This window comes from Lithobates pipiens, unplaced genomic scaffold (assembly GCF_037356315.1).
Source record: "Lithobates pipiens isolate NorthernLeopardFrog02 unplaced genomic scaffold, aLitPip1_a1.2 Scaffold_22, whole genome shotgun sequence".
Classification (NCBI taxonomy): Eukaryota; Metazoa; Chordata; class Amphibia; order Anura; family Ranidae; genus Lithobates; species Lithobates pipiens.
In genome coordinates, this window is record NW_027507784.1 from 234,830,114 (window position 1) to 234,902,202 (window position 72,089).

Below are 72,089 nucleotides of genomic sequence, written 5' to 3' on the forward strand. Positions count from 1 at the left end.
GGTTTCCTCCGGGTACTCCGGTTTCCTCCCACAATCCAAAGACATGCAGGTAGGTTAATTGGCTTCTGTCCAAAATTGGCCATAGTATATGAATGGGGAACTTGGATTGTGGGGACCAATGTGAGTATGCAATGTACAGGGATAGGGACAATTGTGGACACTCACTCAGGTTGAACTGGATGGACTGGTGTCTTTATTCAACCTTACGAACTATGAAACTATGAAACTTCTATAGGGTGTTCCGGCTTTTCGAATTTGCTGCGAACAGCCCAAATTGTTCACTGTTCGCTGAACAGGCGAACAGGCAATGTTCGAGTCGAACATGAGTTGGACTCGAACTCGAAGCTCATCCCTAGTTGTGGGGAAGTCATATTGTAGATAATGCTTGTATGCTTGGTCAACTAAAGATTCAGGATAGCCTTTGTCTTTGGATTTATTTTTGAGTACTAGGCTCTGTTCTATATCGGATGTTTTGGTACATTTGCATCTTAATCGGCAGAACTGTCCTTTGGGAATGTTATTGGTCCATTTCTCATAATGACGACTTTTGTAATGAAGCAAAGAGTTGCCAGCCTTGGGTTTAAAATATTTTTTTGCATGTATCTCATCATTTGTATGGTTTTGGTCAAGATCCAGGAAAGCAAGTTTTTCCTGATCTGCAACAGAGGTGAGGGAGAGGCCATATGGGTGATTATTGCAGTGGGAGACAAATTCATTGATGACACCACCATCGCCATCCCAGATGATGATGATGTCATCGATGTACCTCCCATAAAATATGAGATGCTTTAAATAGGGATTATTTTGCCAGATGTGTCTATGTTCCCATAAGCGCATGGCTAGTTTTGCAAAGGATGGTGCAAAATTAGCGCCCATTGCTGTCCCTTGCACTTGTAGGTAATATTGGTTGTCAAAACAGAAATAATTACAAGTCAGGCAAAATCTGCTACAATCTAAGATAAACTCAGCTTGCCCGTGACTCATATAGGGATCTTCGGAAAGAAAACATTCAAGGCTGCCAGTCCAAAAACATGAGGGATAGACTTCTACAGTGAGTTGATGTCCAATGACATCCAGATGTACTCACTTTGCCACCTGTATGGCTTGAGTAGGTTCAACAGTTGAGTTCCATCACGAATATAGGATTGTAGGCCCTGGGCTTAAGGTTGTAAATGATGGTTGACATATTTGGACCGGAAGTAATGCTGTCCATGGCAGCAATAATGGGTCTACCTGGAGGATTTGTCAGATTTTTATGTATTTTAGGAATGTGATAGAAATATGGAGTGTGGTAATAGTCTCTTTGTAAAAAAGAAGCTTCATCTTTATTGATAATTTTTTGTTGAACAGCTCGATCAATTAGCACCTTGATTTCTATTTTATATTGGGTAATGGGTTCGTCCTTAGTTTGCAATAAGTCTGGCAAACCGCGAACAGCGTGGTCCCCCCTAGGTCCCCGTGTGGCCCCCCATCCCAAAGCACCTTGTCCCCATGTTGATGAGGACAAGGGCCTCTTCCCGACAACCCTGGCCGTTGGTTGTCGTGGTCTGCGGGCGGGCACTTATCAGAATCCAGGAGCCCCCTTTGATAAGGGGGCCCCCAGAGACCGGCCCCCCACCCTATGTGAATGAGTATTGGGTACAATGTACCCCTACCCATTCACCTGTGAAAAAAATGTAAATAAAACACAACACACAAGGGTTTAAAATAATTTATTGCACAGCTCCGGGGGTCTTCTCCCGTCTTGGGGGGTCTTCTCGCCAGACTCCTCCACTATCTTCTGCTAGCTCTTTTACTAGTGGAGGAGCCCAGTTTTCTTCTTCGTCGCCACCCTGGGGTCTTCTTCAGACTTCGGGGGTCTTGTTCCCCTCTTCAGGGGTCTTCAGGGGGTCTGTAAGGGTAGGGAGAGTCACCCTTTAAGTTCAAGCAGAATCTAAATGTAATAAGACAAGTTTAAACAGATATTTACTGAAGTTTAGTGAAACACCATGCTTTGCAAGTTACTTCTGAAGCCTGCAAGAAACAGGATGCATTTGTGGTTAGAGCTAGCTGTTAGAATTTATAGGAAGTAGGAAATATTCATAAGGTGAAATGACGCTATGTGGTTTAATTATAGATGATTTCTTAAGGTCATTTATATAAATATATGTCTGTATGTCTGGAGACTTTTGATCAGAATTCCCCTAAAAAAGTCCATTAACTGTATGACGCACTAGATGTTAATGTTTCATGATTGGTCAAATGTCTTGAATGTCTTGTCTAAATCTGATTGGCTGACAATGCAATTTGAAGCACATAAAAAGTAGTATACAGGAAATAAAGAACTTGTAGTCACGATAATCCTCAACTCGTGTGATTGTCTGATTTTACCCAATCGATTGAAAGGGCTTTCCAGTGGTCACTAAAGTCCAGCCCGGGCTAATCAGAAGGGGGGCGCGCCTTACAAGTGGTACCAGAAGTGGGGTGCAGTCATTTGAACGGGTAGGTTTTCTTTGAAATTACTTTTTATAAGTCTTTTTGAGAAACTTGCCTGTTTTAATGCTGTACCTAGAACACTTGATGTACTTGATTGTGGTTTTCAAGACAATGATATAATTTGTCTCTGTCTTTGAAAGAAGGCAGCTCGCTCAGTTAAAGAGTTATAAGAGTTGAGACCCTCGCTAGGCGGGCCGGGGTCAGGAATAAGATAAAGAAAAAATCCTCGCTAGGATGGCTGGGATGAAACATAAGAATATAGACAAATAATTGAAAATTTAAGTTTTCAATTACAAAGGACTGGTCACTGGAAACCTCTAGAATTAATGTCAGGACATTTTCCTGGGTATTTGTTGGCAGGACGCTGCCCTGAGTGTTTAACAGGCTTATTATTTGTATACAAATAATCTCAAACCTATTTGGTTGCTAATGTTGATGATGGTTATTATCACAAGGTGGGAAAAAGGGTCTTTTGTTCCGTGAAGGTGCACCACGGATACAAACATTAAGGTTTAATATATATAATAATGTTGTGTTTCAAGAAGGTTTAACTGTTAAAGGTGTCAGGAATATTATTGAATTCAGAACAAGTGAACAATTTATAGTCTGTCCAAAATCATTGAGAGTGTGTTCTGCAAATAATGTATATAAATAGAAGTCATATTATAAGTTAAAGTATAAGAACTGAATATGGGAAATCAGCTGGGTAAGGGAGGTCCAGGAGGTAAGCTGGAACAGCCCACCCCATTTGATTTCGTGTCGGGAAATTATGGAAAACATTGTACTGAACCCTTTTGGGCAAACATAGTATCCAGAGCTCATATTCTTCAAGTTTCAGGTTTAACTGCTGACGGCCCTTGTTGCCAAGAGAATTGGGAGGAGGTTACTAAATTTTATGAGCAACACAAACAGTACAATTATCCACCATTTCCCCATAATAATGATTATGTGATTGAATGTTATAAAGTATGGTCTAAAACATTGAAGGAATATAGAAAACGGTTCCCTCATCCCCTAGATGCATGCCCCCTGTCCCCTACGTAATGACCCCCATTTTATCACTGAGAACTATACCGAGGGCTGCTCTATGGGAATAAATGGGACAGATGTTACAGAAATACATACATACATAGTTCTAGAAGTCGTTCTCGCTCTCTTGTCAGAGAGCAAGGAAGAAGAAATAGAGGAGTCACAAGATGATGACCTCTCTTTAAAAATGAGTCACCTTAAAATGCCTCTCCAAAAGTCTGTAAATGAAACAGAATTAGTGTCAGAAGATGTAACAGGGGAAGATTTGTATTCCTTTGTGTCACAGTTGTTTAAAATTTACACATCCTGTGAAATTGATAGCCCACCATTGTTTGTCAGTACAGCCATGAATAATGGAGACCCTGAAGTCACACAAATTATAAAATTTGTTAATTCTGATTGGGCTACACAGAGTCCTAAATATTTTATGGAGGACGTTAAAAAAAACTAGCATCCTCCGGGGTTTTTCATACAAAAGGGGGATTATTCACACAAACCACACCTGAAATCTCCCCTGGTATTTCTGCCATGTTTCCTGCTCTCAATGACAAACCACGAGGGTCATATCCTCAGCCCTATGACAATCAAGGGTGTTTTAACTGTGGGGATTCTTCCCACTGGAAATCTGATTGTCCTCAAAGGAAGGGCTATAGACCACGGTGAGGTGTCCAAGGAGAGCTGATTTCAGAGGCAGATATCAGGGAAGGGGTCAACAACACCAACAGGGATATCCGCAAGAACGGAAACCTCCTCACATACAAAGTGAAAGTAGAACTCCCGGTCGTTCTCCAAATCAACCTAATGACAAACACCCCGTAGAACCACTTCAGGTGTCAGACTTGCAGGATAGACCCTTAACCAAGCAAAGTTTTGCCATCCTCACTGATTTCCCTTTATGTCTAATGGGACGGGACCTTATGTCCTCATTGAGGATGGCGATAGCCATTAAATTTGACTTACAAGGGGGTATGACAGCTAAAGCAGTTAACTGTGACTTAACTATGCCTAAGCGAAGGGACCTGACATTTTACTTCATGTCCATACCAGCACCCCCCCCCCCCCCCCCCCTGGAGACTCACCCAATTTGGGCGTAGTCCAAGACAGATGTAGGACATATCAAATGCACTCCATATGTCCCTACTTTCAAGCCCGGCACCTCTTGCATCTTTCAGAAACAATACACACTAAACACTAAAAACTACAGAGTATACAGTCACAAATTGTATTTACAAAGGGGAATCCTTAAACCCATCAGTGGTCCCTGGAATACCCCCATAAATCCTGTCAGAAAGGCCAGTGGGGAGTGGAGGATGGTGCAGGACCTGCAGGGATTAAACAAATAGTTTCAGACATTACCGGGATCTTAAAAATTTCTGCCACATCAACCACTTACACGGTACTAGACTTATCCAATGTTTTTTCTTTAGCATTGATGTACATGAGGATTTTCAGGAAATCTTCCCTTTTTACCTGGGGCCCCTGGCCAACAACTGACCTGGACACGTTGTCTCCCTCAGGGATGTGTGGACAGTCTGGCAGCCTTTTCAATGGTTTTGAAAGTCACCTTGGATGGGTATCACCCCAGGGATCTGTCCTACTACAATATGTAGATGACCTACTGTTGTGTAGTGTGAGCGGGATGCAGTGTGTAGCAGACTTTGAAAAGCCTGATGAATCACCTGTTTCTCAAGGACCACTTGGCGTCTTGCAAAAAGATCCAGTGGTGCAGGGACAAGGTGGAATACCTAGGATGTATTATCTCAGGCGTGACACGACAGGTGTCACCTGAACAAGTCACAACCCTGACCTGTCTCGGTCCCCTGAAGGATAAAGCAGCGTTCTTTTCCTTCTTCAGCTTTATCATCTACTGTAGGTGATGGATCCCAGACTGTTCTTTTTATGACTCAGTCCTACTCCCTGCCACTGCATTGACTGCCCCAAAACAGGTCACATATACTGAGGAAATGACACAAGCTTTTAACTCTTTGTTTCAGTCCTTGGCCAGTGCCCCAGCACTGGGCTTGCCAGATTACAGAAAATCCTTTGTAGTCAGGGACCCTGCATTCGCTGCGGTTCTAGCGCAAATGCCCGGTACTCACTACCGCCCCGTGGCCTACCTTTCAAAAAAAAAAAAAAAAAAACTACCAATTCAAGTCCAGGGCCTGCCTGCCTGTCTACAAGCTGTGGCTGCTTTGCAATGACTGTAAAGGAGGCATGTAAAATTACTCTCGGCACTGACACCACTCTGTATACCACACACACTGTAGTGCATCTTCTACAAAACATGTCAACTCAACACATGACAACTCAGAGATCCAGTGCAATCCCTCCTTATTTGGGGTCATTTAAGCTACTGCTACTAGCTCCTGAATCAATTAAAAATGAAGAATGTCAACGCTATTTGATTGGTGGATATGAGATAGTGCTATTAAACACACATGGACTCACAGTCAAGTCATGCTCAGAGACCACACCAGCAGTTAGACTGTTACATTCCTTACTGAGACTGCCCATTGCAATCACTCCCACCCATGACTGTTCTAAAGAATTGACTAATACAACTTCACCAAGACTGACACTCTCAACCCTGAATTTTAAGACATTTTTGTTGACGAAAGTTGTTCCAGGCCCTCAGATAGCACGTACAAAACAGGGTATGCAGTAGTTACTTTGCCTGACCAGTTAAGCACAACAAGCTGAGCTACATGCCTTAACTAGAACATGTCAGTTATTTCAGGGACAGGAAGTGAACATTTACACATTTACACTGACAGCAAATACGCTTTCAACGTGGCCCATGATTATGCAATGATCTAGACTAATCGGGGGCTTTAAAACTGCAGACAACAAACAAATTGCCAACTAAAAATGGGTGGAAAACCTCCTGCAAGCACTCCATTTACCATCCAAAGTTAATATTATAAGAGTGAAAGGCAATTCTTTTGACAAAACAGAAACTACTAAAGGTAACAATTTAGCTGACAGAGCAGCCAACAAGATACCTTGTACAAAGAAAGGCACAACCCAAAGACATGGATTGCTGGGTTCATGCAGGTTTGACACGCAATCCGGATGGATTGTGGTCAAACAAGGAGGGAGTCATAGGGATCCCAGAAGATCATTGGATCAGTAGGTTTGGTTTACCTGCTACCATATACTCTGACCAGGGGCCCACTTTCACAGCAAAACTCACCCAACAGTTAGTGAAAGTTTTGGGGATATGGAAGTTCCACATTCCTTACCATTCACAGAGTGCAGGAGTAGTGGAAAGGATGAACAGGAACATTAAGGACAAGCTAAAGAAGGCCACACAGGGTACTATGAAGAACTGGCTTCATTTCTTGCCAGGGGTACTCTTCCAGATAAGGACCACCCCTCATGCCAGGACAGGTCTCTCTCCCTTTGAAGACCTAATGGGTAGGCCAGCACAAAAGCCCTAAAATAGGTGAGGAGTCTAACTTATTTTCCTTACAGGAAGAGCACGTGAAACATTTGGTAGGTAGCCTTACTGAAAACTATGATCAGGTTGCTGGCACTTTCTCTCCTATTTTCACAGAGCTCAAGCATCCCTTCATACCAGGAGACAAAGTGTTGATCAAACAACTTGCAGTCCGCAAGCAACCGGGTCCTGTCTTCCAAGGTCCATTTGAAGTCCTCAAGGTCTCCAGGACAGCAATTATGACCGAGCAAAGCCCGCAATGGATCCACACATCAAGGATAAAGAAAGTGCCACAGCAGCAAGAACCAGAGATGGTCCCAGAACCAGAGATGGACCCAAAGCCAGGACCAAACGGATCTGAAGAGACACTGACCCAACCACTCCCTGCCACCCTCTCCCTCGTATTCAAAGAGACTCTGATCCCATCGCTCCCTGCCCCTCTCCCCTACAGCCCCTTTGTCCCACAGCCAAGCTGCTTACCTTCTAGGGTCCCCCAAGCCCCAATTCACAAAGCCCAGAAGGTGCAATGTTGAAATTATTCTTATTTTGTCAATTGCATTAACCATGAAGGTATTCTTATTAACTGTTTTTGGGTGCTGGCTTACATCTTCATGCGGAATGAGTAGGCATAACAAAAGGGGTCAGGGGTAGAGCAACATTTACAGAAATGATTTATAATTATCCCTTCTGTATACAGACAGGAGATATAATGTCAAAAGCACAAATTGCAGCAACAACTGAGTATCACATCCAGAGGAGGGATGGGACATGTAATATAACAGCAATCATATTGTTAGCAACATATAAAGGGACACAATGATGAAAGGATGAAATTGCAGGACCGAATGAGACGTCTGGGAGACTCCTGGAATCCATTCTCTGGTGTGGGAAGTTGGTTTGGTTCATTCTGGGATAGTATCATGAATTTCTTTAAGAAAGTAGGAATGATCCTCATCATCATATTTATCCTGGGAATTGCAATTTATGCCACCATTAAGATTGTATTTTGTCTAAATGGGTAGAATTACCAAAATCAAACCTTCCACTTCAGACCCATACACAGCCATGGCTAGATTCTACACAGAACATAGGTGGTTCTGAGAATGATCAAGAGAGGACTTCGTCCTTCATGATCAAAGGAGGGATTGTAAGGGTAGGGAGAGTCACCCTTTAAGTTCAAGCAGAATCTAAATGTAATAAGACAAGTTTAAACAGATATTTACTGAAGTTTAGTGAAACACCATGCTTTGCAAGTTACTTCTGAAGCCTGCAAGAAACAGGATGCATTTGTGGTTAGAGCTAGCTGTTAGAATTTATAGGAAGTAGGAAATATTCATAAGGTGAAATGACGCTATGTGGTTTAATTATAGATGATTTCTTAAGGTCATTTATATAAATATATGTCTGTATGTCTGGAGACTTTTGATCAGAATTCCCCTAAAAAAGTCCATTAACTGTATGACACACTAGATGTTAATGTTTCATGATTGGTCAAATGTCTTGAATGTCTTGTCTAAATCTGATTGGCTGACAATGCAATTTGAAGCACATAAAAAGTAGTATACAGGAAATAAAGAACTTGTAGTCACGATAATCCTCAACTCGTGTGATTGTCTGATTTTACCCAATCGATTGAAAGGGCTTTCCAGTGGTCACTAAAGTCCAGCCCGGGCTAATCAGAAGGGGGGCGCGCCTTACAGTCCCCCTCTTCGATTCTTCTTGCCGGGCCTCCGCTTTCTTCCTTCAGCTCTTTTACTAACGGTGGCCCGGTCTTCTGTCGCCGCCGCCGCCTCTTCTTCTGACTCCGGGGGACTTGTCCCCCTCTTCGGTTCTTCTTGCCGGGCCTCCACTCCTTCTTCCAGCTCTTTTACAGGTGGTGGCCCGGTCTTCTGTCGCCGCCTTCTCTTCTCTTCTTTTCTTCTTCCTTGAGATGTTGACTCGACACTGTCTTTGGCCATAATGACAGGGACGTGTTGCGTGGCAACTTATATAGGAACAATGAGCGGGGTCAACGGGTGATGTCTCCGCCCATTATGATGTCACAGTCCCAGCATCCTGATAAGCCTCCCGCCTGCAGACCCCGACAATCAACGGCCAGGGTTGTCAGGAAGAGGCCCTTGTCCTCATCAACATGGGGACAAGGTGCTTTGGGATGGAGGGCCACAGCACCCCCCCTTGTTGAGGGCAGGCGGCCTGGTACGGCTCAGGAGGGGGGGGCACTCGCTCGTCCCCATCCCCTTTCCTGACCGGCCGAGCTGCGTGCTCGGATAAGGGTCTTATATGGACCTTGGGGGGACCCCCACGCCGTTTTTTCGGCATAGGACTTCCCCTTTAAGTCCATACCACGTGACGGGGCCAGCAGACATTGACTTCCTTCGCTAGTCCCAGCTACCTGGAGCCGCATTCAAAATGAACAGACTTTCCTCCGTGTGTGGGTAAGTCCGTTCATTTTCAAAAGTACGGCAGACTCCCGCCATAGTCCAGCAGACCTAGTCCGCTGAAAAAGTCCGGTTGTGTGTGGGCAGGTCCGCTCGTTCGGAAAGTCCGGCGGATAGTCTGATCGAGTGTACGCGGCATGCAAATATCGTATTATAAAAAGTGGTGAGATATGGGCCTTTAGATTGATATGAATAAAATATAGATTTGGGCTTTAGTGTGGAATGTATTACTGGTGGGGATGTGAGTAGATGTTATGTGTATAGATCAAGTCCTGTATAAGAGTCATCATGATAGAGTTGTTCTAGCATCTTGATCATGTCGGTGTCATATTTAGTACATTGCATGGACTCATTGCTAATATAAATTATTTAAAACATAATTTTCTGCTAAAATCTTTATAACCATAGCTCAATAAGTATTTCCTATAAAGTGTTTATTTTCTCTTTCTTTTTTTCCCAATATGGATTTTAGCGCAGAAATAGAATTGCAAAAATACAGCATATTAGATCAACTGTACACAATGTTACCCCCTTCTAATTTTTGTCCCAATGCTTCACTGAGTAAAAATATACGGTATAAGTTATGTGGGGAATTCAAAAAATCTGAACATTAATTCACAATGGTGGGACAAATATTTATTGGAAAAATATTTGGACCACAGAATCTCACCTAGAGGCAGTGGCGGAATTATAGGGATTGCCAAGATCGCCACGGCGACCGGGCCCCTTGCTGCAGGGGGCCCTTGAGGGTCCCCTGTACTCTTCGATAGGAGGGGTGGCTGAGAGGAGCTCCCCAATCGTTAGCTGAGCTCCACAGATTAGCCTCAAGTGAAAGCACAGTGTGTGCTCTTTGTCTCCCCCTAGAGTGTAGTAATCGGCAGGAAGAGCGAAGGTAAAGCACTGCCATTTTTTTTATAAGACTATCTACTGTATGTATGTATGTTTGGGCAGCACAGGGGTGTAGTGGTTAGCACTCTCACTTGGCAGTAAGAAGTGATTGCTGGTTCAAATCCTAACCATTACACTACCTGCCTGGAGTTTACATGTTCTCCATGTGCCTGTGTGGTTTTCCTCCGGGTACTCCAGTTTCCTCCCACATTCCAAAGACATGCAGGTAGGTTAATTGGCTTCTGTCCAAAATTTGCCCTAGTATATGAATGGGGACCTTGGTCTGTGGGCTCCTTGAGGGTAGGGACTGATGTGAGTATGCAATATACAGGGATAGGGACAATTGTAGACACTCACTCAGGTTGAACTGGATTGACTGGTGTCTTTATTCAAGCTTACTACTAACTATGTAACTATGTGTGTGCGTGTTCATATATGTATGTGAATGTGCATGTGTTTATCAAAGGCGGTGTGTGTCCAAAAGGGTGTACAGATGCCTCCCCCTCTCTCCAGCCACTCCCTCTGTGACACATGGATAGATTCAGCATAGCATGAATCTATCCATGGCCACCGCTGCCACTCCCATATTTAGGTGTCCGGTCCCTTTTGGGACGCTGGGCACCTGAATTACAGCGTCGGGGGGTGCTAGGCTCTAATAGGCTTCAAAATAGGTGAAAATAGGTGAACTGCGAGCGCCATGCTTGACGCTCACAGTCCACCCAGGTGTGTTAGAAAAGTGAATTAATATTCACTTTCCTAGCCGGGGGGCGTGACCGGATGTGTGGAGTGGAGTAAGTGAGCGTGTGAAAGACGCTGTGTGTGTCTCCCTCCCTGGCCCCAATGCCGAAAGACTGGAATGCCTAACAATACGGCCGGGTGCAGGGTGAGGCGGGCTGAAGCTGTACGAGCACAAGCTGCACAAGCACAGTAGATGCTGGAAGGAACGGCGCTATATTACCTAAGCGTGCTGAGCTCTCGGAGCTCTTGGAGATCCCCGCTGACCCCCGCTGACCCCCGCTGACTTCCGGGTTCCGCTGACATCCGGGTTCCGCATCCCGACGGCCGAAGGGAGGCACGAGATACCTCCGAGCAACGCCGATCTAAGCCGAATCCCTCCTACTGAGAGATGCCGCCCACAGTAATCGCCAAAGGTTCCCCCGCTTCCCGGTAAAGCGCTACAGGAAGAAGGAGGTAAGCGGAGGGAGTATAGAGAGGAAGAAGCCGGCAGCCTGAGGGGCATAGTGGCGGAGGTCTGGTGGAGAAAGCTTGGACATAGTGATGCCTGGAGGCTGGTAACACTGAATCAGGCACCGGAGGGGGTATGAAAGATTGGTATTCCCCTGTCAGTTCTTTTTTTTTTTGGCTCTCTGGACGCCTGAGCATAGCAGGCGGAGGTTTTAGCAGTGTAAGCCTTTGATATAGCGGTGCCTGGTGACTGGCAATTAACAAACAGGAGTGTGCTGGCTGAGGGTGAGGAGGATTTATAACATTTTTATCTGGACTTCACCGTATTGTACTGCACAGTAAGGGGAATGAACAGTACCTGAAATAGTATGTGCAAATAAGTACCGGCTCTCCTGGTCATGTCCCTATTTTGTTTTATTATTTTTCTTCCCTTTGTGATGTTTGGATGTTCGGATTCCACTGCCTCCTGTGGGTGCCTAAAGGCAAGAGACTGCTAAAATAGATAATCCGGGCAAAGGAATACTTTTTGTTAAAAAGGAAACTGAATATTCTGTAAGTAGCAGAGAACGTGCGGACTGACTATAAAACTGGTTATAAATCTAGCTCAGCACTCTACTAATCTATTAACTGTGGGACAGTCTCTGTGTTAAAAAAAAAAAAAAAAAAAAAGAAGGGGGACAAGTTAAACAGTGAAGAAGCCAATCTGAGTAAATAAATGTATGTGGCGTTGCAAAACCAGGAAATAGGAGGTCTTTGTGTTATATGAAAGGAGCATCGGAATACGGGCATTACCGCAATAAATGAATATTGCGTTGTGGGCGGCCTGATTAGAAACCCTTTAAAATACGATACAACACGATATATCCAGCATTGTCCCGAAGTCAGGGACGAGAAAAGGGAAAGTAAGATGCAACATTTACGTTCTGCAAAAGAAAGGGGGGAAAAAAGCTCGCAACAGTCCGTTACAGCAGCGAAGTTAGAACAATATGCTCACAACCCGGTTCAGTCATCCCAGACACCTCCAAAAAAAGGACAGTCAAAGGGGCAGCAAGGGGCAATGACTGAAAGGAAAAGTATGGGACAGTCAAATATTAATATCAACACACAAGCTGGAGCAGTGGTAAAACCCTCAGTAAATAGAAATACGGAAGTGGGGGAACAGAATATAGAAATAACAATAGGCGACTCCCCCCCGATAGAAAAGGAGCCAACTATAAAGGATGTGCTATTGGCGGTAAACGCATGCAACATCTCGCTTAAAGAACTCTGTAATCAAATGAAGGGAGTGAAGGAAGATCTAATGGTGGTAAGGCAAGACCTACAGAAAGTGGTGGAAAGGACGACAGAACTTGAGATAAGAACTAGCAGATTAGAAGACGATACAACATTCCTAATTAAAGAAATAGAAAGCATGAAGGAGCAGTTCAGCGGATATAGAACAAGAATGGACGAAATGGAAAATAGGCTCCGGAGGGACAATGTGCGAGTAGTGGGGCTTCCGGAAAAAAGTGAGGGTGTAAACCCTGCTGAATTTATGGAGCATCTTTTGGTTGAACTGTTTGGGAGGGATGCTTTTTCAACAGCGTTCTCAATAGAGAGGGCGCATAGGGTACCCTTTAGAGCACCATTGGAGGGGGGCCGTCCCAGGCCATTATTAATGAAATTACTTAATTATAAAGATAAAGTGGTGTTATTACGGAAGGCTAGGGAAATGGGGAATGTACTGTATAAGGGTGTTAGAATTTCATTATATTCTGATTTTTCCCCAGAACTTCAGAGAAAAAGGGTAGAGTTCCTCCAGGTGAAACGCAGGTTACAGAAGCTCAGGGTGCCGTATGCTCTTCTTTATCCTGCAAAGCTACGAATTAATGCACTAGGGCATACTCAGGTTTTCTGTTCCCCAATGGAAGTGGAAAAATGGATAGAAGAAAATAAAGAAAAGTTGTAGTTGTTGGGGTTTCTAGTACTGAGTGGGATAGGAAGATAGAAAGAGAAGGGGGGATGAAGGATGTGTGTTTTTTTTTTTGTTTTTTTTTTGTTTTTGTTTTTTTTTTTTGTTTTTGTTTTTTTTTTTTTTTGTTTGTGTTGTCTGTGTCTGTATGGGAGGGGGGCCGGGAGGGAGGTAACACACGGCGAGTGTACTAGGTGTGTGTGGTAAATAGGTTGTGAAGAGAGTGGTATAAGGTCACTAATAGCCCCTAGGGTAACACCTAGGAAGGTGGGGGAGGGGTGGGAGGGAGGTAGAAAGGGGGGAGAGGGGATGGGTGTAGTAGGGAAAATAGGGGGGAGGCTGAAGGGGAAAAAAAATATGTATGCACTAATAAATGGAGTACAGGAAATAACTCAAAACACAAAAGCACACAAACTGGGGGGTGGTAAAATTTGGGGTGGTAAAAAACAAGGAAAATATATGGGTTACAAGGGGGAAAATGGTAATAAACAATTATATAGTATAATTTATATCCAAAGACACATAATATATGAGTTAATGGTGATGCCTAATAGATTTGCTACTACACAAGGGAGTAATATTTGGGGAGCGCGGTATAAGGTAATAAAAGAAGTTAGGGGGGAGTTGGTGGGTACTGGGAGAAAAATGGTTCTCAATAGTGTCCTCAGTAGACTGGTTATTTCGCTCTCTCTCTTTCCTGCCTTAGGTTTTTCTTTTTTTTTTCCTCTCTCCTCTTTATTTGTTTATGGCTATGCAGGACGGTAAAATTAAGATAGGCTCCTGGAATGTGAGGGGTCTGGGGACGCAGCTGAAACAAAAAGCTGTGCTATCCTTGTTGGAGGGATGTGGAGTAGAGCTGCTCTGCCTGCAGGAGACCCATTTAAATAGAGATACAATATACCGGTTGCAGAGTAGAAAATATCAATTTCAATATCATTCTGTTTATTCGACATATAGTAGAGGGGTGAGTGTCTTGGTAAAAACGGGGGTGAATTTTGTATGTAAACGGGTCAGCCTGGATGAAAAGGGCAGATACATTTTCTTACATTGCCTAATTGAAAATAGAGAATGTATGCTGGCAAATATCTACATCCCTCCACCATTTAAAATGGAAGTGCTTTTTAAATTACAGGAATTTTTAGTAGGGATAGATGGTGTTCCTACAATAATAGTAGGGGATTTCAACACGGTATTGGACATTAAAGTTGATAGATTCCCAGAAAAAACACTGGCGGAACCAGCTTGGCAGGGGAGGTTGGGACAGTATCTGGAAGAAGTAGGGCTACGGGATTTATGGAGAACTGGGAACCCGGGAGCCCGGCAGTATAGTTGTTACTCGGCCACGCATACTACGTTATCCAGGATTGATATGATACTGGGGAATGACCTGGCCTTACAAATGGTGGAAAAGATTGAATATCAGCCCAGGGGGATTTCAGATCATTCCCCAGTGACAGCACTATTAAAAATGAGAGAACGTAAGGTACAGAGGTTGTGGAAAGTGAACCCGCTATGGTTAGAACTGATAAAAAAAGAGACAGAAGAACGCCTTGAGAGAATTCAGTGGGAATTAAAAGAATTTCTAAAAAATAATCGGGGTACAGTAACATCAGGGATCCTGTGGGATACTCTGAAAGCTTTCTTGAGGGGTCTTATGATCCAATCAATAGCAAAAATAAATAGAAAGTCTAGGGAACAGGAGGTACAAATAGGGAGAGAAGTGATAGAGGCTGAAAGAGATTTTATTAGCGATCCCACTCAGGGCAAAGAAAAAATCTGGCTAGATAAACAAGAAGAACTTAGGCTATTAACTCTGAAGAAAGCAGAGATTCAACATATGTTCCAACGCCAAGCCTCCTTTGTTGAAGGGGAAAGCGTGGGAAAAATGTTGGCACAATTGGTGAAGAATAACTCGGGTCCTTCCTCAATTTCGGCGATTAGGATATTTGAGGGAAAGGTTACAACAGAAACTGGGAGTATATGCCAAGCATTTGAAGGATATTATAAAAACCTATATACTGCACAGAAAGTGGGGATGGATGAGCAAATGGAAACATTTTTAGGTCAATTAGAGGTACCATGTTTGAAACAAGAAGAAAGAGAGGAACTGGAAGCCCCAATAACTTTGAAAGAACTTCAGGAAGCAGTTGCGAGTATGCCAAATCAGAAATCGCCTGGTCCGGATGGACTACCGATTGAAGTCTATAAAAATTTTGGCGAGATACTGCTTCCTGAACTCCTGGAGATGTTAAGAGGAGCATATGGGGAGGGTAAATTGCCTCCATCAATGATGGAGGCGGTTATAACCCTGTTGTACAAAGAAGGGAAGGACCCCTTAGATGTTGCAGCGTATAGGCCAATTTCTCTCCTGTGTACCGATACAAAGATACTGGCCAAGGTATTAGCGATTAGGCTTAACCGAGTTATAGCAAGATTAGTCCATATGGACCAAACAGGGTTTATAGCCAACAGATCAACGAGTATAAATATTAGAAGAGCCTTTTTGAATTTGCAGGTCCCAATGGATAACGATACTCCGGGTGCAGTAGTGGCATTGGATGTAAGGAAAGCATTTGATAGCGTAGAATGGGGATATATATGGAAAGTTTTGGAGAAATTTGGCCTGGGTCCTTCCTTCATAGGATGGATTAGGATGCTATATGACAAACCTAGTGCAAGATTAAAAATTAATAATGAGTTATCCGGGAAAATAGAGCTGGGGAGAGGGACGAGGCAGGGGTGCCCATTATCACCCCTGCTCTTTGCATTGGCCATAGAGCCCTTGGCATGTGCAATTAGAGCAAACCGGGAGATAGTCGGTTTCGTAAGAAAAACTGGAGAGGAAAAAATCTCACTTTATGCAGACGATATCCTATTGTTTTTGGGGGATATGAGGTACTCATTACCAAGGGCAATGGGACTGGTGCAAGGGTTTGGAGGATTCACAGGGCTGGAGATAAATTGGGAAAAATCGGAATGTCTTCCTTTGGACCCAATTGGTCAGCAAACGGCCCTGGGAACCCCCCCCAAATGCCAATAGTGGATAAGTTGAAATATCTGGGAGTTACCTTATCAAGGGATCCTAAGCAATATACAAGTCATAACTTAGTCCCATTATTAACTAAGTTTAAACAAAAAATAGCTATATGGAAACGAATGCCTCTCTCGGTGGCTGGCAGATGCAATCTGATAAAAATGATATGGATGCCCCAACTTTTATATATATTACATAATGCCCCAATATGGATTAACAGAAGTTGGTTTAATAAAATCGAGATGTTGTTTAGGGAGTTAATATGGAGGGGAGGACAGGCCAGATTGAGATTGCGGATGCTCCAGCTACCGGGAGAGGAAGGAGGATTCGCGGTCCCTTATCCGGAGTGCTATTTTTGGGCGTCCCAATTACAACAGCTAGGGGGGATTGATGAGATGAACGGAGGAACCCCAAATGGGAGATTAGTATTAACAGGCTCCCCACATAGCACGCTGATTGAGACCCTGGAAGCGGACTCATTCCAGTGTAGATGCCCTACAGTAAAAATGATGTTAAAGCTATGGGATATAGTTAAAAAAAAAATGGGATATAGTGAAATAACAAAGTATACGCCTCTCTGGAACAATAAGAAGCTACAGGAAATATGGCGGGTTGGAAAAATTGTAGAATGGGAAAAATGTGGCATTGTAAGGATTAGCCATTTATATGGCGGCAGGGGTATTAAATCTTTCGATCAACTGCAAAAAGAATTTAAGATATCACAAAACTCATTTTATGCCTATATATAAGTGAGGCATGCTTTAAAGACCCAGTTTGGAAACTTGTTATTAACATGGGAAGAACTGCCCTTGCTATACCCAGTAGCACAAGCAGGACCAACAAAAGGATTAATATCTAAATTCTATGCCCAGTTGGGTGAACAGATTAATAGTGAGAGGAAAGGGAGGGTCGAGAAGGAGAAATGGGAGCAAGACTTAGGTAATATAACTCGAGTACAGTGGAAAAATATCCTAGCGGCATGCCCAAAGGTCTCGGTCTCTCCTCCCCAGAGGATTTCCCACTTGATGGTAATTAATAGAGCATACTATACTCCCCAGAAATTATTCAAATTTGGTAAGAGAACAGATGACTGTTGCCCCAGGTGTGGGGGGTCAGGGAATTTAATGCACATGCTCTGGAAATGTCCCAAATTATTTAGATACTGGGAAGGAGTGGTAAAGATAATAAGTAGGGCCTTTGGGACGGCAATAGAATTAAATCCCATAGTGTGTATCTTAGGTTATAGAAAGGAGGAAGTAGAGAGAAAAGGAGTAACAACAGTAATCCTAAGATGTTTATTTCAAGCCAGAAGGATGATAGCTAGGAGATGGCAATCAAAGCTAGCCCCCACAGTAGAGGATTGGATAAGTGCGGTAAATGAATATCTATGTAAGGAGAGAGCAGTATATGCAAAACGAAATAACCTAAAAGAGTTTAATAGGAACTGGCGAGAGTGGATAGAAGAGATGCATACCCCAGTTTAAACCATGACAGGAAAGGGAAGAGGGGAGGGGGAGGGGGGACGGGTAATGGGAAAGAGTAGGGTAGTGTACATTAAAGGTATGGGAATCATCATAACACATTTATGATACACCGTAGAATAAAAGCACAAATATATATATATAGGAGGGGAGGGGAGGGGGGGGTGGTGTTGATAGAAAGGGTGGGAGGGAGGGGAGGGGTTATATTAGTAGGAAAAAAGTAGGAAGTGCAAAAATAGTTGAGGAAGGATAAGGGGGGTTATGGTATTGTCTAGATATTGTTTTTTTTTTCTTGTCTGTTAATTATATGTGATGTATGGATGTATTTTCATATCCCCCGTCCCTTCCTAGAACTTTAAAACTCAGACTCCGGAATGGAAGGAAGATGTATTTGAATCCTGGCAATGTAATTTTAAAATGTGGTCTGTATAATGTGAAAATTTTATAAAGATTAATAGTAAAAAAAAAAAATATTCACTTTCCTAACACTGAACCGCCTCTCCACCAATCAGGCGTGCGAGTCTGTTACCTGTCACCTGATTGGCTGAAACGATAGGAGGAGAGGACGGGAGATGAGGATGGCAGGAGACGCATGGAGGACCCCACTCGTGGCCGTCACCCGCTGCCCCACCAAGACAGGGTAAGTGGCGGGCAGACCGCGAGTGGGCAGTGGGGATTCACAGTGGCAGTTTGATGGCACACTGGCAGCATTTAATGGGCACACTGGCAGCATTTAATGGGCACAGTGGCAGTATTTGATGGGCACAGTGGTGGCATTTGATGGCACAGTGGCAGAGCTTGATGGGCACAGTGGCGGCTTTTGATGGGCACAGTGGCGGCATTTGATGGCACACTGGCAGCGTTTGATTGATACACTGGCAGCATTTGATGGGTACACTGGCAGCATTTGATGGCACAGTGGCAGAGTTTGATGGGCACAGTGGCAGCATTTGATGGGCACATTGGCGACATTTGATGGCACAGTGGTGGCGTTTGATGGTACAGTGGCTGCAATTGATGGGCACAGTGGCTGCAATTAATGTTTTTTTTTTCAGAATTTTTCAGTTTGCTTGCACCCCGCCCAAAAAATTTTGAGCACCAGCTGCCACTGGTTTATATGTGCGTGCATATGTGCATATATATATATATATATATATATATATATATATATATATATATATATATATATACAGTAAGTGTAGCGCCGGCTCCTGACTATCACGCGCTATGCGTTTTTCTAAAGTTAAAGTTGCCTAAACTGGAGTTTGGTTTTTATCTAAATTGGGCCTCAGCATCAGTCGGACTGGACTGTGAGATGTTCAGTCTGGCCACAGGGGGCACTGTCTCTTCTGACAGGCATGGAACTATGGTCTGGTTGGGTGTTTAAGTTACTCTCTCTCGGAGCCCGGCCAGTGGGAGTGGCGCTCTCGCTGTGCTTTCTGGGAGAGGGTATTTAAGATGTGGACATCACGTGGTTTGGGGTTCCAGTCCAGAATGAGGTGCTGACTTCATGGCCCTTCTCCTCCTGACCAGCCCCCAGGAAGGCTATGGCCTGGGGTGCGGATCCACCCAACTTTATTGTCTCAGGGCTGGCTAGCCCGAGGCGAGGAAACTAAAGGAAGGATTCTGAGGTGGTGGGGTGCCGTCTCCGGTTCGGGAGAGACCCCGTGTACTTCAAGCATTCCAGGGGAGGACTCTTCAGAAGAACACCACATACGGGATGGTTTTCTTAGCAAGAGCCTGGAAGGGCTGAAGTAACCAAGAGAATCCGGTCTTGTGGATATCGCCAAGTAGGCTGAGAGATCCAGGTATCCCACAGGTGTTCTCAAGCTTAGTTTTCCTACATGTTCAACAACAACGTCTGTGGCAGAGACATTATCTTGTATGTTTCTACAGCAACGTCTGTGCCAGAGACTTGTTCCCGAGTAAGCACTATGTTGGCTGCTAGGCCTTGTGAGAGATGGACTGTCCAACCTGAGTGATCATCCAGTTGCAAATGGCTATTTTCTGGATGCAGTCAAAGTAAGCAAGTTCTTCAACAGTTTTTTGACTTTGACACATATGCCGCGTACACACGATCAGACTATCCAGCGGACTTGGTCCGGCGGACCAGAGTCTGCCAGACAATCTGCGTGTGTGGGCTCCAGTGGACTTTTTCTTTCCAAAAAGGCGGACTTAGAAAGACGTTTTGACTCAAAACAATCTGTCCGTCTGTGCGCTAGTCCGCCGGACTTTTAAAATGAACGGACTTGCCCACATACGGAGGAAAGTCCGTTCATTTTGAACACGGCTCCAGGTAGACGGGACTAGAGCAGGAAGTCAATGTCGCCGCCTCCATCGGCGAGATTGGCACCTCGCCGCCCCTATCACCTGGCATGGACTTAAAGGGGAAGTCCGAAAAAACGGCGTGGGGGTCCCCCCAGAGTCCATATCAGACCCTTATCCGAGCACGCAGCCCGGCCGGTCAGGAAAGGGGGTGAGGATGAGCGAGCGGCCCCCCTCCTGAGCCATACCAAGCCACGTGCCCTCAACATGGGGGTGCTTTGGGGAAGGGGGGCCCTACGGCCCCCCCACCCCAAAGCACCTTGTCTCCATGCTGATGAGGACAAGGGCCGACAACGCTGGCCACAGGTTGTCAGGGACTGCGGGCAGGGGGGTTATCGGAATCTGGGAGCCCCCTTTCATAAGGGGGCCCCCTTTAATAAGGGGGCCCCCAGATACCGGCCCCCCATCCTACGTGAATGAGTATTGGGGTACCATGTACCCCTACCCATTCACCTGGTGAAAAACATATTTATGGAAACAGTTAGAGAATTTTGCCTCAGTGATCTCAAATAATAACATAAATCTAACTTTACAGAATTGTCTCCTATATGCCCCTATCCCCTCTCTCCCCACCTACAATATGAGATTGATTCATACAATATGTGTCGCAATTCATTGGCTAATTGCTTTCCATTGGAAATCGCATTCTGTCCCCTTGGATCAACTTAAAAACAGAATTAATAACATTAATCTGATGGAAAAGATATTCCATATCACACAAAATACCACACATTTATATAGTAAGAAATGGGATCCCTGGTTTAACCATTCTGCCTCCTTTTTTAATTCTTCCTGAGATTGGGTCTCCTGTACATGACTATATACGATTTACTGCACTATTGCAACTCTAGCCCCTCACTATTCCAAATCAAATCACAAACTATTGCAATATATATGCACTGAATTTTGTACAAATTTTGTATATATGGTGATTTTCTATGTTTAACTTGACATACATTGCATTTATTATGTTATATCTATGCTCACTCAATGTACTTTCTCTATGTACCAAATAAAAATAGTTTGTAAACAAAAAAAAAAAGAAAAACACAACACATGTTTTTAAAATAATTTATTGCACAGCTCCGGTGGTCTTCCATCTTGGGGGGTCTTCTCGCCGCCACCATCCGGGGGTCTTCTTCCGACTTCGGTTCTTCTTGCCGGGCTTCCGCTTTCTTCTTCCAGCTGTTTTACTAGTGGTGGCCTGGTCTTCTGTCGCCGCTTTCGCCGCTGTCGCCCCCTTCTCTTCTTCTTCCTTAACCACCTCAATACAGTGCACTTTCACCCCCTTCCTGACCAGACCAATTTTCAGCTTTCAGCGCTCTCACAGTTTGAATGACAATTACTCATCCAACACTGTACCCATATGAAACTTGCGTCCTTTTTTCCACACAAATAGAGCTTTCTTTTAGTGGTATTTAATCACTAGTGGGTTTTTTATTTTTTGTGCTCTAAATAAAATAAAACTTACATTTTGTGAAAAAAATGCCTTTTTCTTTGTTTCTGTCATACATTTTTGCTAATTAGTCATTTTTCTTCATAAATTTTGGCCAAAATTTATACTGCTACCTATCTTTGGTAAAAATAACCCACATTAGTATATATTATTTGGTCTTTGTGAAAGTTATAGAGTCTACAAACTATGGTGCCAATCGCTGAAAATTGATCACATCTGATCAGGCCTTCAGTACATCAGGTGTATCTCATTTCTTGAGACACTAATAAGTCAGGAAAGTACAAATACCCCCCAAATGACCCCTTTTTACAAAGTAGGCATTCCAAGGTATTAAGTAAATAGCATAGTGAGTTTTTTTAAGTTGTCATTCTTTCCCACAATTCTTTGCAAAATGAAGATTTTTTTTTTATTATTAATTTTGTTTACAAGATTGTCATATTATCAGGTTATTTCTCACACACAGCATATGCATACAACAAATTACACCCCAAAATACATTCTTCTACTCTCCATGTGTGAGACTTTTACACAGCCTGGCCACATACAGAGCACCAAAATTGATGTAGTACCTTCAGACGTTCTACGAGCAAAAATGGCGCATCTCATTTCTCAACCACCTATTACACTTTTGAAGGCCCTGGAGTACCAGGACAATGGAATTTCCCATAAAATGACCCCATTTTGGAAAGCAAACACCCCAACGTATAATTTGTGAGGCATAATGAGTCTTTTGAACGGTTCATTTTTTTCCAGAAGTTTTTGGAATATGTGGAAAAAAATTAAAACGCATTTTTTTTACACAAAATTGTCAATTTATAAGATATTTCTAACACATAGCATGTATATAGCTAAAATTACACCCCAAAATACATTCTGCTACTCTTTCCGAGTATGGCGATACCACATGTGTAGGACTTTTACACAGCCTGGTCACATAGTGAGGCCGAACATTAAAGTAGTACGTTCAGGCATTCTAGGAGCATAAATGACACATCTCATTTCATTCCTACCCATCACACTTTTGAAGGTCCTGGACCACCAGGACAGTGAAATTACCTACAAAATGACCCCATTTTGGAAAGCAAACACCCCAACGTATATTCTATGAGACATGAGCTGCAAATAGGTATTCTGGTACTCTGATGGGCTGGAGATAGATACTCGGGTACTCTGATGGGCTGGAGATAGGTACTCGGGTACTCTGATGGCATGGTGACAGGTACTCGGGTACTCTGATGGCCTGGTGACAGGTACTTGGGTACTCTGATGGCCTGGTGACAGGTACTCTGATGGCTTGGTGACTGGTATTTGGGTACTCTGAAGGGCGGTGACAGGTACTCATATGGACTGTGACAGGTACTCGGGTACTCAGATGAACTGTGACAGGTACTCAGATGAACTATGACAGGTACTCGGGTACTCAGATGAACTGTGACAGGTACTCGGGTACTCAGATGGACCAGGACAGGTACTCGGGTACTTAGATGGACTGGGACAGGTACTTGGGTACTCAGATGGACCGGGGCAGGTACTCGGGTACTTAGATGGACCGGGACAGGTACTCGGGTACTCTGATGGGCTGTGACAGGTACTCGGGTACTCTGATGGGCTGTGACAGGTACTCGGGTACTCTGATGGGCTGTGACAGGTACTCAAATAGTCTGATGGACTGTGACAGGTACTCTGATGGACTGTGATTGACAGGTACTATGAGGGGTGGTGACAGGTCCTCTTTATTGGGGGGGGGGGCAATCAGTGTGCTTGATGTGTACTGTAGGCGGTAACGAGATGTCACCGCAATCTCCTCCTCACACATGATCAGTATGTGAGGAAAAGAACCCGGTAACATCTCGTTACCGCGGTTTGTTTACATTTTAGTGATCAGCTGTGAAAGGATCACAGCCGATCACGTGGGTAAACAGCCGGCCAATGGCTGTTTACCAGCGTCGGTGACGAGCAGTGTTCACGGGGAACACGCCACCAACGTGCACACGCAGCGCGCTCACGATCGCACGCATGCGCCATGCACAGTCGGGGTGTGACCATCTGTGATCGGCCGTGACTTCATCACGGCCGATCACATGGTAAACAGCCATAACCAATGGCTGTTCACCCCCTTGGGTGGCGAGCGGTGTCTCCGTGACACGCCGCCACCAAAGAAACAGGGGTGCGTGCGCATGATCCACAATAGGTGCGGCGCCTGGCTGTCATTTGACGGCCGGTGGTCAGCAACTAGTTAAGATGTTGACTCGACACTCTCTCTAGCCGCAATGACAGGGACACGTTGTTCGGCGACAAGGGGTGGGGGTCACCGGGTCATGTTACATGATGACCCCACCCCCTTATGATGTCACAGTCCCAGCATCCTCCGGGACTGTGACATCATAAGGGGGCAGAGTCACCATGTGACATCACCCGGCGACTCCGTCCCTGTCCCTATATAACTTGCCGCACAAAGCGTCCCTGTCATTGCGGCTAGAGAGAGTGTTGAGCCAACATCTCAAGGAAGAAGAAGAGAAGAAGAGAAGATGGCGACTGCGACAGAAGACCAGGCCACCGCTAGTAAAAGAGCTGTAAGAAGAAAGCGGAGGTCCGGCAAGAAGAACCAAAGAGGGGGACAAGACCCCCGAAGTCGGAAGAAGAGGCGGCGGCGACAGAAGACCGGGCTAGTAAAATAGCTATAAGAAGATAGCGGTGACCCGGCAAGAAGAACCGAAGAGGGGGTCAAGACCCCTGAAGAGGGGGACAAGACCCCTGAAGTTGGAAGAAGACCCCCGGACGGTGGCGGCAACGAAGAAGAAAGCCGGGCTCCTCCGCTAGTAAAAGCGCTAGTAAAAGAGCAGAAGATAGCGGAGGAGTCCGGCGAGAAGACCCCCCAAGACGGAAGACTACCGGAGCTCTGCAATAAATTATTTTAAAAACATGTGTTGTGTTTTTCTTTATACTTTTTTTCACCAAGTGAATGGGTAGGGGTACATGGTACCCCAATACTCATTCACGTAGGGTGGGGGGCTGGTATCTGGGGGCCCCCTTATTAAAGGGGGCTCTCGGATTCCAATAAGCCCCACGCCCACAGACCCTGACAACCAACGGCCAGGGTTGTCGGGAAGAGGCCCTTGTCCTCATCAACATGGGGACAAGATGCTTTGGGGTGGGCACGTGGCCTGGTACGGCTTGGGGGGGCGCTCACTCGTCCCCATCCCCTTTCCTGACTGGCCAGGCTGCGTGCTCGGATAAGGCTCTGATATGGACTTTGGGGGGACCCCACGCCTTTTTTTTGGCATAGGGCTTCCCCTTTAAGTCCATACCAGGTGACAGGGCCGGCGAGGAGTCAATCTCGCCGATGGAGGCGGCGACATTGACTTCCTGCTCTAGTCCTGTCTACCTGAAGCCACGTTCAAAATGAACGGACTTTCCTCTGTGCGTGGGCAAGTCCGTTCATTTCAAAAGTCCGGCGGGTTGTCAGCCGAACCTAGTCCACCGGAAAATTCCGGTCGTGTGTGGGCAGGTCGGTTCGTTCGGAAAGTCTGGCGGACCTCCGCTACAAAGTCCGGCAGTTTTTCCGCCAGATAGTCCGATTATGTGTACGTGGCATAAGAGTACCTGAACTTCCTTTCCAACCCTCTGATTCCAAGTTGAAAGACTGTTCAATTGTAGACATTTGCATTCGTTTTCGTCCGAATCTCAGGTATTTTCATTATCGTTTTGACAAACGATAACGAAAGCACAGAGTACGAAAAATGAAAGATCCCACATAAATAAATGCTTTATTTTCGTTTTCGTTTTGACACAGTTCGATACAGATAGATTTGACGTGACTCTGACAATAACAATCTGTGTCTATTGAACTTGTATCACAACAGTCCATTCATTCACACAGGGGCAACTTGGGAGGCAACTTGGACACGACTTGAGTGTGAATCACAGCCTGACTTACAACACAACTTTAATGTAAAAAAAACCCCGCATGGGTTCTCCTTCAAGAGTAGGGATGAGCCGAACACCCCCCTGTTCAGTTCGCACCAGAACCTGCGAACAGACCTAAACTTCGTGTGAACTTTAGAACCCTATTAAAGTCTATGGGACTCGAACGTTCACAATCTAAAGTGCTCATTTTAAAGGGTAATATGAAAGTTACTGTCCTAAAAAGTGTTTGGGGACCTGGGTCCTGCCCCAGGAGACATGGATCAATGCAAAAAAAAGTTTTAAAAACGGCCGTTTTTTCAGGAGCAGTGATTTTAATAATGATTAAAGTGAAACAATAAAAGTGTAATATTCCTTTAAATTTCGTAGCTGGGGGGTATCTATAGTCTGCCTGTGAAGGGACGCATGTTTCTGGTGCTTAGAACTGTCGCTGCACAAAGTGTCATTTGTGCAGGAAAAAAAGTATTTTAAAATCACTTGCGGCTAAATTGTCGGGTCTCCGTAATACAGAGAACACTCAATGAGTGTTCTCTGTATTAGCCGACAATTCATTCATTCATTGATTAAAAAAAAAAAAAAAAAAAGCGTGGGGGTTCCCCTAAATTCAATCAAAAGGCCCTTCAGGTCTGACATGGATATTAAGGGGAACCCCGTGTCAAATTTAAAAAAAAAATTGACGTGGGGGTCCCCCCAAATATCCATACCAGACCCTTCAGGTCTGATATGGATATTAAGGGGAACCCCGCATCAAATTTTAAAAAAAAATTGACGTGGGGGTCCCCCTAAATATCCATACCAGACCCTTTATCCGAGCACGCAACCTGGCAGGCCGCAGGAAAAGAGGGGGGGACGAGAGAGCGGCCCCCCCTCCCTCCTGAACCGTACCAGGCCACATACCCTCAACATTGGGAGGATGCTTTGGGGGTCTGTGACCCCTCAAAGCACCTTGTCCCCATGTTGATAAGGACAAGGGCCTCATCCTCACAACCCTGGCCGTTGGTTGTGAGGGTCTGCGGGCGGGGGGCTTATCAGAATCTGGAAGCCCCCTTTAACAAGGGGACCCCCAGATCCCGGCCCCCCCCCTGTTTGAAATGGTAAGGGGGTACAAAAGTACCCCTACCATTTCACAAAGAAAGTGTCAAAATGGTTAAATAAGACAAACACACTTTTGAAAAATTCCTTTATTAAAAAAAAAAAAAATAAAAAAAAAATTCCAGCGGTGCTAATCCACTCTTGCTATCCAGCGACGGGTCTCCGGGGTCCAGCGATGGATGATCATATCCAGCGACGGGGGATCTCTCAGTCCAGCGCTGTCCATACCTCCTTCTTCTGTCTCCACTGTGGAGACACTGCAGAGAGCCGAGCGCTGACATTTCTTATATTGGGAGGGCGGGGCCACCCGTCACCTGACCCCGCCCCTCTGACGCAGGAGAGGGAAGCCAGGGGTTCCCCAGTGACGTGTGGGTGACCCCGCCCCCTCTGATGTAACGGAAACCTGCGTTACATCAGAGGGGGCGGGGTCACCCACACGTCACTGGGGAACCCCTGGCTTCCCTCTCCTGCGTCAGAGGGGCGGGGTTAGGTGACGGGTGGCCCCGCCCTCCCAATATAAGAAATGTCAGCGCTCGGCTCTCTGCAGTGTCTCCGCAGTGGAGACAGAAGAAGGAGGTATGGACAGCGCTGGACTGAGAGATCCCCCGTCGCTGGATATGATCATCCATCGCTGGACCCCGGAGACCCGTCGCTGGATAGCAAGAGTGGATTAGCACCGCTGGAATTTTTTTTTTATTTTTTTTATTTTTAATAAAGGAATTTTTCAAAAGTGTGTTTGTCTTATTTAACCATTTTGACACTTTCTTTGTGAAATGGTAGGGGTACTTTTGTACCCCCTTACCATTTCAAACAGGGGGGGGCGGGATCTGGGGGTCCCCTTGTTAAAGGGGGCTTCCAGATTCTGATAAGCCCCCCGCCCGCAGACCCTCACAACCAACGGCCAGGGTTGTGAGGATGAGGCCCTTGTCCTTATCAACATGGGGACAAGGTGCTTTTAGGGGTCACAGACCCCCAAAGCATCCTCCCAATGTTGAGGGTATGTGGCCTGGTACGGTTCAGGAGGGAGAGGGGGCCGCTCTCTCGTCCCCCCCTCTTTTCCTGCGGCCTGCCAGGTTGCGTGCTCGGATAAAGGGTCTGGTATGGATATTTAGGGGGACCCCCACGTCAATTTTTTTTTTAAATTTGATGCGGGGTTCCCCTTAATATCCATATCAGACCTGAAGGGTCTGGTATGGATATTTGGGGGGACCCCCACGTCAATTTTTTTTTTTAATTTGATGCGGGGTTCCCCTTAATATCCATGTCAGACCTGAAGGGCCTTTTGATTGAATTTAGGGGAACCCCCACGCTTTTTTTTATTTTTTTTTTTTTTTTTTAATCAATGAATGAATGAATTGTCGGCTAATACAGAGAACACTCATTGAGTGTTCTCTGTATTACGGAGACCCGACAATTTAGCCGCAAGTGATTTTAAAAGACTTTTTTTCCTGCACAAATGACACTTTGTGCAGCGACAGTTCTAAGCACCAGAAACATGCGCCCCTTCACAGGCATACTATAGATACCCCCCAGCTACGAAATTTAAAGGAATATTACACTTTTATTGTTTCACTTTAATCATTATTAAAATCACTGCTCCTGAAAAAACGGCCGTTTTTAAAACTTTTTTTTGCATTGATCCATGTACCCTGGGGCAGGACCCGGGTCCCCAAACACTTTTTAGGACAGTAACCTGCATATTACCCTTTAAAATGAGCACTTTAGATTTCTCCCATAGACTTGTATAGGGTGTTCCGGCTTTTCGAATTTGCTGCGAACAGCCCAAATTGTTCACTGTTCGCTGAACAGGCGAACAGGCAATGTTCGAGTAGAACATGAGTTCGACTCGAACTCGAAGCTCATCCCTATTCAAGAGCATACCAGGCACTTCGGGTCTGGTATGCATATTAAGGGGAACCCCACACCAAAAAAAATGGCGTGGGGGCCCGCCTCAAAATCCATACCAGGCCCTTCAGGTCTGGCATGGATATTAAGGGGAACCCCGTGCCAAAAAAAATGGCGTGGGGACCCCCCTCAAAATTCATACCAGATGGAGATGGAGGAAGAAGAAGATGGAGGAAGAAACCGAAGGATGAATAAAGGAAGAAGGAAGAAGACCAGAAGAAAGAAGATGAAAGAAGACTTTAATAAAGGATTTGTCAAAGACCGTCTCCTGTCATTTTTAACACTTTTGTCACTTTTTTGGTGAAATGGTAGGGGTACATTTGTATCCCCTTACCATTTCACACAGGGGGAGGCCAGGATCCGGGGGTCCCCTTGTTAAAGGGGACTTCCAGATCCCGATAAGCCCCCCATCCGCAGACCCCCACAACCACCGGCCAGGGTTGTGGGGATGAGGCCCTTGTCCTCATCAACATGGGGACAAGGTGATTTGATATGCTACCCCCAAAGCATCCTCCCAATGTTGAGGGCATGTGGCCTGATATGGTTCAAGGGGCTCTCTCGTCCCCCCTATTTTCCTGCGGCCTGCCAGGTTGCGTGCTTGGATAAGGGTCTGGTATGGATTTTGAGGGGGACCCCCATGCCATTTTTTTTTGACACAGGGTTCCCCTTAATATCCATACCAGACCCGAAGGGCCTAGTATGGAATTTAGAGTGACCCCCACAAATTTATTTTTTTCTTATTTTTTTTTTTCTTAATGCTAATGCTAATGATCTGTGTGCAATGCAAATAGCCTTAAAAAAAAACATTGAACAAGTACAATATTAGAATCCTACTACAGCTTGTAGTCGAAATATTTGACCGGGAATGTATGATTGCAGCATCATGCAGTGAGTTTTGCTCCTCCGTCAAATCTTCTTTAAACATTCGACAGACACCATAACCCCTCAATGACAGATTCGACCGACCATAATTCATTTGGATTTTCGGATGAATGCAATTTTTTAACAAAAAACATAAATAAATAAAAGAATTTCAGGAGTAACTAAATATAACTATTTGTATATATATATATATATATATATATATATATATATATATATATATATATATATATGTATATGTGTTATATGTGTGTGTGTGTGTTTATATATGTGTGTGTGTTTACATGTATGTATGCACATTTTATGTAAAATGCTGTTCCTCCGAAAAGCGATCCATGCTCATATTGCTTTCAGAGGCATTTGACAATGTGTTGCCTACTGACCACCTGTTTAAACCCCTTAAATGCATCATTACTATGCTGCAACTGCACGCAATGTGCACAGTTGCAGGGGGGTTGCAGTGCAGCCCCATATACCTAGGAGTATACTTCAAGGGTGCCATGATTGGAAAAAGATTGTGAAACACCTACATAGAGGAAATTGGTCTCTCCAATTTCCTCCTGCAGCTGCTGAATGCCTGTGGGTGGGAGAGTAGGAGAAGCGGGGGAAATGGAGAAATCTGTTCATTTATAGGTGTTCCGCCGTCAGGTTTGGAGTAAAGAGCTTTGTCCGCAGGTCGGGGGGGGGGGGGGCCTCCATGGTTTCTTGCATCGGGGCCCTGAGGGTTCTAGTTACGCCACTGCCTAGAGGTCTCTGAATCCTAAAACATTTCAGAATTCTGCAATTGCAGAATTCTGCACAACCAAATGGATCCATATTTTAGTTAAACATAGAACTGTGAAATTTGAACAAATTAAGAAGTTGGTGAAAATCTCAGGAAATAATTGACATGGGCCAAAAATCCCCCTGCCTTGGCTAGAAAGCCTTAAAAGGAATACTAAAATACAAGAAGGTGACCTCATTTACAGCAAATTAGGAAAGATTAGGTGTGATATCAAAGATTATACTAATAATAAAGTTTTTACATGGGTGCAGACATCTATATCTGACCCATTACCTGTTAATTAGTCTTCATCTCCTCACCGGACTCATCAAACTGATGCCTCATTACCTTCTGTCCCTTATGTCCATCTTCCTTACCCTCCACCTCTATTACCAAAAGGACAGCTCACTCATGCCCAAAAAAAGTTCTGCGACTCCATTCTCCCATGAGTCGCACTACACATAGAAGTAACATTCCTATCCAAAAACCATCACAGAATAAACGATTGCATGATCGCAATCATTTTTATAATCGCCCCGCCTTGAGATCACTACCCAGATTAAGAATAGTAGATTGGTGCAGGACACAAGTGACCCAATGCAGATATCCGACGATCATGGGCTTCCCATGACAATTGGACAGTTTTGTAAGGATCTTTCCCTACACATACCCGTTACTATTACAAAAGTGACTAATCCAGCCCATCCAGTTAAAACAGCATGCACTGCTATGGAACCTGACATCATCTATACTATTAGTGGATCAAATATTCCCTCTTCCAGTATGGGAACAGACACAATGTCACTGTTGACTGAGAACAATATTAGCATATCGGCTACTACTGCCTTGGGGGCCACTGATAGCGAGCCCATTACTTTTGGATCTAACAGCACCTTAGTTCTCACATTAGTTCTTTTTTTATTGTCACACCCCTCTCTGATCGCTTCAATAAAAAGAAAGTTAACCGGAGAGGCTACAGAGGAGGAAGAGGTAGACACAGAAGCCAACCTGTCCAAAAATTGCAAACTATTAAAATGTTTAAATTCGTCCCAACACACACTATCCCCCACAGAAACATCCCTGTTAAGTCAGGGCATACATTTTGCTCCATCTAAAAAGCCTGATCCCTTTGTCTTATTCAAGGACTTGAATAGGTATATTGTAAACCTTACTTTTTTTCAGATAAAAAAATACACAAAAAGTGCCCAATATAGACAATGTGGATAATATTGCTACAATTGAGCTTCCATTGGAGTCACATGAGTTTTACATTAACACCAACATGATTGAGATGCTAGAATAACTCTATCATGATGACTCTTATACAGGACTTGATCTATACACACAACATCGTGACTGAACTCACCTGTTGGACCTACTCAAGCCATGCAGGTGGGAAAGTGAGTACATCTGGATGTCATTGGACACAGAGGTGGATCCAGGGAGGGCACCAGGGCTATGCCCCCCCCCCCCCCCGAGAAATTAGTTGTGGCCGGGTGAGTGTACGGGAGGTGTGGTGAATGAGCTGGCGGGTTGCTCAGCTGGCAAGTGAGTGTGTGGGCAGCCCAGTGGGTAAGCTGCCCAGCTGCCCATCCACTCGTACAGTCACACTGACTGTGTGAGTGGACGGCCAGCTGGGTGGCTCTGCGGTTGGGTGAGAGAGCAGATGTAGCTGGAAGGCTCGGTGAGTGAGCTGGCCAATCAGCGGGCAGTGGAGCAGAGAGATGACATCATCTCTTACCATCAGGCGCCTACTCAGCATCCCTGCAGTTCCACCCTCACTCACTGTGGCAAGTGACAATCTGCAACTTGTGGCAGGTGACTTGGCAAGTGGACAATCTGCAACTTGTGGCAGGTGACATGGCAAGTGACAATCTGCAACTTCTGGAAGGTGACCTGGCAAGTGGACAATCTGTAACTTGTGGCAGGTGACATGGCAAATGACAATCTGCAACTTCTGACAGGTGACCTTTCAAATGACAATCCACAACTTGTGGCAGGTGACGTGGCAAGTGGACAATCCTCAATGTGTGGCAGGTGACCTGGTAAATGACAATCCGTAACTTGTGGCAGGTAACGTGGCAAGTGACAATCCGTAACTTGTGGCAGGCAATCTGGCAAGTGACAATCCGTAACTTGTGGCAGGCGATCTGGCAAGTGACACACTCGGGGCTCACACTGATTCTGCATTATGGTGAGTTGAACTATTTCATTTTCTATAATAATAATGTAAATAATAATAATAATGTAATAATAGAAATAATGTTCTTAACTCATCCTGACACAATAACAACCATGGTGCCATGATGATTGAAGCCTCAACATCAGCCATTTCCCCAATAAATTGCCCGCAAAAAATCTTATTTTCTTTCAGTGCCTCTCCTGAGAAGAGACTCTGGATCTGCCCCTGATTGGATGTCAACTCACTGTACACATCTATCTCTCATGTTTTTGGACTGGCAGCCCTTGATCATTTTCTTTCCAACGATCCCTATATGAGTCATGGGCAAACTGAGTTTATCTTAGATTGTAGCAGATTTTGCCTGACTCGTAATTATTTATGTTTTGACAACCAATATTACCTACAAGTGCAAGGGACAGCAATGGGCGCTAATTTTGCACCATCCTATGCAAACCTAGCCATGGGCCTATGGGAATATAGACACATATGGCAAAATAATCTCTATTTAAAACATCTCATATTTTAGGGGAGGTACATCGATGATATCATCATCATCTGGAATGGCGATGGTGGTGTCATCAATGAATTTGTCTCCCACTTCAATAATAGCTCATATGGCCTCCTGCATTAATGTGGCAGATCAGGAAAAACTTGCTTTCCTGGATCTTGACCTATGCCACACAAGTGATGAGATACATGCAAAAAAATTATTTTCAACCCATGGCTGGCAACTCTTTGCTTCATTACAAAAGTTGCCATTATCAGAAATGGACCAATAACATTCCCAAATAACAGTTCTGCCAATTAAGATGCAATTGTACCAAAACATCTGATATGGAACGGAGCCTAGTACTCAAAAATAAATCCAAAGACAAAGGCTATCCCAAATCTTTAGTTGACCAAGCATACAAGCATTATCTACAATATGACTTCCCCACAACTAAAAAAGAAAGTTTTGATCGATCTGCCCGCTTTATCACAAAATTTTACATAGACTCCAAAGAAATGGAAATGATCCAAAAAAAAACATTGGCAAATACAACTAGAAGATCCTCACCTTAAACCCCTCTTACCAGACACACCCAGGGTAAACTATAGAAAGGCACTCAACTTAAAAAACAAAATCGCACCTAGTAAATTAAAACCACTCCAAAAAACATTTTTAACACATACCTCTTTGATTCCCTTAAAGGGTATGTTCCAATGTAAAAAAACCTTTCTGTCAAACATGTTCTTTCACTAAACATGATAAAAAAAACATTTACCACAAAAGGGAATAACTACATTCTAGGTGACTTTTATAATTGTGGTTCAGATTTAGTAGTTTATGGCCTTGTTTGCCCTTGCCACTTGTTATATGTGGGTCGCACCATAAGACCACTTAGACAAAGATTTAGATTTAGCCAAGCCGAAGATAAATAGACAGGTAAGGATAAACATAGGGTCCTCCGCCACTTTGCTGAACATCACAACAAGTCCACAGAGGGCTTGGATGTCTGGGTCATATAACAAATCCCGATAGAGCTTTCTGAGGCTGAGAGATTCCATAGACTATGTGAGCATGAGACATAGGGATGAGCCCGGTGTTCGAGTCAAACATCGGGTGTTCGCCTGTTCCCCCGAATAGCGAACAATTTGGGTTGTTTGCAGCAAATTCGAAAGCCACGGAACACCCTTTAAAAGTCTATGGGAGAAATCAAAAGTGCTAATTTTAAAGGTTTATATGCATGGTATTGTCATAAAAAGTGTTTGGGACCTGGGTCTTGCCCCAGGGGACATGTATCAATGCAAAAAAAGTTTTTAAAACGGCCGTTTTTTTGGGAGTAGTGATTTTAATAATGCTTAAAGTGGAACAATAAAAGTGAAATATTCCTTTAAATGTTGTACCTAAGAGGTGTCCATAGTATGCCTGTAAAGTGGCACATGTTTCCCATGTTTACAACAGTCCCTGCACAAAATGACATTTCTAAAGGAAAAAAAGTTATTTAAAAGTACTCGTGGCTAAATGAAGCACTCCACCCCTGAAATAGCGACGGTTTTCCATAAATATTATAGTCGGTTATATAAGGTAGGACAGGGAATGGAGAAAAACAGAGCTACTGAGTATTTAAAAGGGATAGATCTTCCTAAAGTCCCAGAGGAAGAGCTGGAAATGTTGGAGACCCCGGTCACGGTAGACGAGGTGGCGAGGGCAATAAGAGGGATGGCAATAGGGAAAAGTCCAGGCCCGGATGGGTTTCCAATTTTATATTATAAAAAGTTTGAAAAGATATTGGCCCCCAAATTATGCGAGTATATGAATGCAGTTGCAGAAGGGGAAGATCTGAGGGAAGAGGCATTGATGGCTTACATAACTTTGATATTAAAGGAGGGGAAGGAGCCAACAACCCCTGGGAGTTATAGACCAATCTCTCTTCTGAACACGGATGTGAAGATTTTCTCAAAAGTGATAGCAGAGAGATTGAAACCGTTGCTCCCCCAATGGGTCCATAAGGACCAAACGGGGTTTGTTATGGGCAGGGAGGGGAGGGATAACTGTCTTAAAACCCTAATGTTGATTCATGGGGCGGAGAGCAGTGGACCCCCAGTCGCCCTGTTGTCGGTGGATGCTGAAAAAGCATTCGACAGGGTAGACTGGGGCTTCATGTTTGAGACTTTAAGATATTTGGGGTTAAAAGAAAAAATATTACGATGGATAAAAGCATTTTATTCCCGCCCGTCGGCAAAAATTAAAATTAACGGTAACCTCTCCCCGGTAGTGAAGCTATACAATGGAACTAGACAGGGATGCCCCCTGTCTCCAATGCTGTTTATACTCGCCTTGGAACCCTTGTTGGCTTCAATTAGGAAGAATGGAGACATAAGGGGGGTGAGAATGGGCGGAGAAGAGTATAAGATCTCTGCGTATGCGGATGACATATTATTTTATGTATCGGACCTCAGGGTGACTTTGCCAAATATAATCAGGGAGATCCATAGATATGGGAAGCTGACAAATTTCAAGATTAATATGTCAAAAACTGAGATTCTGAACATAACGGTACCAAAAAAAGAACAAGAGGAACTCCAGAGGTTCTTCCCCTTCATCTGGTGTAGGGAAGATTTGAGGTACCTGGGAGTAAAAATCACACCCACATTGTCATCCGCATACGCAGCTAATTATACAGATATATTGAATAGGGTGAAAGAATGTATTAAACGCATGAGATATAAGCCCCTGTCGCTAATAGGAAGAGTAAACGCGTTGAAAATGTTTATTTTACCAAAACTGATATATGTGTTTCAAATGATCCCAATAAAAGTTCCGCAGGAGTTCTTTAGGAAACTCCAAACCCTAATTTTAAAACATATATGGGGACGCAGGAATCCTAAAATCTCATATGCGACTCTGGAAAGGGGGAAAGTAGAAGGGGGATTAGCCGCCCCGAACTTTAGAAGATATTATCAGGCAGCAGTAATCTCACGGGTGGTGGATTGGGTGTATGATAAAGGCGATAAAGGGTGGGTAAATATAGAGAAAACACAAAGTGGAGTTAATTTAGGAAAAAGGATCTGGATACCTAGGGACTACCGTGACTTGGGGAGAAGCACTAACCCACTAACCACTAATTTGTTTAGAATATGGGATAAAGTGGGCGAATTAAATCACTGGCAGCACAATTCACCTTTAATTTCTTTATTAGACACAAGTTTTTTTAAACCAGGGAAGGAAGAATATGTTTATTTCACAAGATGGGCAAAAAGGGATGATATTTTTTTGAAAGATGTGATGAACGGGGACAGAGTTTGTACTTTAGGAGAAATAAGACAAAAATGGGGATATAGGAAATTAGACAGCTGGAGATATGCACAAATTAAACATTTTGTTCAAGCGCTACCCCGACCACTCCGCGGGGAAGGAGATCTTAGACCTATGGAGAGAATACTTTCAGACCCGGGCTGTAAAAAAAAAAGTTTGTCCAAAATCTATAAAATTCTGGAGGAGGAAAAGGAACCAGGAGAACCACTGTTTTTAAAAAAATGGGAAGAAGAGTTGGGTACTCTGGGAGATAAGGAACGTAGAAAGAAGATTTTAAGAATAGCAGGTACAATATCTAAGGACAATATGTCAGCGGAAATGTCATTTAAATTAATGGCAAGATGGTATATTGTCCCACAAAGAGCGCATAAGAGAAGGCCGGACATATCAGCACTCTGCTGGAGGGGTTGTGATAAGGTGGGAACTTTTGCACATATCTGGTGGGAGTGTGGTAAGATTGGCCTTTACTGGGAGAAAATAATAGGAAACATCTTCCAGATAACAGGGGAACAGGTAAAGAAGGATCCTTGGACATGTCTATTCCATGACACTGATAAAACAATAGGAGAATATAAAAATTCATTGGTACCTCACTTATTGATTGCTGCAAAAAGCCTGATCCCAAAGAGATGGGGCTCTGTTGAACCCCCATCCATGAGGGAATGGTTAGCTAAAGTAGAGTGGTTAAGATCAATGGAGGAATCAATATTTAAAAGAGGAGATCAAGTGGAAATTTATCATAGCAAATGGGGAAAATGGTTGGAGTATAAGAAACAAGGGAATGTCCCAGAATGAGTGGTCCCGGGGGGAGGGGAGGGGGAGGGCGGGAGAGAGAGACGGAGAGAGAGAGGGGGGGGTTGGGGAGGGAGATCTGAGGGGGAGGGGACGGGAAAATATAAGTTTATGGAATAGGAAGCATATTTTTGTAATATTCCTACTTTTCCGAATTTCTTTAAAATAAATAAAAATAAAATCGAGGAAGATGTTAAAAAAAGGAAAAAAGGAAAAAGGATTGCATGTGATGTCAAAGCAGCACTGCCAATAGGCAAAATAGTGGCGATAAGAAGAAGGGCACCCAAAAATCACAAGGGCGTAAAACTTGCCACAAATTTGTTGACGAGAGATTATGGCGTGCTATAAACTGATGCAAAAAAAAAAAAAAAAAAAAAAAAAAAAAAAGTACTCGTGGCTAATGAATTGTCGGTCCCAGCAATACACATAAAACGAATTGAAAAAAACGGCATGGGATTCCCCCACAGTCCATTACCAGGCCCTTCAGGTCTGGTATGGATATTAAGGGGGACCCCACGCCAAAATTTTAAAAAAATGGTGTGGGGATCCCCCTCAAAATCCATACCAGACCCAAAGGCATGGATATTAAGGGGAACCCCACGCTAAAATAAAAAAAAAATGCTGTGGGCGTCCCCCCAAAAATCCATACCAGACCCTTATCCAAGCACGCAACCTGGCAAGCCGCAGGAAAAGAGGGGGGACGAGAGAGCGCCCCCTTCTGAATTGTACCAGGCTACATGCCCTCAACATAGGAAGGGTGCTTTGGGGTAGTGTCACGGTCCCTACCGTACCATGCATACTGCCAGGCATGTTCACACCCCAAGTGGCTCAAGGAGGTATTGAACCTGTGACTGCATGTTTGGTGCTCCTGTTGCCTTGCCTCTGAGCCACACCTCCGTTTGTTTCAGCCTGCTTTCGAGCTTTACACAGTTCTGTATAAGATACTAGGACCATACTCTGGATCTTGTTGCAATAGTACCTTTCACTCCTGGTTCAGCTGAGGCAGTTTATCCAATCTGCTGGGTATAAAGCACTGCCTCACTCTAGGAGCTTGGTCAGTTCCTTGTCTCTTGTCTCTTGTCACCAAAGGTACCTGTGTTCCTGTGTTCAACGTTACAGTGTTCCAAGACTGACCCTGGCTTGTATTTCGTTTATGCTGACTTCTGGAATCCCGGACAACGGCTTTCTTCGACGATCCCTTGGCTTTTCCTGTCAAGCCCCTGTGCACAGATTCACAGCCCAGGTAGCTTATCTGTTTGTTACTGTGGGCTGTGCCTATTTGCAAGGGTGAACGTACATCTATACACCATGGACTCCAACCTAGGTAAGCCCTCACAGGTAGCCTCCCAAAGCACCTTGTTCCCATGTTAATGGGGACAAGGGCCTCATCCCCACAACCACCAGGCAAGGGTTGTGGGGATGAGGTCTGCCAGCGAAGGGCTTATAGCCATAATGACTGTCCTCTCAGGTGACAGTTCTTTTATAACTGAGGGAGGGGCCACACAGTGACATCCCCGGGTGACCCTGGCCCCCTCTGGCACTAGGGGGAAGCCATAGGGATCAGTGGCGGCATTCATGTTTTTTTTGTTTTGTTTTGATCTGTGGGCAGAGCAAGAGAAGAAGATGACTTCATGGGACATTTTTATTTTTATATTTTTTAATAAAGGCCTTGTCCCAAGCCATGTCATGTCATTTTTACCATTTTCACACTTTTTTGTGAAATGGTAGGGGTACATTTGTACCCTGTTACCATTTCACACGCGGGGAGGCCAGGATCTGGGGGTCCACTTGTTAAAGGGGGCTTCCAGATTCCGATAAGCCCCCCACCCGCAGACCCCCACAACCACCGGGCACGGGTTGTGGGGATGAGGCCCTGGTTCCCATCAACATGGGGACAAGGTGCTTTGGGGGGCTACCCCAAAGCACCCTCTCCATGTTGAGGGCATGTGGCCCGGTATGGTTCAGGAGGGGGGGGCACTCTCTCGTCCCACCCTCTTTTTCTGCGGACTTCCAGGCTGCGTGCTCAGATAAGGGTCTGGTATGGATTTTGAGGGGGACTCCCACTCCTTTTTTAAAAAAAAATTTGGTGTGAGATTCCCCTTAATATTCATACCAGACCTGAAGGTCCTGGTATGGAATTTGGGGGACCCCCACGCAATTTTTAAAAAAATTTTGGTTCCCCTTAATATTCATAACAGACCCAAAGGGCCTGGTAATGGACTGTGCCGTTGCCATGCCGTTGTTTTCAATGATATTTATGTGTATTGCCGGGACCGACAATTCATTAGAGCCGCGAGTAATTTTAAATTACTTTTTTCCCTTCAGAAATGTCATTTTGTGCAGGGACTGTTGTAAACACGAGAAACATGCACCACTTTCCAAGCATACTATAGAAACTCCTCAGGTACAAAATTTAAAGGAAAATTTCACTTTTATTGTTTCACTTTAAGCATTATTAAAATCACTGCTCCTGAAAAAAACGACAGTTTTTAAAACTTTTTTTTGCATTGATACATATCCCCTGGGGCAAGACCCGGGTCCCCAAACAATTTTTATGACAATAACTTGCATATAAACCATTAAAATTAGCACTTTTGATTATTCGTGTCCCAAAAACGTTAACAGTGTTTGCGTGTTCAAACTAATTTTTTGCCTGTTCGCATGGTCTGCTGCGAGCCGAGCCGAACCAGCGGGGGGGGGTGGGGGGGCGGGTGTTCAACTCATCCCTAATGAGACATATTGGATATATTCACTAGATACTTTAAACCCTGGAGGAATTAACGAAGAATTCAAAATATTCACTATATTATAAAATGATGTCTAACCATACGTTTTCCCCAACCCCCCTCCTCCTTTTTCAGGTGATGTTCTATATGTGATGTCACACACAAAACATATTTCAGATAATAGGGGTGGTGGGCCTCTTTATTTCATAGTAAGTAATCTTGAAAGAAAAATTTATTATTTATTTGTACCCTACCCAAAATAATAACCAAACGTCCCCCTTTCTCACCCACCCTCTCCCACCCCACCCTCTTTATTCTCTCTTTGTCCTCTTTTTTTCCCCTCCCCTTTCCCTTCTCCCCCCTTTCCATCCTTTTTTTCCCTTTTCCCATCCCCTTCTTTCTTCCTCCACCCCTTTTTGTCCTCCCACCCCCCTCCCCTTCTCCTCTATTTCCCCAGTGATAATTTTACTGTATCCACTATTTATTTATTAATAATGATCTTTAAATCATCCTTTGTCGGTAGTTTTTATCAGATACAATACCCATGATTGTCTATATTTACATGTACATATGTTTATGTATGTTTTCTTGAGATATTTTTTAATATATATATATTTTTCAATATATTTTTTGGAATTAAAAAACAAATATTTTTATTGGTGTAATTATAGGTATATATATCTGTTTCTACACCCTTTGGATAAATAATGAGAGGTGCATGTGAGTGTGTGCATGTGTACGTGTGTTCCTATGCACATGTATACATTTATATGCTATGTAGATTAAAAATATATACAGTCAGGTTCATGAATATTGGGACATCAACACAATTCTAATCTTTTTGGCTCTATATACCACCACAATGGATTTGAAATGAAACTAACAAGATGTGCTTTAACTGCAGACTTCCAGCTTTAATTTGAGGGTATTTTCATCCAAATCAGGTGACCAGTGTAAGAATTACAACAGTTTGTATATGTGCCTCCCACTTTTTAAGGGACCAAAAGTAATTCAATGAATTCAGTCAATTACAGCATGAAAACTCAAACGCATAGACATCACAAGGCAAATGAAAAGAGGTGGGTGAGTGTAGAGAACACAATGAGTCAAGCACTTTTAGGACGCACGATATGGAATCCTCCACAGTTTAGGTCCATTGGACCACACGCACACGAAATAACACGTCTAGCTTTAAAGATATGGGACCGAACACATTCACAAAATAAGTGGGGATACAATTCACCCCTGATTTTTCTTAAAGAAAATGATTATTTCCCACCGGGCAAACAGGAGGTGGGGGGCAATTGGATAAGGAAAGACACCGCACAATTAAAAGATATACTAGTTAATGGTAAAATAGCGTCATTTCAAGCACTATGTCTGGACACAGATCTAATGAAGATTGATGGGTGGCGGTTCCTCCAACTAAGCCACTTCATTTCAAACTTACCTCAGCCAATTCGCAGTGAAGAGGAACTGAGACCCTTGGAGCGGCTATGCCTGAGAGAAAAATAAAAAAAAAACATAACGCATTTATACAAGATTCTCTCAGAGGGTGACGAATTGGAGGACCCGCCATACATCCAAAAGTGGGAAACAGAGTTGGGGTCACAATGTAGCACACAAACTCGTAATAAGATTTTTAAATTAATTCACTCGGGGGTAGTAGATAATAAACTGATAGAAACGAACTACAAGTGCCTTGCAAGGTGGTATGTGACACCCGACAAAATGGCCAAATATGGACTAGAGCAATCTGCGGATTGCTGGCGCGGGTGTAAAAAAATTGGGACTATGGCCCACATTTGGTGGGACTGCCCCATTATTAAAATATATTGGAGAAAAATCTTAGAGATAATCAAAGTTGTAACTAAAAAGGAAATTAGAGAAGATCCGTGGACTGTCCTATTTCATGGGACAGACGAACCCATAAAGCAATATAAAACCTCATTAATTCCAATCCTGCTAGACACCGCCAAAACCTTAATTCCAAAAAAATGGAGAGAAAAGGAGAGCCCTAAAATATCGGATTGGATTTTCCGCATAAATGAAATACAAAAAATAGAAAATCATAACGAAGGGGACGCTGACCTAATAGTAGAAGAGGGAGGCTCAAACAAATGGGCTTCGTGGGAAGAATTTAAATTGTCCTGGAGATATGTGGAGGAAATTACACAATAAACTTTAGAAGAAATCAACACCCGATTAGATACAACGGTCACTAAGAGGTAACCCATCAGCTATGCTACAAGGAAAGGGGGGGGGGTAAGGGGGGGGGGGGGGAGAGTAGAGGGGTACTTAAGATTACGATGGTGTAGGTCTAAACTATTAACCTTTTTGGTGTGGTATATAACGTATTTGTATGAACATGTTCTCTCTCCTTTTCATACATGTTTTTATCTTGTAATGAAAAAAATTGGATATAAATAAAGAATAAAAAAAAATAAAAAAATTACAGCATGAAGTCTCAAACGCATAGACATCACAAGAGGCTGGGTTTCATCTATGGTGATGCTCTGCCAGGCCTCTACTGCAACGGTCTTCAGTTCCTGCTTGTTCTTGGGGCATTTTCCCTTCAGTTTTGTCTTCAGCAAGTAAAATGCATGCCTAACCACATTCAGGTCAGGTGATTGATTTGGCCATTGCATAGCACTCAACTTCTTTCCCTTAAAAAACTGGTTGCTTTCACAGTATGCTTTGGGTCATTGTCCATCTGCACTGTGAAGCGCTGTCCAATGAGTTCTGAAGCATTTTGCTAAATATGAGCAGATAATATTGCCCGAACACTTCAGAATTAATCCTGCTGCTTTTGTCAGCAGTCACATCATCAATAAATACAATAGAACCAGTTCCATTGGCAGCCATACATACCCACACCATGACACTACCGCCACCATGCTTCACTGATGAGGTGGTATGCTTTGGATCCTGAGCAGTTCATTTCTTTCTCCATACTCTTCTCTTCCCATCACTCTGGTGCAAGTTGATCTTGGTCTCATCTGTCCATAGGATGTTGTTCCAAGACTGTGAAGGCTTTTTTAGGTGTTGTTTGGAAAACTCTAAGCTGGCCTTCCTGTTTTTGAGGCTCACCAACGGTTTACATCTTGTGGTGAATAGAGATGAGCTTCCAGTTTGAGTCGAATTCATGTCCAATTCGAACATTGCCTGTTCGCCGAACAGCGAACAATTTGGGGTGTTCGGAGCAAATTCGAAAAGCCACGGAACACCCTGTAAAAGTCTATGGGAGAAATCTAAAGCGCTAATTTTAAAGGCTTATATGCAAGTTATTGTCATAAAAAGTGTTTGGGGAAAGGGTCCTGCCCCAGGGGACATGTATTATGCAAAATTTTTTTTTAAACTGACGTTTTTTTTCGGGCGCAGTGATTTAAATGCTTAAAGTGAAACAATAAACATGACATATTCCTTTAAATTTTGTACCTAGGGGGTGAGCATAGTATGCCTGTAAAGTAGTGCCTGTTTCCCATGCTTAGAACTGTCCCTGCACAAAGTGTCATTTCTGAAGGAAAAAAGTCATTTAAAAGCACTCGCAGCTATAATGAATTGACGGCTCCTGGTAATACAGAGAACAGTTATTGAAACTCATTGATAAAAAAAAATAAAAAATGCATGGGGGTCCCCCCAAATTCAATTATCAGGTCTGGTATGGATATTAAGAGGAACCCTGCATCAAATTTTTAAAAAAATGACATGGGGCTCCCCCCAAATATCCATACCAGATGCTTCAGGTATGGATTTTAAGAGGAACTCCACGCCAAATTTAAAAAAAAATTGCGTTGGGCGTTTCCCCCAAAAATCCATACCAGACCCTCTCTCAAAACACACAACCTGGCAGGCGACAGGAAAAGAGGGGGGGATGAGAGAGCACCCCTCCTGGACCGTACCAGGCCACATACCCTCAACATTGAGAGGGTGCTTTGGGGGTAGCCCCTCAAAGCACCTTGTCTCCTTGTTGATGGGGACAAGGGCCTCATCCCCACGACCCTTGCCCGGTGGTTTGAGGGTCTGCGGACGGGGGCTTATAGGAATCTGGAAGCCCGCTTTAACAAGGGACCCCAAGATCCGGGCCTCCTCCTGTTTGAAATGGTAACGGGTACATTGTACTCCTACCATTTCACAAAGAAAGTGTAAAAAAAAAGTCCTTTGTTTAAAAATAAAAAAATGTAAAAAAGATTCCAGCGGTGGTAGTCCACTCTCGGTATCCTGTGATGGGTGATCAATCCTCTCTGGGGTTCAGCAATGGATGATCTCTCCTCTCCATGTCCAGGGTCCAACAATGATGTCCAGTGCAGCGCATCCTGTCTCCACTGGAGACACCGTGGGAATTCCGGCAGCCTGACAGGTCTCTTAGCTGAGGACGGGGCCACCCGTCACGTGACCCCATCCCCCTCTGATGCAAGGGGAAACCCGGGCTTCCCCACTGACGTGTGTCTGACCCCACCCCCCTCGGATGTAATGCAGATTTCCGTTACATCAGAGGGGGCGGAGTCACCCGCACGTCACTGGGGCTGCCGGGTAGTGATGGATGAACTTCCGACGGGATGTTTTGCGAACGCGAAACGCGAACGTGGCCGATAGTTCGCGAACCCTAACGTTCGCGGCGGGCCCCATTGACTTCAATGGGAGGCGAACTTTACAAACTTACAGGTCAAATTTGCAGCCACAAAATAATTACTAGCTGTGCACACATAGTCCCACCACATGGCCAATGACATAACACATGTATGAGGTGAATCTGGGATCGACAACTACAAGCATTCTTTTTTTATATGTGAAATTTTGGCAATTCAGGACTGTGCAGCGCATGAAGGCAATGGAGGAGAGGGAAGGTCAGGGTAGGCAAAGAAGAGGGTGCAGGAGATGATCACCAGCTCCGTGATATAGAGCACTAACACCTGCACCGGGATAGAGTGATCTGACACCAGCACCGTGATAGAGAGCACTGACACCAGCACCGTGATATACAGCACTGACACCAGCACCGTGATATATAGCACTGACACCTGCACCGTAAGCAGCCCCAGGAGGAAGTCAGCATAGCACAGGGATGGTGGGAGCCCCTCATAATGAGCATAGCACAGGGATGGTGAGAGCCCCTCATAATATGCATAGCAGAAGTACAGCCCCAGGAGTAAGTCAGCATAGCACAGGGATGGTGGGAGCCCCTCATAATAAGCAGCCCCAGGAGGAAGTCAGCACAGCACAGGGATGGTGGGAGCCCCTCATAATAAGCAGCCCCAGGAGTAAGTCAGCACAGCACAGGGATGGTGGGAACCCCTCATAATGAGCATAGCACAGGGATGGTGGGAGCCCCTCATAATGAGCATAGCACAGGGATGGTGGGAGCCCCTCATAATGAGCATAGCACAGGGATGGTGGGAGCCCCTCATAATATGCACAGCAGAGGTACAGCCCCAGGAGTAAGTCAGCACAGCACAGGGATGGTGGGAGCCCCTCATAATAAGCAGCCCCAGGAGTAAGTCAGCACAGCACAGGGATGGTGGGAGCCCCTCATAATAAGCAGCCCCAGTAGAAATATGACACCGCTCAACCTCTTCAAACAGGAGGGTACGGGCATATAGTACTGTGTGCTTTTTTTGTACAAGGAAGTGAGCCAAATGAAGAAAGAAGGTCTGTGTGTGCTCGATTAAATAATCGTTTATAGACATATATATGGTCTACTGGTCACATGTGTTGAATTCCTCCGAGATCCATGCCTCATTCATTTTTAGAAATGTGAGGTAGTTAACACTGTTGTGAGCTAGGCGAGTATGCTTATCGGTCACGATCCCCCCTGCTGCGCTGAACGTCCTTTTCGGACAGGACACTGGACGAGGGGCAAGCCAACAGTTCCATTGCAAATTGGGCAAGCTCTGGCCAGAGGTCAAGCCTGCCCACCCAGTAGTCCAGGGGTTCATCACTCCTCAGAGCGTCCACATCAGCCGTTAACCCGATGTAGTCGGACACCTGACGGTCTAGGCGTTCCCTGATGCTGGATCCGGATGACACCTGTCGATGGGTCGGCTGAAAGAATGACCTCATATCAGAAATCACCAACACATCTTCAAAGCGGCCTCTTCTTGCAGGCGCTGTTGGATTGGTACCTGCAACTCCTTCTCTGGGAGTGGGAATTGCTCCTCTGCCAGCGCACGCGAAATTCTGACAGCCCTCTGTGACGGCGGTAACATTTCCGCCATTTTGTGTTTGTACCGGGGGTCTAAGTACGTTGCCACCCAGTACTGGTCCTTGACCCTTATGCTTTCTATATGGGGGTCCCTATTAAAACACTGGAGCATGAAGGCACCCATTTGCACTAAACTGGAAGCGGTATGGTCGCCTGGCTCCTGCTAATCATCCAGGATAATGTCGTCCTCTTCATTCTCCTCTCCCCATCCACGCACAACAACAGGGATCCCAGAAAGGTTTAATGCATGCTCTTCTTGCTCCTCCTCATCTGCCCCGGCACCATCCTCCTCTGACTCCTCTTCAGACTCCTGTTGTTCACTTGTCTAAGATAGAGAAGCCCCCCCTGGGAATTCATCCAGCATTGCGACTTCCTCATCTTCCCGCTCCTGCTCCTCCACAGCTTGATCAATGACACGACGCAATGCACGCTCCATAAAGAAGGCATAAGGTACCATGTCACTGATGGCGCCATGGCTGCGACTGACCAGTTTGATGATCTCCTCAAATGGCCGCAGAAGTCTGCATGCGTCGCGCATGAGCAGCCACTGGCACAGTGAAAAAAAACCCAGCTCCCCAGAACCTGTTCTGCCGCAGAGTTTATACAGGTAGACGTTAACTGCACGTTTCTGCTGGAGCAGCCTATCAAGCATATCGAAGGTTGAGTTCCATTGCGTCGGGCAATCGCAAATAAGACGTCTGACCGGCAGATTGTATCGCCGCTGAATGTCTGCAAGGAGAGCCATGGCCGTGTAAGATCTTCTGAAATGGGCCGAGATTTTCCTTGCCTGCCGCAAGATGTCCTGGACCCCAGGGTATTTGACAACGAATCGCTGCACGACCCAGTTTAAGACGTGTGCCATGCATGGCACGTGCGTAATTTTACCCTGTTTCAATGCGCTAAGCAGATTGGCACCGTTGTCACACACCACTTTATCAACTGTCAAATTGAGCGGTGTTAGCCAGTGATCTGCCTGTGAACGCAAAGCTGAAAGGAGTGCCGGGCCAGTGTGGCTCTTGGCTTCCAGGCACAACAGACGCAGCGCGGCATGGCAACGTCTCACCTGGCATATCAATTAGGTTCTGGGGAGCTTGGTTGGCGCAGCGGAAGAGACGCTAGCAGCGGAAAAGGAGGAGTCAGCCGAGGAGGATGGAGTAGGAGGAGAAGAAGAGCCAGGCCTGCATGCAATCCGTGGCGGTAAAACCAAATCTACACGGGTGCCACGGGTTACATGCTTGACAGCTATCAGAAGGTTCACCCAGTTGGCAGTAAAAGTGATATACCTTCCCTGCCCGTGTTTGCTAGACCACGTGTCTGTGGTCAGATGTATCTTGGCACCCACACTGTGTGCCAGAGATACATTCACTTGCCGCTGAACATGGCCATATAGCTCTGGGATGCCCTTCTCTGAGAAATACTTCCTTCCTGGGACCTTCCATTGTGGTGTTCCAATGGCCACAAATTTTCGAAAGGCCTCCGAGTCCACCAGTTTATATGGCAGTAGTTGGCGGGCTATCAGTTCTGACAAGCCAGCCGTCAACCGTTGGGCAAGAGGGTTATCCGGCGTCATCATTTTTTTACGCTCGAACATTAGGCCCACGGAAGCCTGCCTTTTTGCAGAAAAACGTAAGCTTGGCGTGATGGAAGGTGGAGTGGAGGACAATTGTGAGGAGAGAGGAGAAGGAGAAGTAGAAGACGAGGCTGGACGGTGAGAGCCTGGAGTGTGGCTTTGTGTGTTCCGTTGCTCCCACTGGGCTCGGTGATGGCAGCTCATGTGCCTTCTTAAGGCGGTCGTCCCTAGGTGAATGTTGGGCTTACCACGACTAATGCATTGACTGCAAAGATTGCAGATGGCAACACTATTGTCAGCAGCGGACATGTTAAAAAAAGCCCACACTGCGGAGCCATGTGCCGACGTCTTGGGAGCGCCAGATGTGACCGTACATGGTCGATGACTCGCTCCTGATACATTTGCAGTCTGCTTTGTCCCTCCTGTGCAATGTAAGTTATTCCTGCTTCTCCTCCCTATCTGATGGTCCATATCTCCCTCTGAACTCCCCTCCTCTTCCTCTCTTGTGGGCACCCATGTGACATCACTAGGCACTTCATCATCGACGTCACCTTCCCCACCGCTATAAGTAGAGATCTCGGAGTAGGCAGCAACACCGGGGACCAACCTCCTCCTTGGGTTGATCTGGGTACTGTCGTCAGACTGCTGAGTGGCGGTTGTTGCTACCTCCTCTTCCTGATCCAATGCCAAGAGTGGCTGCGCATCAGAAATGCCTTTATGGATCGGAAAATAATTCCTGTGACTCAAGCGGAAGGTATGTGGTGGTGGTGTTGTTGGTGGTAGTGTCTTTGGGGGTGCACATAGCAGAGAGTGAAAAAGAGGGTGCAGATCGAGAGGATGAGGAGGGTGCAGAAGAGTAAGGCTGAGTGAGCCACTCAACCAATTCTGGTGCTTCCTTTGACGTAATCGCACGCACCTTCTGCAATTTCCTACTTTGGCTCAAGCCTGTTGCTCCTGCCCTACCCCTACCACCCCTGCGGAAGGGCCTGCCTCTTCCTCTGCCTGTCATTTTTTAAATGACCCTGTGACAAAACTCTATACAGAAGTGCAGTATGTATGTGGAAGAAGGTATATAACACCCCGCTTCAATCTGTTGTTTTTGGGGGCCACTGGTCTATCACACCAGTTACAATATTTTTTTTTTGGATTGCGTTTGTCACTCTTTGTAGTATCACTGCAGAACCGCTCAGCAGTCACAATGCTGCACAGTGGAGACGCACTATACTATGCTTTCTATATGTGCAAGTATTTTATACGTGTATTACACAACTATATACTGCACACCAAATAGTACACCTAGACCAGTCCTTAAGGACCTTTGTGGAACTAGTAGGTTGTGATTAGCAGACTGTACCTCAGTCCCTATACTGATAAAGGACTGCTGCAGAATAGGGCAGCAGTCAGCAGTAGTGCACCTCAACCCTATATACAGTATTGTGGACCTATACCAGTCCTTAAGGATTAGCAGACTGTACCTCACTCAACCCTATATACTCTAGTACGCTATACCTTACCAGTCCTTAGAAGGACCTTTGTGGAACTAGTAGGTTGTGATTAGCAGACTGTACCTCACTCAACCCTATATACTGTAGTACACTATACATTACCAGTCCTTATAAGGACCTTTGTGGAACTAGTAGGTTGTGATTAGCAGACTGTACCTCAGTCCCTATACTGATAAAGGACTGCTGCAGAATAGGGCAGCAGTCAGCAGTAGTGCACCTCAACCCTATATATTGTGGACCTATACCAGTCCTTAAGGATTAGCAGACTGTACCTCACTCAACCCTATATACTCTAGTACGCTATACCTTACCAGTCCTTAGAAGGACCTTTGTGGAACTAGTAGGTTGTGATTAGCAGACTGTACCTCACTCAACCCTATATACTGTAGTACACTATACCTTACCAGTCCTTATAAGGACCTTTGTGGAACTAGTAGGTTGTGATTAGCAGACTGTACCTCAGTCCCTATACTGATAAAGGACTGCTGCAGAATAGGGCAGCAGTCAGCAGTAGTGCACCTCAACCCTATATATTGTGGACCTATACCAGTCCTTAAGGATTAGCAGACTGTACCTGAACCAGAAGTACATTGGGCAGACAGGTCAGTTAGGGGTCAGACATTAATGGAGGGTGGAATGGGGATAGATGGGGGGTGGGATATGGCAGGTGTCAAGAAATTTCCCATGTTGCAAACAGCCATTGAAAACTATAGTGCAATTTGTACTACTAAAAATAATATGAAAAACACCAGAGCAAAATGTAATAATGCATTAAAGTGTTTATTCACCAATGCCAGAAGTCTGCCAAGCAAAATAGGTGAGTTGGAAGCTGTGGTGCATCAGGAGAGCTATGATGTAATCGGTATTGCTGAAACTTGGCTTCAATCCTCACATGACTGGGCTATTAATATTCCTGGCTATGCACTCTTTCGGAGAGACAGGGTAAAAAGGAAAGGTGGCGGGGTCTGTCTCTATGTGAGAAGTGATCTCAAAGCAAGTGTGAAAGAGGACCTGGTGGATGGAGAGTGTGATGAGTCCGAAGCATTATGGGTGGAACTTCATTTAGATGGGGGTAGTTCAAAGTTAATCGTTGGAGTTTGTTATAGACCACCCAATGTGAATGAGGAGGTGGAGACTCAGCTCCTTGCACAGATGGAAAGGGCTGCAAGGGCTGGGACAGTGATAATAATGGGGGATTTTAACTACCCAGAAATTGACTGGAGTAATGGCACTGCTGGGACAGTTAAAGGGCAAAAAATGATAAACCTATTACAGGACAATTTTATGGTCCAGTTTATTGAGGCCCCAACTAGGAATGAAGCTCTGTTGGACCTGGTAATCTCAAACCATGCAGAGCTTATTACTAATGTCCAGATAAAGGAACACCTGGGTAGCAGTGATCATAACATGATTTCCTTTGATGTTAGCGCTAAACAAGAAATACATACGGGTAAGATAAAAACACTTAACTTCAAGAGAGCTAATTTTCCAAGGATGAGGGCTACTCTCCAGGACTTAGACTGGGAGAGAATATTCACTTCAATGGGCACAGAACAGAAATGGGAATTCTTCAAAAAGACTGTTGGGGACCTCACTGCAAAGTATATTCCCATGGGCAATAAGTTTAAAAGGCTAAAAACAAAACCTATGTGGCTCACGGCCAAAGTTAAAAAAGCTATAAACTGTAAGAGAAGAGCTTTTAAAAAATATAAAAATGAAGGATCACTAGTGTCATTTAAATGTTGCAAAGAAATTAACAGTATATGTAAAAAGGAAATCAAGGATGCAAAAATTCAAAACGAACGACAGATTGCAAAAGATAGTAGGACAAACCCCAAAAAATCTTCAAATATATTAATAGTAAAAAGGTCAAGTCTGAGCATGTAGGCCCTTTACAAAACAATCTAGAGTTGGTGACTGGGGACAAAGAGAAGGCTAATTTATTAAACACTTTCTTCAGCTCTGTGTACACAAAAGAGCATGGGGGAGCGCATGTTAATAATGGGGGTGGTAGTGACACAGCCCCAAATGATCCACAATGGCTCAAAAGGGATATGGTCCAGAAATACTTAGACAGAATAAAGGTGGATAAAGCACCTGGACCTGATGGCATCCACCCACGGATCCTAAAAGAATTGAGCTCTGTAATTTCAGAGCCATTGTATCTAATTTTTAGAGACTCATTAATGACGGGAATAGTCCCACTGGATTGGCGCAGGGCGAACGTGGTGCCTATATTTAAAAAGGGATCAAAGTCTTTACCAAGTAACTATAGACCTGTTAGCTTAACTTCTATAGCTGGGAAGATACTGGAGCGTTTAATAAAAGACCACATAGACGAGTTCTTGCTGAACAATAACACTTTAAGCAACAGACAGCATGGATTCATGAAAGACAGAAGTTGTCAGACAAATCTGATTTCTTTTTATGAGGAGGTAAGTAAAACCTTGGACAGAGGGGTGGCGGTGGACGTGGTATACTTGGATTTTGCAAAAGCATTCGATACAGTTCCGCACACACGGCTCATGTGTAAGGTAAAGTCTACAGGTTTGGAAATATCAGTTTGTAAATGGATAGAAAATTGGCTAGAAGACAGAATTCAAAGAGTCGTGGTTAATGACTCTTACTCTGAATGGTCTAAGGTTATCAGTGGTGTACCCCAAGGTTCAGTGTTGGGACCCTTACTTTTTAACATCTTTATAAATGATATTGGGTCTGGCATCAAAAGTAATATTTCTGTCCTTGCAGATGACACCAAGATATGCAGTGGAATAACGTCTTTACAGGATGTCTCCAATTTACAAGCCGACCTCAATACACTGTCTAATTGGGCGACTATGTGGCAGATGAGGTTTAATGTTGATAAATGTAAAGTTATGCACTTGGGGCCTAAGAATATGCATGCATCATACATGCTAGGGGGAGTACAACTGGGGGAATCCATAGTGGAGAAGGATCTGGGGGTTTTGGTAGACCATAAGCTCAATAACAACATGCAATGCCAAGCTGCTGTTTGCAAAGCGAGCAAAGTCCTTTCTTGTATTAAGAGAGGTATGGACTCCAGAGAAAGAGATATAATTTTGCCCCTGTTCAAATCATTAGTAAGACCTCACCTGGAATATGCCGTTCAGTTTTGGGCACCAGTTCTCAAAAAGGATATCGGGGAACTGGAGAAAGTGCAGAGAAGGGCAACCAAACTGATAAGAGGCATGGAGGAACTCAGCTATGAGGAGAGATTGGAGGAACTAAATTTATTCACTCTTGAGAAGAGGAGATTAAGGGGGGATATGATTAACATGTTCAAATATATTAGGGGTCCATATAGTGAACTTGGTGTTGAGTTGTTCTCTGTACGGTCAACCCAGAGGACACGGGGGCACTCTTTACGTCTAGAGGAAAAGAGATTTCAGCTTCAAGTACGGAAAGGTTTCTTCACAGTTAGAGCAGTGAAAATGTGGAATAGACTCCCACCAGAGGTGGTTCTGGCCAGTTCAGTAGATTGCTTTAAGAAAGGCCTGGATACTTTCCTGATGGTACATAATATAACTAGGTACTAACATAGGTAAAGTTGATCCAGGGAAAATCCGATCGCCTATTGGGGGATCAGGAAGGAATTTTTTTCCCCTGCTGTAGTAAATTGGAGCATGCTCTGCTGGGTTTTTTTTTCGCCTTCCTCTGGATCAATTGTGGGCATAAAATTGGGTATCTGGATTGTACGATTATTTTTTATTTTATTTATTTGTTTTTAAGGTTGAACTGGATGGACTTGTGTCTTTTTTCAACCTGGCTAACTATGTAACTATGTACCTCACTAAACCCTATATACTCTAGTACACTATACCTTACCAGTCCTTAGAAGGACCTTGGTGGAACTAGTAGGTTGTGATTAGCAGACTGTACCTCAGTCCCTATACTCATAAGGGACTACTGCAGCAGAAGGGCAGCAGTCAAGTATAATATTCTTTCTATATTTGGAAGAAAGAATATTATACGTGTACAACCCTATTACCATACCAGTCCTGAAAAGGACCTTTGTGGACCTAATAGTAACAGCTAATGATTAAACTGACTGTCCCTCTCTGCAACACACAGCGTCCTGTCTGTCCCTATCTGCACTGAGAAAAGACAATCTGCTGCAAAAATGACTGAAATAGCAGTGCCTAAAAACCTATATCCTGAACTACACCTATACCATACCAGTCCAGTAAAAGGACTTTTGTGGACCTAATAGCTAGTGATTTGGGTCACTGCAGTCTCTCCCTGCTCCACACAGCAACCTCTCCCTATAGTGACAGTAGAAAGAATGTAAAATGGCCACCGGATCGGGTCTATTTATAAGTTAGGGGGAATGTCCAAGTGTCCATGTGCTGTAATCTCTCAATTGGCTGTCCTGTACCACATGATGGATGTGTCATCATAGGTCAAAGTTTTTTTACACAGTAAACACGTAAGTTCGCCGGGCGAACAGCGGCAATAGTCCACCGATCGGGCGGACCGCGAACAGCCGAAATTTGCCATGAACCGACCGCCGGGCGAACAGTTCGGCCATCCTTACTGCCGGGATTCCCACGAAAGTCTCCGGTAGAGACAGGATGAGCTGTGCTGGACATCATCATTGGACCCTGGACTTGAAGAGGAGAGATCATCCATCACTGGACCCCGGAGAGATGATCACCCATCGCAGGATACTGAGAGTGGATTACCACCGCTGGAATCTTTTTTACATTTTTTTTTATTTTTAATAAAGAACTTGTCCCAACTAGAGATGGCCTTGCGGTTCGCCAGCAGTCGGTTCGCGGCAAACTTTGCTCTTTCATGATTCGCCAAACCGGCGGACTTGTGGTGCTGTTCGCGGTGGCCATATTTGTTTACATTGTGAAGAACTTTGACCCATGACACATCCATCATGGGGTACAGGATAGCCAATTGAGACATTTCAGCACATGGACATACCCCCTACCTTATAAATAGACCTGATCTGGTGGCCATTTTACATTCTGTCTTTTGTCAGTGTAGGGAAAGGACACTGTGTGGAGCACGGACAGTCAGTCTATAATCACTAGCTATTACTATTATGTCCACAAAAGTCCTTTTAAGGACTGGTATAGGTGTACAGTATATAGGGTTGTAATACACTTATAATATACTTTCTTTCAAATATAGAAAGCATATTATAGTGCACTGCAGTGCTGACCGATTCTGCAGCTGTCTTTTCTCAGTGTAGGGATAGAGTTTGCTGTTTGGAGCAGGGACAGTCTTTAATTCACTAGCTAGCTACTATTAGGTCCACAAAAGTCCTTTTAACTGGACTGGTATAGGTGTACTATTTGGTGTGCAGTATATAGGGGTGTAATACACGTATAAAATAGAAAGCATAGTATAGTGCATTTCTACTGTGCAGCATTGTGACTGCTGAGCGGTTCTGCAGTGATACTACGAGTGACAAACGCAATTAGAAAAAAGTATTATAACTGGTATGATAGACCAGTGGCCCCCCAAAATGACAGATTGAAGCAGGGTGTTATATACCTTATTCCACATATTCTGCACTTCTCTAGAGACTTTTGTCACAGGGTCATTTAAAAAACTACAGGCAGAGGAAGAGGCAGGCCCTTCCGCAGGGGTGGTAGGGGTAGAGCAGGAGCAACAGGCTTGAGCCAAAGTGGAAAGTTGCAGAAGGTGCGTTCGATTACGTCAAAGGACGCACCAGACTTGGTTGAGTGGCTCAGTCAGCCTTACTCTTCTGCACCCTCCTCATCCTCTTGATCTGCACCCTCTTCACTCTCTGCTGTGTGCACCCCCAAAGACACTACCAACACCACCACCACCATATACCCTCCGCTTGAGTCACAGGAATTATTTTCCGATCCATCACAAGATGGGTGGCACAGTGGTGTAGTGGTTAGCACTCTCGCCTAGCAGTAAAGAGGGTCGCTGGTTTGAATCCCAACCATGACACTACCTGCCTGGAGTTTGCATGTCCTCCCTGTGCCTGCGTGGGTTTCCTCCGGGTACTCTGGTTTCCTCCCATACTTCAAAGACATGCAGGTAGGTTAATTGGCTTCTGTGCAAAGTTGGCCCTAGTATATGAATGGGGACCTTGGATTGTGGGCTCCTTGAAGGTAGGGACTGATGTGAGTGTGCGATGTACAGGGATAGGGAAAATTTAAGACACTCAGGTTGAACTGGATGGACTGGTGTCTTTATTCAACCTTACTAACTATATAACTATATAAGACATTTCCAATGCACAGTCATTCTTGGCATTGGATCAGGAAGAGGAGGAAGCAACAACCGCCACTCAGCAGTCTGACAACAGTACCCAGATCAGTACAAGGAGGTTGGTCCCCGCTGTTGCTTCCTACTTAGAGATCTCTAATTATAGTGGTGGGGAAAGGGACATCGATGATGATGTGTCTAGGGACGTCACGTGGGTGCCCACAAGAGAGGAAGAGGAGGGGAGTTCAGAGGGAGAGATGGACCAGCAGATAGGGAGGAGAAGCAGGCGGAACTTACATTGCACAGGAGGGACAAACCAGACTGCTAATGTATCAGGAGTGAGGTATCAACCATGTACGGTCACATCTGGCACTCCCAGGACGCCGGTACATGGCTCCGAAGTGTGGGCTTTTTTTAACGTGTCCACTGCTGACAATATTGTTGCCATCTGCAGCCTTTGCAGTCAACGCATAAGTCGAGGTACGACCGCCTTAAGAAGGCACATGAGCCCAGTGGGAGCAACGCAGTCAGAACCCACAAAGCCACACTCCAGGCTCTCACCGTCCAGCCTCGTCTTCTACTTCTCCTTCTCCTCTCTCCTCAGAATTGTCCTCCACTCCACCTTCCATCATGCCGTCCTCACGTTTTTCTCGAAAAAGGCAGGCTTCCGTGGGCCAAATGTTTGAGCGGAAAAAAAATGATGACGCCAGATAACCCTCTAGCCCAACGGTTGACCGCTGGCTTGTCGGAACTGATAGCCCGCCAACTACTGCCGTATAAACTGATGGACTCGGAGGCCTTTCAAAAATTTGTGGCCATTGGAACACCACAATGGAAGGTCCCAGGAAGGAAGTATTTCTCAGAGAAGGACATCCCAGAGATATATGGCCATGTTCAGCAGCAAGTGAATGTATCTCTGGCACACAGTGCCGGTGCCAAGATACATCTGACCACAGACACATGGTCTAGCAAACACGGGCAGGGAAGGTATATAACTTTTACTGCCTACTGGGTGAACCTTCTGACTGCCGTCAAGCATGTAACCTGTGGCGCCCCTGTATATTTGGTTTTAACGACCCACGGATTGCATGCAGACCTGCCTCTTCTTCTCCTCCTCCTACTCCATCCTCCCTCTCCTCCTTGGCTGACTCCTCCTTTTCCGCTGCTAGCGTCTCTTCCGCTGCGCCGCTCAAGATCCCCAGAACCTATTCGACATGCCAGGTGAGACGTTGCCATGCTGTGCTGCGTCTGTTGTGCCTGGAAGCCAAGAGCCACACTGGCCCTGCACTCCTTTCAGCTTTGCGTTCACAGGCAGATCAGTGACTAACACTGCTCAACCGTCTATATGCTTGATAGGCTGCTCCAGGAGAAACGTGCACTTAACGACTACCTGTACGAACTCTGCGGCAGAACAGGTTCTGGTAAGTTTGGTTTTTTCACCGCGCCAGTGGCTGCTCATGCGCGATGCATGCAGACTTCTTCATTTGATGAGATCACCAAACTGGTCAGTCGCAGCCAAGGCGCCATCAGTGACATCGTACTTTATGCCTTTTTTATGGAACTTGCATTGTGTCATTGATCAAGCTGTGGAGGAGCAGGAAGATGAGGAATTCGCAATGCTGGATGAATTCCCAGGGGAGGGGGGGGGGCTGAGACAAGTCAACAGCAGGATGAGGAGGAGCAAGAAGAGCATGCTTTAAACCTTTCTGGGATACCTGTTGTTGTCCGTGGATGGGGGGAGGAGAACGAGGAGGACGACATTATCCTGGATGATGAGCAGGAGCCAGGCCACCACACCAGTTTAGTGCAAATGGGGGCCTTCATGCTCCAGTGTTTTAACAGGGACCCCCGTATAAAAAGTATAAAGGTCAAGGACCAGTACTGGGTGGCAACGTACTTAGACCCCGGTACAAACACAACATGGTGGAAATGTTACCACCATCATAGAGGGCTTTCAGAATGGAGCACTTCCAGGCCTTGCTTAGAGAAATGCTGCATTCTGCTTTTGCGTGCGCTGGCAGAGGAATTCCCACTCCCAGAGAAAGAGTTGCGGATACCAATCCAACAGCGCCTGCAAGAAGAGAGCGTTTTGAAGATGTGTTGGTCACTTCTGATATGAGATCATTCTTTCAGCCGACCCATTGGCAGGTGTCATCCGGATCCAGCATCAGGGAACGCCTAGAAAGACAGGTGTCCGACTACATCGGGTTAAAGGCCGATGTGGACGCTCTGAGAAGTGATGAACCCCTGGACCACTGGGTGGGCAGGCTTGACCTCTGGCCAGAGCTTGCACAATTTGCAATGGAACTGTTGGCTTGCCCCTCGTCCAGTGTCCTGTCCGAAAGGACGTTCAGCGCAGCAGGGGGGATCATGACTGATAAGCACACTCGCCTAGCTCAGCTCACGACAGTGTTGACTACCTCACATTTATAAAAATGAATGAGGCATGGATCATGGAGGAATTCAACACATGTGACCAGTAGACCATGTATATGCATTAGGCCGCGTACACACGCGGGGACTGTTCGCCCAACTTTGTCTGGCAAACAGTCCGCTCAAAATTAGCATGGACGGACATGCCCACACACGACGAACGAACAGTTTGCTGAAACCGTGCGCGATGACGTGAACGGCACGTACGACGGGACGAAAAATACGACGTCCTATACACTGCATTATAACTTTCGACGTGTAAATCCTTTCTGAGCATGCGCGGAACTTAGTTTGACGAACAAGCCTACACACGGGCGGACTGTTCGCTCAAACAAGGTTTCAGCGGACAGTTTTACGGAATTTCCGAAAAACCTTGTTCGTCAAACTGTCCGCTGAAACTGTCCGCTGAAAGCCCACACACGAGCGGACTGTCCGCCCAAACACTGTTCAGCGGACAAAGTTGGGCGAACAGTCCGCCCGTGTGTACGCGGCCTAACTCTATAAACAATTTATATATTCTAGCACACTGATCTTTTTTCTACCTGTGGCTCACTTGTACAAAAAAAGCACACCGTACTATATGCCCGTACCCTCCTGTTTGAAGAGGTTGAACGGTGTCATATTTTGGGCCCCGCAGTGAGTTGCTGGTGTCGGTGCTGGTGTCAGTGCTCTCTATCACGGTGCTGGTGTCAGTGCTCTCTATCATGGTGCTGGTGTCAGTGCTCTCTATCACGGTGCTGGTGTCAGTGCTCTCTATCTCGGTGCTGGTGTCAGTGCTCAGTCTCTATTGCGGTGCTGGTGTCAGTGAGGGAGATAGCAGCGGAGAAGCCAATCAGCAGGCAGTGCCAGCACCATGGCTGAGGATCAGCACTTGTCTGGCACCTCCGGACCACCGCAGTGGAGCCCTGCATAGGTGGTGGTAAGGGCCGGGCAGAGGGAGGGGTCAGGGGCTCAAGCACATGTTGGAACACTGGGACACTGGCACAGGACTGCGCTGCCCTGATTGTGGCACTGATCATCTCCTGCACCCCCTTCATAGCCTGGCCTGACCTTGCCTCTCCTGCATGGCCTTCATGCGCTCCTGAATTGACAAAATGTCACAGATAAAAAAAGAATGCTTGTCGTTGTCGATCCCAGATTCACTTAATACTTCTGGTATGTCAGTGTCCATGTTGTGGGACTATGTGTGCACAGCTAGCAAGTATTTTGTGGCTGAAAATATGACCTGGAGGTTTTTAAGGTTCGCCTGCCATTAAAGTGAATGGGGCCCGCCCCGAACATTTGGGCACGTTCGTGGATCGCGTTCACGAAAAGTCCCATCAGAAGTTCGTCCATCACTAGTCCCAACAGTGTTTGTGTGTGTGTGTGTGTGTTTTTGAATTTTTTTACACTTTCTTTGTGAAAAGGTAGGGGTACAATGTACTCGTTACCATTTCAAACGGGGGGCGGGGGTCTGGGGGTCCCCTTGTTAAAGGCGGCTTCCAGGCTTCCAGATTCCGATAAGCCCCCCACCCGTAGACCCCCACAACCACCGGGCAAGGGTTGTGGGGATGAGGCCCTTGTCCTCATCAACATGGAGACAAGGTGCTTTGGGGGGCTACCCCCAAAGCACCCTCCCAATGTTGAGTGCATGTGGCCTGGTACCCTCTTTTCCTGCAGCCTGCCAGGTTGCGTGCTCAGATAAAGGGTCTAGTATGGATATTTAGGGGGAACCACACGTCATTTAAAAAAAAAATAGATGCAGGGTTCCCCTTAATATCCATACCAGACCTGAAGGGCCTGGTAATTGAATTTGGGGGACCCCCACACATTTTTTTTTTTATCAATGACTGTTCTCTTTATTACCGGGAGCTGACATTTCATTATAGCCGTGAGTGCTTTTAAATTACTTTTTTTCCTTCAGAAATTACACAAGCGCTACTTTACAGGCATACTATGCACACCCCTTGTCCCATAGACTTTAACGGTGTTCAGATGTTCGAACAAATTTATGTTCTGATGCAAACCGAACTGGGATGTTCGGCTCATCCCTAGTGGTGAACCCTCTGTATTCACTTTGGTGAAGTGATCTTTTGATTGTTGACATTGACACACATACACCTACCTCCCGGAGAGTGTTCTTGATCTGGCCAACTGTTGTGAAGGGTGTTATTTTCACCAGGGAAAGAATTCTTCGGTCATCCACCACAGTTGTTTTCTGTGGTCTTCTGGGTCTTTTGGTGTTTCTGAGCTCACTGGTGCATTCTTTTAAGGATTGTTCCAAACAGCTGATTTGGTCACACCTAATGTTTTTTCTATGTCTCTGATGGGTTTGTTTTGTTTTTTCAGCCTAATGATGGCTTGCTTCACTGATAGTGACAGGTCTTTGAATCACATATTAGGAGTTGGCAGCAACAGATTCCAAATGTAAACAGCACTTTTTAAATTAACTCTGGACCTTGTATCTGCTCCTTTTAAATGGGATAATGAGGGAATAACACACACCTGGCCATGGAATAGCTGAGCAGCCAAATGTCCCATTACTTTTGGTCCCTTAAAAAGTAGGAGGCACATATACAAACTGTTGTAATTCCTACACCATTCACCTGATTTGGATGTAAATACCCTCAAATTAAAGCCGAAAGTCTGCAGTTAAAGCACATTGTGTTTCATTTCAAATCCATTGTGGTGGTGAATAGTGCCAAAAAGATTAGAATTGGGTTGATGTCCCAATATTTAAGAACCTGACTGTATATCATTTTATAAAATAATATTATCATACCCATAATGAGATTGATCTTTCCTAATTTTAATATATATCACGAATATGCTTTATTGTATGGGTATATTTTAGTATCTTGTTTTTTGCCCATATTACCACGCTTATAGTAATACCTAAAATTGTCCCATCTATTCTTTAATCCATAGCACATACACAAGTAAATAAAATTAAATATTAATATTCATTGTTTTTCTGTTTTTAAAGTGTTTATTTTTTTATATGATATCCCGTTAATCTTTGCATTGAAGATCCATGTCTATTGTTTCATATTGCTATACTGTGAACATACTGAGGGATATGTATATACATATCCTCATAGTGTGTTTCTTTTTTATTCAAGAAAATGTAAGCCTCTATGTGTGTGAAGAGCGCTATATCTTTCCCACTTGGTGGGAGCACATAAAAAGGCTGTATACAGCCTATACAATTCAGCTTGAGAAAGGAGTGTGCACTACAGACATCCCCCTAGTGTGCATGCTCAGAAACGCATCATCATTTTGTCTGTGGCACCATCACGCCACATGCTGTGTTCTAGTGCTTCCCTGTAATCCACCAGCTGCTCTCCAAGCCTTGCTTTGGACTTTCCTGTAATCCACCAGCTGCTCTCCAAGCCTCGCTTTGGACTCTAAACACGTCAGAAGATTCCTGTTGGTCAGGACGCTGGCCATGAGAAGGATTCACAGGACGTGACCACCTCTGCTGTAAGCTGTGAGGGAAATTGGTGTAACCGGACTATCCTGTGCCTGAGTAATGAAACCTAAATGTGTTTTTAATGCATTTTGTCTATTAAAACGATACAGTCTTAACTAAGAGGCGCTTGCTTCCTATTTGGAGTCTGCTTCGGCTCCCCCTGCAAGTCTGCCCTGTCTGCATAGACTGTTTCCTCATACAGAGCTTAACAGCTCAAAGGACATTTGTGTGGACTCTAATCTCATGCTATATACTATAACCTGCACCATTATCCATTGTATTTCCTTGCTCTAACTTGAAGGTTCTGTCCGAGCTTAAGTGACCGTGATCATCATGAAGGGCGGTTAACACTTTTAGTCAGTGTTTCTCAAGAAGGAATAGTTGATGAACATCCTCTGGCTCCTCAGATGGGCCTTTCCAGTATATGACTCCATCCTCTAAATCGCATTCGTCCCCATTCTTTATGGACTACTTTTTCTCCCTCAATGGAACTATTCAACAGCATCTAAAGCCCCGTACACACGAGAGGACTTATGTCCGACAGACTTCCGAAGGAGTTCTGCCGGAGTTCTGCCGGAGTTCCGACAGAGTTCTGACGGACTTTTCGACTGAGCGGACTTGGCCACACACAATCACACTAAACTCCGACGGATTCGAACGTGATGACGTACGACTGGACTCGAATAAGGAAGTTCATAGCCAGTAGCCAATAGCTGCCCTAGCGTCGGTTTTAGTCTGTCGGAATAGCATACACACAAGCAAATTTTTCGAAGGGACCGGGTCCGGCGGAGTTCCGTCTGGAAAATTTTAAGCATGTTCCATATTCTAAAGTCCGTCAGACTTTGGTAAATCAAAAGTCCGTTGCAGCCCACACACGATCGAATAGTCTGACGGAATCAGTCCGTCGGACTTTGGATGTTGAAAAGTCCGCTCGTGTGTACGCGGCATTAGGGTCTCGAACAGATAGAGACTTCTTTATAAGATTTCTCAATGGGTCTTCCATTTGATCCCGCCTCATATCTTCTCTTGTCAATTGAGGCAATTCTTGAATGCACACTTGTGTCAAATCACAGTAATATTTGGGCAGGAGTGACTCCCACAACTATAGCTGCTATTGCCCGTCTGTACTTATGCTCAACTTCTTGACACACAGTCAACACTCCTTCCAGAGGCAAATGGAAACACGGAGACAGAGCGGCTAACCACCAATGTCCAGTGGCATCCAGCTTGGCCATGGTCAGTAGGCAAGTCAAAGGGTTATCCGCCTTCACCACAGATAGTCACATAGCTTATCTACCACTGCCCACTTGAGGGCCAAGAACTCCAATTTGTGCACAAGATAGTTCTTCTCAGGGGGGGGGGGGGGGTAAGGCTGCAGCTCACATAAGGTACCCGGCTTCCCTCTGACTCTTCCCTTTTCCCTAGCTTCCCTCTGACTCTTGTTACAGCACTCCACCGTGGCCATCTCTGCTGTGTGCAATTCAAAAGGGTTGGCCGGGTCCACATAGGCCACACATAGGCCAGCACTGGTGCTTCCACAAGGATACCCTGTAGTCGCTTAAAATCCTTTTTGCACTGCACCGTCTATTGTTCCTGAATGGACTCACGTGGCCCCCTGAGGCCTCCCTTCTGGTCTTTCTGAAGATTCCCTTCTGTCTGTTTCTTCAAGAGTTGATTCAGCGGTGGAGCAATCTGTTAGAAGTTCTTCATGAATCTCCTATAATAGGAGCAGAATCTCAGAAACAACCTCAATTTAGTGATGGTGTTTGGGCAGGCAAAATAGAAATAGAAATAGAAAAGTTGATTTGCAGTGAGGAAATATTTCATATGAGTGCTTCTAGCTCCACACCCAGGGTATAATGCTTGATCACTATATGGCCAATTTGGACAAAGTATCCTGCTTGCCCTGAATTCATTGCTGCTCAGCTGAGTTGTGGCTATACTCTCCTCCTGTTACAAGCTTTAATTAGCTTGCCTCTGGTAAGCGTGCATTCTAGGTGGTGGTGTTCACTGTTTTGGGTGCCAGCTGGTTGGTCTTTTTACTCCACTGGATTATCCATCTGTGGCTTCACTTTACACTGTGGAACTTTCATTTTGCTTGGTTTACGGTTCAGTCTTATTTGGATATCTCCATTGGACTGTTTATCTTCTATTTTTATTTTTATACACAATGTTATGTTGTAGTTTGTATTTTTTATTCACTAATCATGTATTCACTTATTAATGATTTATGGACTCTTTATTAATTTAAATTACATGTTTTGTTAGTTTTAGCAAAGCCTATCTTTTTCTATTTTGCATGGTGTTCGGTCAAAACGTCCAACTTCTGAGGGTCCATAGCTATCCCCTCGGCTGAGACCACATGACCAAGATACGCAACTGAGGTCTGGTAAAACTGACATTTTTTCAGCCCTTCTGTGTGTAACCACTGTAAAACTTTCTCCAATCGAGCTTCATGCTCCTCTAACGTTCGGCCAAACATGATGATATCATCAAGGTACACTGTTGTGATTAAAATGGTATTTCTATATACCTGACAAAGACCATCTAGGTATGATTATGGCAATTACCACACTTACGAAACCCTTAGCACCGCAGACTAAGGAGACAGCATTTTGCTGAACACAAGAAGAGATGAGTCAAGATTAGTGTTAAGAGGTTGTCTGGTTTATTCTGGACGGGTCTACAATTTCTATGCACCATTATCAGCCAATCATTGCATAGAACATGGGTGTGGTTAATACAGAGGTGTACATTACATATCATTAATTATCATAATAATCATTAAAAATACCTGCTTTTTAAAGAAGAATATCAGATTGTTCTCCCTTCTTTCCCAATTATAATCAAAAATACTACACCATGAGGGTATTTTCTTCTATTTGAGGAAATCACTATTGGATATAAGGACTTACCTGCATCTCTTTGAAAGACCTTGAGAAGGACCTATTGGAGATATAACTGGATGGTGGAATCTTCGGACAAACAGGATACAGATTACAGGCGCTTAACCCCCTAGGGGGTGAATGGATCTGGTGAGTGGGGACCCTTGAGGGGGAACGAGCACGAAAGTCACTAATAAAGCGCAGGCAATCTCACGAAAGTCACCTTTCCTGTATTCTGAAGAGGCGTAATTGCATTGATACGGTTATAGAAGACTCAATGTGGACTGATATTTATACTGCTTATTTTTGACATATATTGGGCTCACTTGACCCTTTCACACTCTCACATGCTCGTGGATTGGTGTATAGACCACTGGATATAACTGGACTTTTCACATATTTTGTCTTTTTTTGATTTTTTGTTTACTGTATAAAAAATTTTTTTTGGATATTATTGCATGAGGAAACCTTGTGCTTCCTCCTTTTACACTTATTAATATAAGGAGATTTGGTATATTTAATATGTAATAACTAGCACAAAGAATGTATATGATAGTTTTCTTCCCCAATTAGGAAGAGGTTTGACACTGGTAAACACTAAAACTGTTGGGGGTTCTTTTCTCCCCCTTTTCTTCTGTGTTTTTTTCTGTATTTTTTGGCTTTTTGTTTGAAGTTAGGTTTTTCTACGGCAGAGGCCTCTACCAATCACTTTTTATTTTATTTTATTTTTATTTCCTGTATGTATATCTTTTTGATTGGAGATTCTTAAATATTATTGAAAGTATAGTGGCACTATTTCACTTAGGTGATATAAAGTGGGGTGCAATCAGTTTTTGCCTTGAGTATTAGGTGTTGGATATATGGGGTGTTGTTGAGATAAAATACGGAATACGGGTTTAATGCACATAGTCCCTGGGGACACGTTAAGGTGATAGATAGACATAAAAGGTTTGAGTAAGCAAAGAGTGTTATTGGAATTAAGTGGGTGGAGGTAGCGCCAATAACCTTTAATCAAGAATCATTCCATTAATGCAGGTTGTTTAGTGCAGCCTTTGCATATTAGGGTGGCAGCAACCTCATAACATAAAGAAAGCCTATACTTAATCTTTTAATAAGACAAAAATTAGATAGAAGAATTGTAACCAATAAAAAACTATATAGAACACAAGGGCACAGGTATAAATCAATACCTATACATACTCCTGCTGATCAAGACCTATTCCATAGGCGCGGGTTTACTTGTATAACTATATCATTAATTATGTCATCTGCTTTCATGAGTCACAGTCATGAGTCTTGTGGCCCAGACATATTGTGACACAATTTCTTTATTTAGACAGTACAAAATAAAACTGCTTATGCAAGCTATATTTTCTTATATGTATGCTTTATAGGAAAACTGCTACAGTTTGTAAATACAGAGTTTAAACTAACTAATAGGTTAACCCAAGTTAATCTTATATGAACTTATAAAGATGGAGTCACTCTGGTTCAGCCATATCACAACAATCCCCTCTTTAAGTCATGAAATCAAATCATGAACATGACTTACTTCTTCTCATTGTGACATACTCATCCCGGTGACCATAGTAAAAGTTAAGATATATTCTATTAGCTGCAGCTGGGTCGGAAGGTCAAGTACCTCGGAGAATCATGCACATAAACTTGAAACAGGCATATAAAAGCAATACCATAAGCAAAATCAGTACAACAAACATCGCAATATCCCTAATCCAGGATTAATCCAGGATCAATGCAGGATCCAGCATTGAAACCAAACCCCCCATGTTACCCAGGGGGCTCCCAAGCAATTGTTTTGCCTTTTCATCATGTCAATACCTCCCTAGGCTCCTGAGAGGAACCATGCCCAGGTCATGTCCTTTTCCAGAAAAAATGACCCAGCATAACGGTGTTTGAGGGGGCATCCAGGACGAACACTAGCTTTGAGCAAGTGACGTTCCCCACTGTCACCGAGAATCACTGCTATCGGAACCAATGAGGCCAAGTAACACCATCCCTTGGAATCATTCAGAATCCATGGATGGCATGTTCTTCCCCCCAGAACACAGAGGCTGGTAGATGACATGTGAACCAATACATATATAATACAATGCCTGTGCCAGCATCCCTTCAAACAGTATACTCACTGAAATGGTCAAGCATGTCCTGGGCACACTACAACAACAATCCCAATATGCCCCCCTGACCCTCACCCAGACCACCTTCTAAGCATACAAAAATAGAAAACAACAAATATGTAATCTCCGCTGCATAGCAATTTTTTTTTTGTTTAATAAATGTTTATTGAAGGAAAAATGACAAACAGAAAGACAGGGAATACACATGACATAAAAGCAAGAACCTAAACATGACCTGACAATAAAAATTCTGTAGGTAGAGTCTAGGGCATTAATGACTGGATGGAACATTCAAAGACCCAAAAGAGCATATTCAAACCATTTAAATACCACTACCATCACTTTGTGTGAATGAATTGCTCTCAGCAATGCTTTTGATAGCCCAGCCAAAAACCCCTACGTTTTGAGTCAAGTGGGGTAAAGTGAGCTTGGTTCCCTGTAGAAAATAAAGGACAGAAGGAGGTGAAAGGAAGAGAGGTAGAGGGTTAGGGGAGGGGGAGAGAGGGGAAGGAGGGAGGGGGGGCTGGCATGCGTGGAGCACAGTTGAAAATATGACATCGAGCAACACAATCTCATATAGGGTGATACCTCAGGGTGTCGGTTAAAGATGATAATAATAATGGTGGCAGGTAATAGTAGCGTAATCAACAAAAATGTCTTAAGTATAAACGAGTCTCAGTGGGATTGTGTAATTATCTCCTTGTAAGTTGCGGAGTGCTTGAATTCCGCCCACGGGGCCCAAGTTAGAGTATGTCGTTGATAAGTGTCCTTGGTGTGGTGGGGGATTTCTTCCATGAGATAGACCTCAGAGATTTTCTGAAGCCAGTTTTTCACGGTTGGAGTTTCCGGCTGGCCCCAAAGGGTTGGTATGAGTGCTTTAGCCGCGTTAAGTAAGTGGGGAACTATGGATCATTTATACCTTCCAATTGGTTCTGAGGTGGCATGAAAAAAAATGGTCCATGGGTCTGAAGGGAGAGAGACATCGGATATTTGATGGATCAGTCGGATAATGCTAGACCAGAAGGGGCGGATGTATTGGCATGACCACCAAACATGTGCGTGTGTTGCTTTGCTCCCACAATTCCTCCAACACAACGGGGAATTGGCGGGGAACATCTGATGAAGTTTTGCTGGCGTGTAATGCCATCTGGTTAGCAATTTGTAATTGACCTCAGCCATCTTTGATGCGATTGAGGAGGTATGGGCCAACCTCAGGACTTTATCTTTTTGATCCTGTGGGAGACTGGATTCCAGGTCTGACTCCCACCTGGCAAGAAAGTTGGGGTGTGCGTCCCCTTGGAGTTTGATAAGCGCTTTATAGAACAACGAGACACTGTGTTCTGGTGGGTCTTGCGGGTGCAGCATCTCCTCGATATTGTTTAGGTCCTGTATCCCCCTCAGCGGTTTTGGTAGCGTTCTGAGAAAACCCTGCAGTTGAGTGTATCTCCATTGGTCCAGAAACGTTAGTGGCTTGGGGCTCAAAATTTCTGTCAAAGGCTTAGGAGTATTAGCTCGGAGTACGTGATGCAGAAGCAGGGGACTGCCTGGTGACCATGCCTTAAATCTGGGGTCTAACAGACCAGGTAGAAAGTAGTTGTGGTCGAGAAGTGGTAACAGGGGGGAAGCATAGGTCCAAGAGAATTTCTTATGCAAGGCGTCCCATATGTCTACTGTGGAGGCAGTCACAGAGGAGGTGGTCGGAGCGAGGCGCCTGTGAGAGCACGGCAGCCAAGGTGTAACTGCGAGGTCTGTTTTGCTGAGGGCGTGTTCAAGGCTCACCCAAAGTTTGGAGGTGGCTGCGTATTTCCAATTCGAGATTCTAGACAAAAATGACAGCATGATAGTAAGCCTTAAAATTTGGCAGGGCCAGTCCCCCAGAGGGCTTGGAGCGATAAAGTACATCTCTAGCTACTCTGGGATGGCTGTTCCGCCAAATGAAGCGAGAGACCATGGCCTGTAGTAAGGAGAAAAACCCTATAGGCACACCCAATGGGATCATTTGAAAGAAAAAGAGAACTCTGGGTAGAATGTTCATTTTAACTATATTCACCTTACCCAACCAGGAGTGTGGTAGCGTGCTCCACCTTCGGAGGTCTGTGCGTATATTGTTCAATAAAGGGATATAATTATGCCTAAAGAGTGATTGGGTGTTGGGCGTATCCCTAAGTACTTCATGGTGCGGTGGATCCATCTAAAAGGGAAGAGGGGTTTTAAGCTGTCTACTCCTCTTGCGGGGAGATTGATATTCAGGATTTCAGATTTAGAGAGATTCATTTTAAAGTTGGACAGTGTCTGGAAAGTGGAGAACGCGGACATCAAGTTAGGTAGTGATACCCGGGGCTGTTGGACAAAAAATAGAATGTCATCTGCGTACGCAGCATATTTATGTGTTTTGTTACCTACTCGAATGCCATGTATGTTTATATTGCGTCGTATGGTCGCCAGGAAGGGTTCCAGGGTGAGAGCGAACAGGAGGGGGGACAGAGGGCAGCCCTGTCGGGTCCCGTTAACCACTTCCCGACCAGCACACGACAATGTACGTCGACAGAATGGCACGGGCAGGCATATTGGCGTACAGGTACGTCCAATATTCAATGCCGCCCTGCCATCGGGACCCCTGTGAGTCCGGTCGCAGGACCCGCGGACTCGATCGCCGCGGGCATCCCCGCGATCGTCTCACGGAGCGGCCGAATGGAGGAAATGCCGAGTAAACAGCATTTCTCCATTCTGCCTAGCAACTAGTGACGCTGATCTCTGCTCCATGTGATTGGAGCAGAGATCAGTGTTCACTAAATGAAAGCCCAACCCCCCCACAGTTAGTAACACACCCCTAGGAACACTTAACCCCTACACTGCCACCCACTGGTTAACCCCTTCACTGCCAGTGTCATTTACACAGGAATCACTGCATTTATATAGCAGTGATTGATGTATAACTGACAATGGTCCCAAAAATGTGTCAAAAATGTCCGATGGGTCCCCCACAATGTCGCAGTCACAATAAAAATCGCTGATCGCCGCCATTACTAGTAAAAAAAAAAAAAAAAAAATTATTAATAAAAATGCTATAAAACTATCCCTATTTTGTAAACGCTATAACTTTTGCGCAAACCAATCAATAATCGCTTATTGCGATTTTTTTTTTTTACCAAAAATATGTAGAAGAATACGTATCGGCCTAAACTGAGGGAAAAAATTTTTTTTTTATATATTTTTGGGGGATATTTATTATAACAAAAAGTAAAAAATAATGCGTTTTTTTCAAAATTTACGCTCTATTTTTGTTTATAGCGCAAAAAATAAAAGCCGCAGGGGTGATCAAATACCACCAAAAGAAAGCTCTATTTGTGGGAAAAAAAGGACGTCAATTTTGTTTGGGAGCCATGTCACACGACCGCGCAATTGTCAGTTAAAGCGACGCAGTGCCGAATCGCAAAAAGTGGTCTGGTCTTTGACCAGCAAATTGGTCCGGTCTGAAAGTGGTTAAACAGTTGAAATGAGTCACTCAGGGTGCCATTTATGCGAATTTGTGCCGTGGGAGCGGAGTAGAGGGAGGTAATGCGGTAGTACATTCTGGGGCCGAGTCCGAAGTGACGGAGGGTCAGTTTTAGGTATTCCCAGTCCACCCTGTCGAACGCTTTTTCAGCATCTGTAGACACAAGTAGGGTGGACTGCGCAGACCTTTGTGCATATTGTATGAGAGATATTGCCTGGAGAGAATTGTCCTTGGCTTCTCTGTGTGGCATAAAACCCGTCTGGTCTGTAGAGACCCAGCTGGGGATAAGGGGAATCAATCTGTTAGCCATCACCTTAGCGTATAGTTTAATGTCCACATTTAAAAGGGAAATTGGCCTGTAACTGCCGCACTGAGTGGGGTCTTTGCCCGCTTTAGGGATTACTGAGATGTGGGCTGTGAGGGATTCTGGGCGCAGACCCGAAGTCTGTAAGATTGAGTTGGCATAAGCCGTTAGATGGGGCAGAAGAGCGTTGCTAAATGTTTTGTAATAGAGGATAGTGTAGCCGTCTGGTCCGGATGCTTTGCCCGTCGGTGTGTGCTTTAGAGCCGTCTGAAATTCCTCAACTAAAATTTCCGACTCAAGCTCCGCAAGAGCCGAATCCGAAAGCTTGGGCAATTTAGCATCTTTTAGGTATGCGCATATGAGGCTACGTCTCTCATTTTTAGTCAGTGACGGGGTGTCGCACTGCACATTATACAGGTCTGCATAGTACTCTCTGAAGGCTTTAGCAATGTGGGGGGTTGCGTGGACTAGCCGTTGGATTGCCGTTGGAAAGCTTAATCTTGGGAATAAATGATTTAGTCTGCTTTTCTTTAAGGGATCTTGCTAACTGTCTGCTAGGTTTGTTCCCCCATTCATAGAGTTTTTGTGAGTAGCGTTGAAATCTGTTGGTGGTGTCAATGTTAAGAAGAGTTTTTAGTTCTTCTCTTTTCAGCGTGAGTGTCTCTAAGTAGGAAGAGTGCAGGGTTAGTTTATGTTGTCTGTCTAGATTTTCTATCTGATGCAAGACCTGCTCAAGTTGTTGACCGTGCTCCTTTTTTTTCCTTGCCCCTAGCTAAATGAATCGGCCTCTCATGGTAGCCTTGTGAGCTTCCCATACAATAGCTGGAGAAGTCTCAGAAGGATTGTTATATGTGAAATATTGTGAGATCTGGGAGGCTAGCAGAGCGACGTCTGCTTGGTGAGTTAGGAGAGAGTCGTTCAGTTTCCAATTACTGGAGCGATGGGCTAAAGTGGGCATGGTCATACACATCAACACAGGGGCGTGATCTGACAGCGTCGCAGTTCCTATGTTTGCAGATTGTAATAAGGGGAGGTGGTGGTGGTCTAGGAATATATTGTCTATACGGGAGTAGGACTGGTGGGTCTGTGAATAGTGGGAGAAGTCCTTTTCTTTTGGGTGAAGAATACGCCAAACATCTATTAGCTGTCGCTCCATAAGTTTCTTTTTGACATGGGATAGGCGTTTAAATGAGATATTAGAGCGACCGTGTGATGTATCCATGATGGGGTCTAGGGGCATATTTATATCTCCCGCTAGTATGAGTAAACCCTCAGAGAAGTGTGATAGATCAGTGAGAATTTGGGAGAGGAATGTAGATTGATTGTGGTTCGGGCAGTATACATTTACTAAGGTACATTGGGTGTTACCTAAAAAGCCTTTAGCCTTGTTTGTATCTGAGTGACTATAATACCACTGGGGGAAATAAGGCGAGGTCAGTTTGACCCGCGTAGTGTGGGTTAAATGCGTTTCTTGGAGAAAGACAATGGAGGAGGCAAGAGCCCGTAGTTCTCGAGTAATTTGGTGGCGTTTGGCCGCTACATTGAGACCCCTAACATTATAAGAGGTCATTTTGAGCGTGGCCATTATGATAGTGGATCGTGACCCTTAGGCTTATCTAGCCATGCATGCCAGCCTTGGGGGAGGGAGTGAGGTGGGAGAGAAAGGGGAGATTGCAGGGTGGGTGAAAGAGAGAAAAGAACAGATATAACAATAACGTCCAGCTGGACACAAGGGGGAAATCGTATCACTTCACGCAGAAATCTGCAGTGTTTCCTGTGGGGGGGGGGGGAGGACGGGCTACCATCTCGACCTCCAAAAGGAAGACGGACAGGTAAACTCGAGGGCGACCCGTGCTCCTCAACCCCAGAAGGAGAGGCGGGGGAGGGGGTGTGCCGAGTAAAAGGCACATGGGAGCAATATCCACCAGCATTCAACTGTGTATTTAATAAAGTATAGGAGAAAGCTATTATGCTCCAACATAAAACAATGAACTGTAATAAAACAATTAGAACATATATTCTCTCGCGGCCAAGGCGCTTCACCTTAAACTGAGCTATAAGCTAAACATGAAGCTATACATTAAGCTTAAACAATTTGCAGGCTTACGTCACCCTTCGAG